The sequence below is a fragment of the Phocoena sinus genome, chromosome 20 (genome assembly GCF_008692025.1).
Source record: "Phocoena sinus isolate mPhoSin1 chromosome 20, mPhoSin1.pri, whole genome shotgun sequence".
Taxonomy (NCBI): Eukaryota; Metazoa; Chordata; class Mammalia; order Artiodactyla; family Phocoenidae; genus Phocoena; species Phocoena sinus.
In genome coordinates this window covers 1-59,023 of record NC_045782.1, presented here as the reverse complement: position 1 = coordinate 59,023, position 59,023 = coordinate 1, and the positions used below count along the sequence as shown (strand labels likewise).

Sequence of the window (59,023 nt, the reverse complement as noted above, 5' to 3'; positions counted from 1 at the left end):
CGTGGCCGTCACCACTGGCTCCTTCTGCACTTTTCTGCCTCCCTGAGGATGAGAGAATCCGCATGAAAACCGGTACATGGGGTGGGCGGGGAGTCAGGACCAGGGCCCGAGGAAGTCAGTTCAGGGTCAGCGAGGGACTTGCCCAAGGGCAATGGGAGGGCAGTTATCTGAGCTGGGTCAGAGCTAGGCCTCAAGCCCCCAGCCGCCGCTGTGGACTTCGCGTCCGCTCCTTTGACCCAGATGCCTCTGCCCTCCCGGGCCACAGGGATAGCCCGGCCAGAGGGTCTGCCCTGGTTTATCCTCCCTGGGTCCACCTCCTGTGACGTGGGAGGAAGTCGGAAGTGGGCTTCTCTTCAGTGTCAAGGGGCCAAGGTCAGAGCGGTGGGGCCTCAAAGGGCACCCCCATCCCCCCACGGCCCACCCTCCACCCAGGACCAGAGGGGTCTCAAAACCAGAATCAGGCCTTTTAACCCCGCTGCCTGAAACCCCCCATGTCTTCCTTGAACCCAGGAACTAAAGTCCCCGCTGTTTCTCCAGCCCTGGAATCCTGTCCATCCTGGCCCTTCCTCTGCTCCAGACACCCTGCCTCGCTCTAGCTCCTTGAGAGCACGTTTTTGCCCCTACCCCAGGACCTTTGCAAGGGCTGGTCCCTCTGCCTGGATCCCTCTTCCCCCAGACCTGCCTCCCACCCTTCCCGGCCCCCTTGCTGAGACTCCCCAAGGGCAGGGATGGCCGTGTCTCTCGTCCACTCCTGGGTGCCCAGTGCCAAGAGCAGGGCTAGGCTGTGCTCCCTGTGTATTCATCTGACGGATGGTGGGTGGATGGAGGGCAGGCCCTGTGGGCTTCACCACCCAGAGAAGTGTCTTCAGGCCTCACCAACCTGCAGCCCCCCTTTCACCTTCCCACTGACCCAGCTGGGCCAGAGCCCGGCCACCAGCCACGCTGAGGAGAGAGCAGCCCGGCCTGGGGCAGGAAGGGTGGAGAGCTTGGTGCTACAGGGGATTTGAGCCCACCGAGGGCTCCGGGCCCTACTTTCTTCCCTCTCAGTGCTGCCGGGACAGCACAGAAGCGGGCCATCCTTACCCAAGCCTGGACTGGGGTCTCAAAGGCCTTCTGCCTCCTAAATGCTTATGACTGGCCAGCTCTGGGCCTCAGTTTCCCTACGTGAGAAATGGGAGCTCCACCCATTCCTTCAACAAGTGTCTACGAATTGCCACTGTGTGCCAGGCAGGCATTGGTCCTCTGGGAGGAGGCAGGACAGGACCAGCCCCTGATGTCAGTCTAGGGGCTCAGGGGACAGGCGTTCAACAGTGTGAGTCCCCAGAAGTAGAGCCTGCAACAGGGATTCGTGTGCGCCTGGTTCACTGGGGGGTTGGGGGCAGGGAAGCAGCAGAAGCAGGGGAGGAGCTGAAGGGCCGAGGTGGGTCCAGCTGACAGCCAGCTGGCCTGACCCTGGGCTCGGGAATGTGAGCTGTCCCACCTGCCGGCGGGGGCTGGGCTGTTGTACCCTCAGCAGCCAGCCTGTGACTACGGCCACCCTGCCGAGTGGGGAGGTCCAGCCTCTCAGCCATTTCGGGCCAGAATGGTTCTCCAGGGAGGGGCAGCTGAGAGCCATTAGCAAATGACACAGCACCTGGGCGCCGGGCTCATCCCGGTAAAGGGGTCCAGGTGGTGCACAAGCCACGCCTGCTGCAGCAGTAGCGATGCAGCGCGGTCCCTGAGTGAGGGACACGAGAGGGTGCCATGGGTAAGGCAAGGGGAGGCCTTGTGGCAGGGACCAAGGCGGGGGGTCCTCCAAGGAAGTGACATTTCCTCTGAGATCTGAAGGGTGGGTAGAGGTTTGCCAGGTATGTGGCGAGGAGCTTCCCAGAGAGAGAGAGAGAGAGACCGGCACCAGCAAAGGCCCTGGGGTAGGAGAGCACAGGGAGAAGCAAAAGGAGCAGCTTGGCTGGGGCAGGGAAGACCACCCAGGGCCCGTGGACCCCATGCAGGGCCCGGCCTCCTTCCCCAGCACTCAGCTTCCCTCAGGCCTCCCTGGCAGCCTTGCTGCATCGCCCTCTTCCTCCTGCAGAGTCAGCCTCTCCGGAGCGGGAACTTCGGTTCCATCTTGTTCGCGACGGAGCCCCAGCACCCAGAACACCGGTGCCCGGCACCCTATAGGGGCTCAGCTTTGGCTACTCCCGCAAGATGTGAAAGAAGTGCGGGAGGTAAGATGTCAGTAGCTGTTCTTGGCCTGTCCTGCGAGGGGCCTGGGGCCTTGCCGCAGGGCTGGCCGGGGTGGGAGGGTGCAGGAGGTCTCGTCCGTGTCAGCCCAGGCTGTGAGGTGCCGGGGAGCCACTGCCTGCAGACTTTTAAATTTTCCTATGCTGTGGTCTTCTTCTCAGAATAACATTTTGAAATGCACAAAATGAAATACCTATGGTTGCAGAGGAAACCCATCCTCGTGCAAAGCAGTTACCAAAAGACAAACGAAAAAATTTGTGGGATATTAATAACCACATTTCCTCACTAACCGCTGATGCCAGCTTCCTGGTGGTGAGCACAGCCTCACTGTCGGGGGTCCCAGAAAGTCACTGACGACGAACACGCCCCCCCCCCCCCCCGCCCCGCCTCCTTCTGCAGGCAGCAGAATCGCCTCCATCCATAAACGAAGAGGATGGCTAATTTCCATTTGAGGTGAGCAGCACGGAGACGGGCATGTTTCTCGTCCCGGTACACATGCCCCCGGGTTTTCCCCTGAGCCCCGGTGGGCGTGCGGGCCCGGGTTCAGGCCCTGCAGGCCCAGTGGTTTGGAGACAGCCTTGCTGCTGTCAGGCAGGACAGGGGAACTTTGCCGGCAGAGGCCCGAGAATAAATACCATAGGCTTTGTGGCCGTGAGGTCTCTGGAAGCGGCGTGGCTCTGTGGTGGCATGAAAGCAAACCCGTTAGTTATTAGTTACTGTGTTCAAATAAAACCTCATTTATGGACGATGACATCCGAATTTCATATATTTTTCACATGGCGCAAACTATGACTCTTCCTTTGATTCTGCCCCCACCCCACAATCATTAAAAAAATGCAAAAACCATTCTTAGCTAAAGGGCCATACAGAAACAGGCTGTGGGCTACACCAGAACCTCCCCGAGGGCTTCTTTAAACTCTGGCCGGTGGCAGTCCCCAGATGTGCATTTCTAACAAGTTCCCTCACCTTGAGAACTGCTGTTAATTCTGCCTGGGGGATGGAGCCCCGGAGGTTTGTGTGTTGATTCCCTGCCCTGGCTCCCTCACACGGTTATAACCCATTCCGGGTGGTGAGTTTAGGTGGCCGGTGTTCCCTACAGAGGTATCGAGCTGAGGTAGCCCCTCTCTGATGGAGGAGAGGAAAAAGATTGTTTTCCCCTCTATCCTCCTGGGTCCTTCAGCTGGTACCCTGCAAAGTGGACTGACAAAAGACAGATGAACAAGGGAAGAACAAGCAGGAGTTTATCAACACATCCACAACACATACACGTGGGAGAACTCAGTGATGAGTGGCGGACAAGGATGGTTAGAACTTAGAATCTCAACAGTGCTTTGCAGATGAGGAAACTGAGGTTCAAGGAAAAGAAGGAGTGGGCCGGCCTCTCAGTGCTCAAGCCAGATCTCTGCACCTCGTTTCTGATGCACCCTTTCTCTCCCTCACCTCCCACTCTAGTGCAATACCCTGACCTTTTAAAGTTTTAAAATTTGTTTTCAGCCCCAATACGTTTCTCCATCCCGCTGCCGCCACCCAGTCCAGGCCACTGTTATCACTGACTTGGATGATTGCAGTTATCTCCTCTCTGGTCCCCTGGGCCCCCTCACCCTTCTCTACCTGCACAAAACTCTTAGAGTCCCCTGGGTTTGGGTTCTGGGTGACCTGGGCTCCCTGACCCTGATGGGTCCACTGGGGTACTGCACGAAGGCTCCTCCAGCAGGCAGAGAGCTTGGCTGGGCCAAAAGGAGCACACGAGTTGCCTGGATCCTGGCACCATCCTCTCTGAGCGACCTGCCAGCCCCAGCCCCTCCTTGAAAGCTCAGTTTCTGACACATGAGGAATGATGCTTTCTGAGGCCCTGAGTCAGGCTCGCATGCTGAAGGGCTCTTCCTTCCCCTTCCTGGATCCATGCTCCTTCAGTGCTGAGGCCTGGGACTGTCCTTATTCCCTAGTGGGGCCCAGTGCAGAAAGCGAGCTGGAGCTTGGAGACCGCAGCCCTGGGCCAGGGCAGGGCCCGAGGTTGTGCACTGTACAACCCCAGGGTGCCGCTCACCACCTACTCAGCCGTGCACAGCAATGGCAGCCGCTGCGGCCTCTTGCCTCTCCTTGCTGCCTGCGGGCTCCGGGGGGAGGGATCCACAGCATGTGTGAAAAGTGTGGTTCGGGATGCCCGGGGCCCAGATGGGAGCTGCTACTGCAGACACCGATGATGTTTTTTGGTGAACCTACTGGCTAGCTGGAAAGTGTTTGAAAGGGTGGTGCGGCCTCATTCGAACACACACGCATAACCCCATACAGACCCACACGTACACATGCACACACACCTAAAATGTACACAAACACGTACACGCACTAAACACACACAACAGTGTTACACAGTAGTGCAAAGGAGCAGCCCCTGATGCGTGCACCCACGTGAAGGGGCCTCACAGTCACAAATGGAGACTCGTTCGAGTTCTAGGATAGACATGAGTCTGTGGGGATAGAAGTCAGGCTAGGGTTGCCTGTGGAGCAGGTGGGCCAGTAACTGAGTGCTGGGGGTAGAACCTGGTGGATTTGGGCTCAGAGAACAGGCAGCACCTGGATCTGGAGGGACGGCCCGACAAGGAGAGGTTTTGGGTCCATGTGTCCTGCCCAGCAAAGAGCAGGTTTTTATCAGTATATGCATCGCACACACACACGGGACAACTCAGTGCGGAAAAAAGATAGATATATATGTATATAGATAGATAGACAGACAGAAAAAGCAGACACAGAGACAGATAGACATAGTGACAGAACAAAAAACATACAGCCTGATAGATGGACAAAGAGATAGAATCAGAAGGACGGACACATAAACAGAGATATTAACAAAAAGACAGAAAGACAGATGGACAGCACATAGAGAAAGACAGGCAGGACAGGTAGACATGTACACACACATCTGTACATAGAGTCATACACAGACGTAGATACAGAGAGAGACGCACAGCCAGCGGAACGGAGGGGCGGACGGCATTTTTTTTCTCTTTTTTTTTTTCTGCCTTTGAATAGAGTTCCTCTACTGGGGCCTCTGGGGACGAGGCGCTGTGTGGGGCACGGGGCCCGAGAAAGCCACGCCCACAAGAGGCGGCGCCGTTATGAGCTCACTGTTGACTGGGAGCCTTGGATTCTGGGTGAAACGTTTTGATGACTTCGAATGATGTGAAGGGCAAAACGATGTAGATCTGACATCTCGTGTGGGATCAGAACGCTTTCTGCTCTTTGAATATTTGACTAAGGATATACGTCAAGGATTGTCATATTTTTATTTGTGCTTGTTGTGTGTTTAAGAGGAAACATCCAGAAAAATTCTACCCTGCAGCCTTTTTCTTGGAATATATCTACTGGAACCAGCAGAGGGCAGGAAATCATTAGTCACTAGATGGTGTTGCTTGGCCTGTGGACAGTAAACTCAAGGTTTTCTTGTGTCTTTGCTTCTTGAGCATTTGGTTAATTAACTCCAGGACCTGCGCACACCCATCCACCCTTAATGAACGTGCCGAGTCGTCAGTATTTATAGCACTCAGTTTGTGCTCTTTCTTAGCAATGAGATATCAGAGGACACAGCTGTTCTTCAAAGCAGGGTGGAAAATCAACGAATATCCACTCAGTATTAACTTAATGGATGGTCCAATGGGGTTATATTGGATAGAATAAATAACAACCCAGAGTGAAAATCCTACTGAGATTGCCAACTTTAAGCTTATTCTTTTTCCTTTATATTGCATCACTTACTAATTTCTGCATTCACAGAAATAAGTTGGCTGTTCAGAAAGAACGACTTTTGGAAGATAAGGAATCAAAGTGTATCTGAGCTCGTTACAATCGACGACCCCCAGCAATGTGGTCTCTTCATCCAATTGCTGGCAACAATTAGACATGTACTCATCAGTATTTACAGGTGACCCCTCACACCTCCACCGCCCCCCCCACCCCCCCCCCCCCCCCCCCGTCATCTCTAATGTAATTTGCAATTATAAATGCATCCTTAAGTTTTTACGACTTTGGAATAAGTAGGGATAGGCTGATCTTATACGAATAAGATCAAGCATGTTTCTCTTTGAACACGGAAATTACGAAACAGAAGTATTCCCATTAAAATTAGCTTAGAGTCAATAAAGTCTGCTGGAATACTGATGAATGTGAAGAGTTAAACAAACAGGAGGACTCAGGCTAGAACACCGAGCAGACCATACGGTGCTTCAGGTAAAGGAAGGCCCTCTGTGCCGTCTTAATGAACCTCACCCTGTCCCAGAGCCAGACACACTTGTATTCTCTACTGGGCTTTGCCAGTTTCTGGACCTCCAAGCAATGCAAACACACATTAGGCACTTTTTTTTTTTTTTTTTTTTTTTGCGGTATGCGGGCCTCTCACTATTGTGGCCTCTCCCATTACGGAGCACAGGCTCCGGACGCGCAGGCTCAGCGGCCATGGCTCACGGGCCCAGCCGCTTCCTGGCATGTGGGATCCTCCCGGACCGGGGCACGAACCCGCGTCCCCTGCATCGGCAGGCGGACTCTCAACCACTGCGCCACCAGGGAAGCCCCCCAGGTACTTTTTTATATCTAGCTTTTCCACTCAAGGTTACGTCTGTGAAACTCATCCGTATTATTTCATGCAGCAATCATTCATTTCATCATTGCTATGCACTATTGTTTGAATATATCAAAATATATGTATCTGTTCGATTACTGGCGTAAAATTTTTAATTGTCTAATTTTTCTAGCTTTTGCGTACTTGAACGTCTTTTTGTGGACATAAGCCATAATCTCTGTTAGGCTGTGTCAGAACGGGTATGTATGTATGCTCAGCTGTATAGATACTGCCAAGCAGTTTTCCAAAGTTGTTGTACTAATTTACACTCCCATCAGCAATGCTTATCTTGCCAGTTTTAAAATATTTTATTTAGTCTGTTTAATTTTAGTCATTCTGATGTGTGTGCTGTATATGACATATTCATTTGAATTTCCTGAACAGTAATGCTGTAGAATTGGCTGTCCGAGGCGTCTTAGCCATTTGGATATCATCTTTTCTGAAGGGCTTGTTCAAACTTTTGATTATTTTTAATTGGTCTCTCTTTAAAAAGAAAATTGATTTGTAGCAGTTCTTTAGACGTCCTGGGTATGAATCCTCTATGGGATAAATGCATTGCAAATACATCGTTCCCGTTTGTGTCTATGGTTTTTACCTAAAGTTCTTAATCTTAACAAAGTCCAATTTAGCAATCTTTTACTTTATGGTTATTGCATTCTTTGGGTCCCATTTGAGAACGCTTTTCTGACACCAAATTCACAGATGCTGTAACAGAAAGAAGACGCACTCTGTGTTTTCTTCGAGAACCTCTGTAATCCCACCTTTCCCCTGGGCAGGACCTTCTCCAAGGTCTGCCTCCCGGCTCTGAGTAGCCCTCTGCCTGCCCAGCCACAGAGGTCTCAGCGCAGCCAGGTGACGGCCCTTCCCCAAGGGCGTGGGCTCTGGAGCCCCAGCCCTGTCCTTTGTTCCTGCGACCTCGCGGGTGGCGCCAGCTCCCCGAGTGCGGTGTTTCTTGTCTCGGGTCCCCCCTGCGAGCTTCTCCAGCTCCCTACGTGCACTGGACAATGAAGAAACCATTACTAACCTGGAAAATGTAAACGGAAGCTACTTGCAGTTCTTGTTACCTGTCTGACGGGTAACAACTGAGAAGATCAGCAACATCTAGGGGTGGTCAAACCATGGGTAAATATATATACTTCTACACTATTTTGAGTACATATGAGTGCTAGTTTTTGAGGAGCCATTCGGCGGTACATGGTCATATTACAATGTGTATGGATTTGACCAGTAAATTTTCCTTCATGCCACCCCTGCCTCTAGAGAAAGACACTCACCTGAGTAGGAAGACTCTTACTGGCATGATCACCTACACGTGGTTTGGATGTAAATCATCGTAACGGGACAGTTGTCAAACTGGCACCTCCGATGTACAACATGAGGTGAATCTGTACAGACCGAACAGGACGGATAGGGTATGAAAGTGTTGATCTGTACAGAGAAGCATCTGGTATAATTGTATAAAATGATGGCCCACACATTATCTTGTCCTGCTGAGAGTTCCAGGCACTAACCACCCAGTTCAGTAGACGAGGGGTGCCCTAGGTCATCTGATGTTTGTAGGGGACCGGGGGGATGCTGCTGGGCCAGGGGACCACCCAGCTGTGTGGCCCCTGCAGCACGGCCGCTGGCCGAGCCCATAAATTCAACTCTGCTCAAAATCTTTACTTGGTTGTTCTGGTCACCCTGATCATGCCGTGAGCAAGTATGTCCCCGGGTAGTCTGAGGGCTGGGACACAGGATATAAGGAGCCTGCTGAAGGCCCAGCAGGCAATGCACAGCGGCGTCCGTGGACAGCTGGCGACACGGAGAAGTTTGCCTCCCAGGGTGGCCGCCCCTGCTGCTGCTCCTATGATTATGTCATTTCACAGAGCAAAGGGATTTTGCGGATGTAACTCAAGTTCCTAATCAATGACCTTTGGAGGGGTAAGACCCTGGTGGGCCTCATCTAATCACACGAGCCCTTGCAAACTGACTGCTGTCTCTGGCTACAGGCACAAGGGCAAGTCTGGAGCGCCAGGAGCTCAGCTGAGAGGGAGCTGAGCTGTTAGGTATAAGCAATTAAAGCCACAAGCCACAAATGGAAGCGCTAAAGCTTTAATCACTTACTGTGATGAACGATGCAAGCATCTACAGCTGTTCCATTTTCCCCCAGGAAATGGTGCGCCTGTTGAGGGCTATGCAGAGCAGAGCCTCGTAGGGGTCGTCTTACTGCAGGGGGAGGCCCAGCAAAAGGCTCTGTCGGTTCTAAGGACCCAAGGATGAGGGTGGGTGTGAGGGGGTGGGCTTGGAGTGGAAACGTTCTGGGTGCCAAGTCAGAGTGGGGAAAGTGCCTTCAAGGTTTCCCCTCCTCCCCGAAGGAGGCCTCATAGAGGCGCCTGGAGAAGACCCCTGTCCAAGGCTTCAGATAAAGGGACCTGGGAATGGAAGTGCTGGGGCTAGAAATGTACATCTGTGAAGAGCAGTGCCAGCCAGGGGGCCTGAGTCCTTGACTGCATAGGGGAGCAAAGTCTGTCATCCCAAAATGTATCTCTCTGGCATGAGGATTCATTTAGGCTGATTATTTTAAGAAACAGAAGACTCAGGAAGTGTTTTTTTTTTTTTTTTTTTTTTTTACCTCCCTCTTAGCTGTCTGTAGAATTTAGATAAAGGGTCTGTTCCTGGAACAGAGCTGTCACCAGAGAAATCTGCAAAGAACGTGGGTTATGTGTGGTGGGGAAGCGCAGCAGAGCCTGGAGACCAGAGTCCAGTCTGCGTCCCACTGTCTCAGCAGGGCCCAGGAAACGGTGATTTACCAAACATCTGCTTTTCTGTCACCAGGTGAACTGTCTGCATTCCCTTTGAAGCCCCAAATCCCTACCCGACATCCTTTATGGTCTTTAGCTGAAGACGGTATTTAAGGTGAAGGTTTGGCCATTGGCGAGTTGCTCAGTTTCCCTGGGTCTCTCCCCTATATACATGTTATTAAACTTCGTTTGATTTTCTCTTGTTAATCGGCCTCATGTCAATTTAATTCTTATACCAACCAGAAGGATCTAGAAGCGTAAAGGAAAATCTTCCTCCTGGACAGCTATTTCATTATATTTATATATATATGTATATATACATGTCTCACATTTTCTTTATCCACTCATCCATCGATGGACACGGGTTGTTTCCATATCTTGGCTTTTGCGAGTAACGCGGCCGTGAACGTGGGGCACAGATATCTCTTTGAGATACTGATTTCATTTCCTTTGGATATATACCCGGAAGTGGGATTGCTGGGTCATATGGTAGGTCTGTTTCTAATTTTTTAAGGTACCTTCCTACTGTTTTCCACAGTGGCTTCACCAATTTACACTTCCACCAGCAGCGCACAGGAGTTCCCTATTCTCCCAAGTGAGCGTTTTCAATCTGGGGAGATCATCAGTGATGCCTCCACAGAACCTCCCTGCTGGTTCCTTCTGGGTCTGAGCACCAGACTTCCCAGCATCGCTGCCTTGGAAGAGGCCTGTGGGCCAGAGGGAGCTTGTTCTGCAGAGAGAAGCAAAGGCTGTGGGGATGAGATGCAGGACCCGTGTGGGGAGGGGCAGGGAGGCATCACCACCGCCTTCAGCTGCTGTTCCTCGAAGGACCCTGGAGGGTGCAGACACGGCCTGGTGCTGTCTTGAGGGCCACATCTGAAGAGTCTGCCTTGAGGGCTTTACTCCATGCGGGTGGCTGGGGTCTCAGTGAAGTCTTGGGGGCACTGGCGTCCTTCGCAGGCCGCTGGGAGAGCAGCCCCATGTCCCCCCTGCCCTGGGCCTGTCTCCTCCATGCTGGTGGACACCCACCCTGGTCCCAGATGCACACCTACCCTGAAAACACCTGCTTCACATGCTTTCAGACTGGAAAACATCTGATTTGGGCTTTCCTGGGTAAGTCAAAGTTCCTCTTTCATTTTTACCTACGTTAGCCATTATTTCAACGAAGCATGTCCCTTGTGGCTGGGGGACTGAGGTCTCTAAGAATAAAGGACCATAGCTGAAAGTTTTTTCCTCTTCTTTCCGTGCCCCCACCATGTGATCGTGAACTTCTAGAAATAAGTTGACAACTCATGTTGTGTCTTTTGCTGCATCCAGAGAGATGGTTGTATCCATGCTCTAGCACGTGAGTAGATACGCATGCGTAGAACATTGCTTCCGGCTGTCACCTGCTAATAATTGACATCTTGTAAATGCTAGCGTTTTATTAAGTGGCTACAATGCACGTAAGTCGATCTTTAGGATAATGAACGTGACAGGTGTTATATGTTCTTTATCAAGGCACTTTGCAATGCCTTTTAAAATAAATGTGTTAAATTCTATAATTAATTTACCTAGACCCCGTTAGCGGGCTGACATTTTCAGTCAGTAAAGAGCAGTAAGGTCTTCCCTGGTGGCACAGTGGTTGAGAGTCCGCCTGACGATGCAGGGGACACGGGTTCGTGCCCCGGTCCGGGAAGATCCCACGTGCCGCGGAGCGGCTGGGCCCGTGAGCCATGGCCGCTGAGCCTGCGCATCCGGAGCTTGTGTTCCGCAACGGGAGAGGCCGCAACAGTGAGAGGCCCGCGTACTGCAAAAAAAAAAAAAAAAAAAGCGGTGAGATGTGTCAGATCCCTTACTCGGACCCCACTTAGGAGCAGCTCCATTAATTCAACCGTTCTTTATTGAGCACCTACTGTGTGGCAGCTTCTGTGTTTGTCTGTGGCCCTGGTTAGCTCCTGTTTAATAGATGCTTAGATCTGCGGCTGGCGGACAAAGGCCAAGTGGTCTTGGGGCTGTTGAGCCCATGAATGAGTTCTTTCATCTCCTACACTACCTTCCTGTGTTCACTGCTTTCAGGAAGCACATCTAGGTTTGGGGGCAGATGGGCGTTCCTCATGGAAACCTGGCCCCTACCTTAGGTCACTGTTGCCTGACATCAGAACCCCTGGCCTTTCCCCAGGCTTGGTCCACAATTGTCACGTAACTTGTCTTGCACGTGCAGAACCAGGCACCTGTTCACATCTATTCTACAGTCTTTGTGTTCTTCTCATCTCAGTAGCACCGTTACATGAGCATCTTCTCTTGGTGTGCAAAGGTTCCAGAGCGTTCCTTTATTAGTGCCATGCTGCTGGATATTCCATTTTTAAAGCTATAATAAATAACATTAACCTTCTAAAAAATACATTCGAGTAGTATTCGGGATGAAGATATCATCTCAATAGGTATCCAGTTGCTTCACCTGATTTTGCTTATCTTTTCCAAATACAATCTTCTTGTAGAAGAGCACACGCCCAGTCCAGGCAGGGAGGCGGGATGCCCTGCCCTCCTCTCTCTTTTTTTTTTTTTTTGCGGTACGCGGGCCTCTCACTGCTGTGGCCTCTCCCGTTGCGGAGCACAGGCTCCGGACGCGCAGGCTCAGCGGTCATGGCTCACGGGCCCAGCCGCTCCGCGGCATGTGGAGTCTTCCCGGACCGGGGTACGAACCCGTGTCCCCTGTATCGGCAGGCGGACTCTCAACCACTGCGCCACCGGGGAAGCCCTGGGCTCCCTCTCTGACTCAGACACAAGGCCCCAGTGGCATCTGTCCCTCACGGTTGTGGACCTCAGGAGACGGTCACTTGGCGTACAGGTGTGCAGCGTCCCTGAGATCAGACGTTTTGTCTAATGAGACAAACAAGGGCAAGGAACAGCAGGCACTCGGGTACGTGCATGTGACCAGGTGACACCCATGTGCAGCTGACCCAGACATCCAGGAAGCCCTAAGGAGCCACACCACATCTCGACGGTCACAGTAAGGCCACCGCTTCGCTCACGGTGTGCTCGCAAGGCACTTGTTCTCTGTGCTCTGTTATAAAAAGTTCAGCTGCAGCACGGCTGGAGCACAGAGGGTGGAAGGCAGGAGGCATTTGCTGTTATAGGAGAGGCATGCTGGCAGCGGTGACCAGAGGAAGAGACCGGGAGACTGAGCAGGGGATCTGAGAAATCAAAAAGCCCAGCACACAGGGCAGGTGGTGTCAGGGCTGCTTCCTTGGGTCCAAGAGCCGTCCTTGCACTATTGTTCAGTGAGCTGTGGCCTGATCTTGCAGACGTGCGTGCCATGGCCCCCGGTGGGCAAGGGATTTCCCAGGCCCTGTGCCAGGTACCTGGCAGCCGTGACTCAGCTGGTGCCCTTGTCACTGTCCGAGGGACAAGAGTATCAGTTGTCTCTGCAAACTGCACCCCAGGCCTCCAGGCCTCCGGGGGCTGCAAGAGAGATGAGGCCCCCAGTGCAGCGCTTTCACGGGGTCCCCTCCTCGGCAACCTGTGTGCACTTTGGAAATGGGCCTGACGTTAGCTAATGCAACCTCATCAACGTTAATAAGATCAAATTGGGTTCTATCATATTACAGTAGTTGGCAGCAAATCAAAGTAGATATTTTTGAAAATCTGAGTTGACAGAGAAGGCTGCCCCCACAAGTAAGTTTTCCAGAAAATAAAGCCACGACTTATGGAGCAGCAACTCACAGCCCGGTGACTTGGCTTGTAGCTGAGAACCTCCTATAAACTCCCCTCCATGGCTCGAGTCACACTTCCTGCTGCTGCTGCTGCCGGGTGGCGATCAACTCCTAGGGCTGTCCTCCGTCCATGGCACATACATGGCCTGAGCACAACCAGATGGGTCGCTGGCATGGAAGCTGGAATGGAGAACTAACAATCTCTGAGCCCAGATGTAATTTCTAAGGGGATCCAGCCCGCAGAGCAGAGCTACCTGGGTGTGTGGCTCTGACACAAGGAGACATCCGTGGTGCTGAAATGACCCCCTTGGCCTCCCGCTACCCCACCTCCTCCTGTCATAAACGGATGACTAGGAATTCCAGTTCTAGGTGAGTGAGGGGGTATTAAGCCCGGGAGGTGGACGGCAGCAAACTGTCCCAGGTCCGACTTCTCCCCACTCTGGCCCATCCCTGGCAACATCAAGTCATCTTTGGCCCCAACCTTCTGCTTCAGGACCAGAGGGAAGGAAACCACTTGAAAAAGCCAACCTCACAGAATCAGCATTTCTTTCCAAGACTCCAAGTCATGTCTGAGAAAGGAAAGACCAGCTACAAGGCAAAGAGGAGGGAAAAACCTGCCAAACTGTCTTACAAATTAGCTGAACGTGCATTCCACCGGTAAGCAGGGAGAGTTCCTGTTGTTCCTCACCTTGCAGTAAATGGCATTGTCATTTTCTTGGGGTTCAGCAGTTCTAATAGATGTACGGTTATATCTAGGTTTTGTATTAATTCGTAATTCCCTAATGGTGTATGATACTGAGTATTTTTTAATACTGTCTGTATATCTTCTTTGTCCAGGCGTCTGTTCATATCTTTACCTGTTTTTAGTGGGGTTGTTTGTGTTAGAGGTCTTTGTATATTTGAGACAAATCCTTTATTAGATGTGTGTTTTCAAATATTTTTCTCCCAGCTTCTGGCTTATCTTTTGATTTTCTGAATAAGGTCTTTCACAGAGTAGAAATCTTTAAGTTTATAAAATCCATGCTATTACTTGCTCTTTTTTCGTGGATTTCCTTTTTGTGTTGTGTGTTAAAACTCAAAGCTCACGATCTACCTAACCAAACACAAGTTCATGTAGATTTTCTCCTATGTTTTCTTCTATAATTTTGAAGTTGTGCCTTTTAAATGTGTCTAAGAATAATTTTGAATGAGTTGGCGTAAGTTGTAAAGTTCGTGTCTACCTCCATTTCATGTCATACGGTTTCCAGTTAACGGTTCCTTAACTATTTTTGGAGAAGTTATGGGACACGGTCTCCGTGTCAGTGAACGCCCAAAGTTGGATGGGTTCCGCAGTTCTGCCTGCAGGGAGCGCTGTGTCCTGTGAACTATGAGGGATGCGCGGCCTGCAGTTCCTACACTGACCACACGGTGGTGCTGAGATGGCCTCTCCGACCCAGGGCGCATGCGTGTTCCCCCTCCCTGCCTGCAGCTGAGAGTTGTTGTGTCTCCTCAGGCACCGCCGAGGCTTCGGCTGGGACGCCCGGCTCAGCGTCTCTGCTGACAGCAATTCAGTCCCCTTAGGACTCGCTGGGGTTTCGGTTTCAGGACGACGCAGGCCTGTGTCCACGCTGACGGAAGCTGGGTTTCCTGAGGACCCAGGCGACGCCGGGAGGAAAAGGTGAGAAGAAGTGGGGAGAAGCTTCCTGTGGGCGACTGACGGCCGACGGGGGTGCGTGTTCATGCGACCCAGGAAGGGCTTGGTGTGCGAAGCTGGGTTTTTAGTCACTTCGGCGTGCTGTGTAGCCAGCATGTGGATGGGGTGTCCAGTTTTCCCAGCACCATTTATTGCGGGGCCTGCCCTTCCCCTCGGTGTGTCCTTGGCCCCTTTGTCATAAATGAACGGCCCCACGCGTGCGGGGTGGGTTCTGGGCTCTGCGTCCCGTCCCTCGGGACCGTGCGCCTGGCTTTGTGCCAGTTCCGCACTGTTTGGGGACTGTAGCTTCTCCGCGGAGTGTGGAGTCAGGGAGCGAGATGCCGCCAGCCCGTTCTCCTTGCTCAGGGTCGCTTCGGGGTCCTTTGCGGCGCCACCCAGATGTTAGGAGGATTTGCTCCGTTTCTGTGGAAACTACCACTGGAATTTCGGCAGGAGTTACGCTCACTGTGTACATTGCTTTGGGAAGAATGGACGTTTTAACACGATGAATTCTTGCGTTCCATGAGCACGGGGTATCTTTCCATTGACTGTGTCTTCAGTTTCTTCAAGTTTTCAGTGTGCGGGTCTTTCATGTCCTTCGTTAAATTTATTCTAGGTATTTTGTGCTTTTTGATGGAATTGTAAATAGCTTTCGTTTTTTCCCTCTTTCTGATGGTTTGTGATTAGTGTTTAGAAATGCAGTTGATTTTCTGTGTATTGATTTTGTAACTTCACTGAGTTCATTTATTATTTCTAATAGTTTTTTGGTAGAGCGATGTAGAAAACTGGAACTCGAAAATTCCACTGTTTCTGTCATATTTAGGTCATCCACAACACCAAAGACACAGTGTCTCCTACTAGAATCTTCCCGCAGTGCCTGTCAATTCCATGTGGACTCCTATAAGGGCAGTTAGGTTCTTGACTTTGTGGATCTGGGTTAAGGCTTGGCCTCCATAAGGAAGTGTAATATTTTCTCTGCCTTTCTGGTGTGGTCTTGACATGGTGTTTCGGAAAGTTATTGACTTTGCAGTAACTCCAAACCTACAGAAACTTGTAATAGCAGAACAAGGTACTGTGTGTCTGCACACTCAGATTACCCAGACTTCCTTGCTTTGCTGCTTTAGCCACTGAACACAAAATACTCCAGTGCATTTTACCCAAAACGGGGCCCCCCTTCCAGGGAACCACCACGTAACCTCCAAATGAGGAAATTATGATGGTTTCCACGTTACAGTCCAATCCACAGGCCCACTTCAGCTTTCACCAGCTGCTCCAGCTCTAGGCGAATGTCTTTTCCCATTCTGATCCAGGTTTCTTTTTCTGGAACAATTACTGATACTTTCCCTCATCTTCACAACCCTGATGGATTTAAAGCACACAAGACGAGTATGATCTGGGTGGCTTTTCTGTATTGTCACAGGTATCAGTACTTCATTTATTTTGTGTGTGCGTGATTAAATGTATCGATCATTTACCATTGAAACTATTTTAAGTACACCATTCTATGGCATTAACCACACTCACATTGTTGTACAAACATCCTCACCATCCACATTCAGATCTTTTCAGTTTTCACCGGTGAAACTCTGTAGCCGTTAAACACGAATTCCCCTCAGCCCCTGAGGGGAACCACATTCTACTTTCTCTCTCTGAATTTGACTTTTCTGGGTACCTCATATAAGTGGAATCATATCATTTTTGTCCTTTTGTGACGGAGTTATTTCACTTATCTTTTTTTTTTTTTTTTTTTTGCTGTACGCGGGCCTCTCACTGTGTGGCCTCTCCCGTTGCGGAGCACAGGCTCCGGACGCGCAGGCTCAGCGGCCATGGCTCACGGGCCCAGCCGCTTCCCGGCATGTGGGATCCTCCCGGACCGGGGCACGAACCCGTGTCCCCTGCATCGGCAGGCGGACTCTCAACCACTGCGCCACCAGGGAAGCCCTATTTCACTTATCTTAATGACTTCAAGCCTCATATATGTTGTAGCACGTGTCAGAAGTTCCTTAATTTTTAAGGCCGAATGACATTCTTCTGTGTGTATACCACATTTAGTTTATCCACTCGTCCATCAATGGACACTTGGATCGCTTCCACCTTTTGCTATTGTGATTAATGCTGCTGTGAGTATGGGTGTACCCTTATCTCTTCCAGTCCCTGCTTTTAGTCTTTTGGGTATATACCCTGATGTGGAATTGATGGATCATGTGTTAATTCTGTGTTTACCTTTCTGAGGAGCTGCCATCCTGTCTTCCACAGGGGCTGCACCATTTCACTTTATTCCTTTCATGCCAGAATAACATGGCGGTTTATGGACCAACCCCATTATGTTTATCCATTTACCCACTGATGGACGTTTGCATTGTTTCTTCCTTTTGGCTCTTGTGCGGCTATCAATATATATGTACACCTGTTTTCAGTTCTTTGGGGTCTCTATCTAGGAGTGGAGGTGTTGAACCATATGGTAATTGTACATTCATATTGCAAACATAGGTTGCACCCTTTTCCATTTCCACAAGTCATGTTTAAAGGTTCCAGTTTCTCTGCATTGTTGCCAACATTTGTTATTTTTAATTCTCTTGATGATGACCATTTTAGAGTGTGTGAAGGAGTTATTGCATGTGGTTTTAATTTGCATTTCCCTCCTGTCTTGTCATCTGCTTGTTGACCATTTTCATGTCTTGTGCAAACAAGGGTCCATTTAAGTCCTCTGTCCATATTTAAAATTGGGTTGTTTGTTTTTGTTGATGAGTTATGAAAGTTCTTGATATACACTGGATAAAGAAAGACTCGTCAGATATATAATGTGGAAATATTTTCTTCCATTATGTGGGCTGTCTTTTCACTTTCTGGATTGTATCTGGTCATTGTCAAGCCACAGAGAGAGGCTTGACAGACAGGGCTGTGAGGGACAATTATGTTTGACTTGGCCAACATGTCAAATCGACTTGGCCGACACATCTCATTTCCTTCAAGCCTCCAGATCTGTGAGATAATAAATTTCTATCGCGTACAGCTGCTCAGTGTGTGGTATTTCATATGGCAGCCCTAGAAAATAATAAAGATTTTGGTATCAGGAAGAGGAAGGCTGCTTAACACTTACCTACACATGTGGAAATATTTTTAGATTTGCGTAATGAAAAGAGGCTGGTGTTGGTGTGCTTAATAGGAAAAGCTCAGATAGATTGGAAGACCTGTTGGTAGAAAATGTACATTGATGGAGATTATGGTGAGGGATCAGAAATGAAAGAGGAAAGCTGAGAGAAAGCTTCTGTATTCTTAGAAGTACATATATAAGCATAAACACATGAATGTTGGTGATATCTCAGATGGCAATGGAGAACATGCCATTGAAAACATGTGGAAAGGTGAATCTTGTAATAAAGTGGCAGAAAACTTTTCTGAATAGTGTTAGGTTGCGTGTACAAATTAGAACTTGAGTGTGATGATTTTGGATGTTTAGCTGAAGAGATTTCTAAGCAAACTATTGAAGAAAGTATGGCCTGATTTCTTCTTGATGCTTGCAGTTATGAGAAGAGAAAGTAAACTGAAGAGACAATTATTAAGAAAAGCAGAAAGAAATCCTGAAGTTTTGGAAACATCTCAGTCTATCCAGATAACCTACTTTTGAAATAGAGCCAAGGGTGTGCCTGGAAAAGCTTTTGCTAAAGGGTTGGTGCATGTGATTCATACAGTCAGCCATCTCAGCAGAACCAGGAATAGCTATGTGGTCATACAGGAAAGGCCTGTGGAGGATCCTCTTGTCTGATGACCTGAATCTCATGAATTACACAGAAGGCCAAGAAGGGTTTTGAGAGTCTGACAGTAGCAGACACAATGTTCCTCTGGACTGAAATAACCAAATGGGATGAAGTAGAGAAAGACTGAGTTGAGGACAGGGACAGACGGAGTGGCTCGCTTGGTTGCTACTGCCACCCAGTGTTCAGAGGGCACAGGCTGAGGTGCCAGGGTCACAGACAGGTGGGCCCAGAGGACAGAGCATGCAGATGAAAGGGAGCAAAATTTGCCACCCCAGTGTGTCTCATTGTCTTGAGGATTAAATTAAGGTTATTCTTTTTAAGAACAGAAGAGTCAGGAAGAAATTTTGACCTCCCCCTTAGCAACCTATAGAGGACCTGTTACCAAAATAGAGCTGTCAGCAGAAATATGTGCAAAAAACATGGGCTAGGTGTGGTGGTGTGGGGGCCAGGAGACTCAGCAGGGCCTAGAGATCAGAGTCCACTCTGTGTCCCATTGTCTCCACTGGCCCAGCAAACATTTATTTATCAAACATCTACTTTTCCATTTTCATGTGAATTGCCTTCTTCCCCTTTGAAGTCCCAAACCGCTAACCCCAACCTGCTCTTTAGTCTTTACCTTAAGATGACCTTATTTAAGGTGAGTTACTCAGGTTTCCTGGGTCTCTCCCATGTATACATATTATTGAGTGTTTATTTGAATTTTTCCTTTTAATCTGTTTCATGTCAATTTAATTTTTAGACCAGCCAGAAGGACCTAGAAACGTAGAGGAAAATGTCTTCCTCCTTGATAGAGCCAATACATTTTTTTTTCTTATCTTAAAATCCAATAGAATTTGCTCTGTTTCTTTCTGACTTGCTTGACACCTTGTTTACATCATTTTCCTTTTTTGCTTGGGGAATGGGAAACTCTATCCTATGCCTGCCCCACCAGTGTAATTTGAAAGCAAAGAACTTGGGTTAAAGAACAACAAATTATAAAACTTATAAAAATAGCAAGTGAGACTTTATTCAATACTACTGCAACACGAGGAAGACTGGACTAAACTCCAAATACAACAGGGACAAGTGGGGATTTATACCAACTGGCAGAGCGATCAGATGTAAACTCACTTATAGGAGGTAACAAAGGTCAGAGGATCTTCTTAAACTGGCTTAAGAGGTTCTTGCCAAATGCAGTCAAGGTCTTCTATCTCAAAGGTGGAAGATCAGGAATTTGATCACATATCAAGGGTGGAGAAATTCTCAGTAAATTGACTTAGCAGGAGTCTTACTAAAGGCAGGCCAAGGTTGAGGTGTCCTCAAGAAGGGAGTTCAGAGGAGCGTCACTAAAGTTTGATCAAGGAGGGAGTCTTTGTCAATCCCCCTTTCTGGCTCAAGGTAAGAAGAGGCATTCTTCTTTCCTCTGTACAATAGATGTCCATTTCTTGTTCAGTGGGTTTTTGATTGTTAAGGGCCTCCTGTACTGTGTGTTGAGAGCTTATAGTAGAGGATATTGTTTGTATGGTGGTGTGAGCCTTTAAGCCTGCAATAAGGGGGATTATCAAGAGAGTAAAATAAAAGCAAAGATTAATGGTTGAGCTTTGTTTTTATTTCCATTTCTCTAGGAGGTGGGTCAAAAAGGATCTTGCTGTGATTTATGTCATAGAGGGTTCTGCCTGTGTTCTCCTCTAAGAGTTTGATAGTGTCTGGCCTTACATTTAGGTCTTTAATCCATTTTGAGTTTGTTTTCATGTGTGGTGTTAGGGAGTGTTCTAATTTCATTCTTTTACATGTACCTGTCCAGTTTTCCCAGCACCACTTATTGAAGAGGCTGTCTTTTCTCCACTGTATATTCTTGCCTCTGTTATCAAAGATAAGGCGACCATATGTGTGTGGGTTTATCTCTGGGCTTTCTATCCTGTTCCATTGATCTATATTTCTGTTTTTGTGCCAGTACCATACTGTCTTGATTACCGTAGCTTTGTAGTATAGTCTGAAGTCAGGGAGCCTGATTACTCCAGCTCCGTTTTTCGTTCTCAAGATTGCTTTGGCTATTCGGGGTCTTCTGTGTTTCCATACAAATTGTGAAAGTTTCTTGTTCTAGTTCTGTGAAAAATGCCAGTGGTAGTTTGATAGGGATTGCATTGAATCTGTAGATTGCTTTGGGTAGTAGATTCATTTTCACAACGTTGATTCTTCCAATCCAAGAACATGGTATATCTCTCCATCTATTTGTATCATCTTTAATTTCTTTCATCAGTGTCTTATAATTTTCTGCATACAGGTCTTTTGTCTCCTTAGGTAGGTTCATTCCTAGATATTTTATTCTTCTTGTTGCAATGGTAAATGGGAGTGTTTTCTTAATTTCACTTTCAGATTTTTCGTCATTAGTGTATAGGAATGCCAAAGATTTCTGTGCATTAATTTTGTATCCTGCTACTTTACCAAATTCATTGATTAGCTCTAGTAATTTTCTGGTAGCATCTTTAGGATTCTCTATGTATAGTATCATGTCATCTGCAAACAGTGACAGCTTTACTTCTTCTTTTCCAGTTTGGATTCCTTTTATTTCTTTTTCCTCTCTGATTGCTGTGGCTAAAACTTCCAAAACTATGTTGAATAATAGTGGTGAGAGTGGGCAACCTTGTCTTGTTCCTGATCTTAGTGGAAATGGTTTCAGTTTTTCACCATTAAAAGCTTTTGCACAGCAAAGGAAACCCTAAACAACACCAAAAGACAACCCTCAGGGGCTTCCCTGGTGGCACAGTGGTTGAGAGTCCGCCTGCCGATGCAGGGGACACAGGTTCGTGCCCCGGTCCTGGAAGATCCCACATGCTGCGGAGCGGCTGGGCCTGTGAGCCACGGCTGCTGAGCCTGTGCGTCCGGAGCCTGTGCGCCGCAACAGTGAGAGGCCCGTGTGCTGCAAAAAAAAAAAAAAAAAAAAAAAAGAGTAATGTACCAAAGTGTTCATTGCAGCTCTGTTTACAATAGCCAGGACATGGAAGCAACCTAAGTGTCCATCAACAGATGAATGGATAAAGAAGATGTGGCACATGTATACAATGGAATACTACTCAGCCATAAAAAGAAACGAAACTGAGTTATTTGTAGTGAGGTGGATGGACCTAGAGTCTGTCATACAGAGTGAAGCAAGTCAGAAAGAGAAAAACAAATACCGTATGCTAACACATATATATGGAATCTAAGGGGAAAAAAAGGTCTTGAAGAACTTAGGGGCAAGACGGGAATAAAGACACAGACCTACTAGAGAATGGACTTGAGGATATGGGGAGGGGGAAGGGTAAGCTGGGACAAAGTGAGAGAGTGGCATGGACATATATACACTACCAAACGTAAAATTGATAGCTAGTGGGAAGCAGCCGCATAGCACAGGGAGATCAGCTGGGTGCTTTGTGACCACCTAGAGGGGTGGGATAGGGAAGGTGGGAGGGAGGGAGACGCAGGAGGGAAGAGATGTGGGAACATATGTATATGTATAACTGATTCACTTTGTTATAAAGCAGAAACTAACAACACACCATCATAAAGCAATTATACTCCAATAAAGATGTTAAAAAAAAGATTAATGGTTGAGGCAGACTGGAAATGACAATTTCTTAGTCCAGAGTGCAGCTAATCAAGAAAATTTCTAGACATTTGGCACAGAATATCTTTAGATGGTGGAGTGCCAACATCAGTGCCAGTCTGATGGATTTCTTGGATGGATTTACTGAATGTTCCAGGTGGTGGCGTAGACATCAGAGGGATTTTGATAAGATTGTCCACAGTCATGGTATTTCCTGGAGCAGAGACTAAAAGGTGCAGAAATTAGGTGAACCACACAGGAGCCTACACAGCAGCAGCTCCAGGCACCAAGGTTATTCGCATGCCATCTTCTGAAGTTTCTTTGTGTCCTGCATCAGCTCACACGGCTTCATTAGGTACTGGGGGGAAGATCAGCTACAGACAACTTAGAGTCACAGTGAGGATCTGGGTAGTCACGTTTTGGTTCTTCATGATGTGAATTCTGGAGGGTGGGATAAAATTCGGAACATTACTTTGGAGAGACGTAGCCAGATAGTGAAGGCTGCTACAAGAGGTGAGAATTTGTTAAGGGCCAACTAAATATGAGAAATGGCAGGATCAAGACAAATTTACAGGTAGATAAATACCTTCTCAGAAAATTAACTGGGCTGGATTCTGATAACCCAATAGGACTGGCTGTGGTTTTCTGCTGAAACATAAAATCTCTCCATATAGTCACCCTACTTGTGATCAAACCTTAACAAAGTAAGGTTATCCTCTTTTACAAAATTCATCTGTTCTAATTAGATTTGGCCTGACTATTCACACATGTTCAGCAAGAATGATCACTGACCACATGAACATTTTAGTATGTTTTGGTTGAATTTTTCTTAAGGAATCTCAGGTTGTAGTCTTAAAAGCCTCTTGAGGTTAGGAAGACATGCCAAGAACTTACCACCAGACCTCATATGCAGTAGCTATAGATTTGGGTGAATTCCTCTCTTCTGTCATCATTATCTCTTCTATAAAATATTCTAAGGTTCCTGGTCCTATCAAGAAGTGCCTTTCCTTACTTTCCTGTAAGGCTGGGTACCACATGAGCCAGGATGCAGGCCAGTTATCCTGAGATGTCTTTGTAACCATTGGCAATAAAAATCAACTTTAGTGTCTTGAACTCTCAGGACACATCTGATTTTATACACATCACTCTAGAATATGACAGTCCAGTCAAAGCCTTGGTTACATGGCCAATATTTCCAAGTATGTTCTGTTATAAGGAGGGTAGATTCTGAATAAACCCATGCAAAAAATCAAATTCTGGCAGGAAGTGGAGCATTACGAACTTGGAAGACATTTTAACAGTTTCTTATGGAGTTAAACATACACTTACCATGTGACTGAGGAGTGGGCTACAAAGTACTTACCCAACTGATTTAAAATTTTATGTTTGGACTTTTCTGGTGGCACGGTGGTTAAGAATCTGTCTGCCAATGCAGGGGACACGGGTTTGAGCCCTGGGCCGGGAGGATCCCACGTGCTGCGGAGCAACTAAGCCCGTGCGCCACAGCTACTGAGCCTGCGCTCTAGAGCCCGCGAGCCACAACTGCTGAGCCCGCGTGCCACAACTAGTGAAGCCCGCACGCCTAGAGCCCGTGCTCCACAGCAAGAGAAGCCACTGCAATGAGCTCATGCACCACAACGAAGAGTAGCCCTCACTTGCCTCAACTAGAGAAAGCCCACGCACGGCAACGAAGACCCATCATAGCCAATAAAAAAAAAAAATTTATGTTCACACAAATGCCTTCATGGGAGTGCTTATATCAGCTTTATTTATTTGAACCATTTTCCAGTCTCTGAATTTTGCTCATATGGTGATTGGTTTATGGAAAATTTCCAAAATAATTAGTGAATACTCATACCTATTGGGTAATTTCAATGACTTAAACCCATTTTCTGAGGCACCTTCAACCTAAACATCTCTGTCACCTCCTCAGCCCCAGCACAGCCAACCTCTCCCTCGGGGTTTCTGACATACTCAGGAGGTTTCAGCCCAGGGACTGGGCAGTTCCTTCCACGTAGCCACTGGTGCCAGAAGAGGACCCTGCCAGTCCAGCCTGTGGTGAGGGCTGAGAGACTTCTGTGGAGGATGCTACGTGGTTGTTGGATGATGCTCTCAGGGCAAGACATACCCATATTTCACCTAGGGTATCTCAACTTATTTGCCCATTGATGAGGCAGAATATTTCATATCCAGCGCCTGTCTAGCCAAGGAAAGATGGATATCCCATGGGCCATACTCAGTGGGATGCCAAGGCCCAAGTCCTAATCCTCGTCTGAGAATATGCGTCCCCCATCACATCCTTGACCTCTGTGCAGAGTTCTTCAAACTGAGAAAGAAGCCCCACAGGACATGCCTTTCTCTCTCTCTCTCTTTTTTTTTTTTCCCGGTACGCGGGCCTCTCACTGTTGTGGCCTCTCCCGTTGTGGAGCACAGGCTCTGGATGCGCAGGCTCAGCGGCCATGGCTCACGGGCCCAGCCGCTCCGTGGCATGTGGGATCTTCCCGGACCGGGGCACGAACCCGTGTCCCTTGCATCGGCAGGTGAACTCTCAACCACTGCGCCACCAGGGAACCCCCATGCTTCTCTTTATGAACCCACCTTTGAATGACAGGGAAACAACCTGAACATGTTCTGAGCTTTGATAACTAAATGTTACTCCTAGGGTCAGACTGTCTCCCCAAACTGTGCAACCATTGGATTAAAAAAATCCTGTTTTCCACTTCTAAGAATTAGGATATCTAGAAGGCCTACAAATTTACCTGTTAAACACAGTTCTCATTGCCTTATTGAGTTGGGTATGTGTTCCCAATAGAATCCAATATTAATCACACAGGAGTAAGCAGTCCTTAACAACTCTTAATTTAGATTTGTTTTAGCCGAAAAGAGAAGACTCAGTCCCTGAGAGGAAACCACTCCTCAGTTCCTTCTGCATCTTCTCCTGGGACTGCAATCCTGTGCTGGGTGGGTCCTGAGCACCCCCAGTACCACCCTGCAGGGAAGGACCCTGCCTGGTCTCACATTGTATTTACCTCAGTATCTCTAGTCCAGTATTCAATGGCTGTGCCTTGCCTTCAGAATCCTTTTACAGTGACACCATATTCTTTCTACATCATCTCTTGAAATAGTGAATCGGCCTTACTAAACCCACATACTTTACAGGGAGACCCCAAGCAAGGATTTTATGAAACCACAAGGGTGGTTTCAATCTGCCACCTGGAGGTGGCAGATGCATTGATACAGTTGACAGTCGTGTGAGTCAATCAGGGGCTTTGGGTGTTCCTCTCATTTCCTTTGGGCTCCTCTGGTTTAATATTATGTCAGAGAACACCTGCACATAGAAGCCATGGATCTCAATGCACACATAACATCTAATATTCCAATAATACAGACACACACACACACACAAACACACAGTGGTTAATTATCATAGTAATGCACTTGAAATTTCTTCTTTTCTATAACTAGCACATGGGCAGTGCCCTCCGTGCCCTGACACACACTGACCCTAGGCTTGAGTGTGTGACTTCCTTTGACAAACAAAAGCAAACACAGTAAAGTGGAGACTGGAGTGTGCGTGCATGTTGGGTTTGCCTGTTCTTGAAGAATCTGGACACTGCAGTTGCCCCATGGGAAGGGTACAGGCTTGCCCCACACTGTCAGAAGTGGGGAACAGTCACAACATTTCTCACTCATAGTGCTGCACCTGAGGGACCCCAGAGACCCCTCCTGCAGGAAGGAAGACCCTGAGAAGTCTGAGGAGGAAGAAGCAGCGTTGTTGTCAGCTGACTCAGGTGATGCTGTTCTACCGGGTCACCAGGTGGGTGGGACAGTAGCAGGAAGATGAGCTAGGTCAGCTCCGTGAGGGATGCCCTGGCTTTTGCAGGACACCTCATCACCAGAAGTTTCCCCATCCTCGGGCTCAATCCTGCTGGCCATCTTTCCTCTTGACCGCCTGTCCTGTGGACCTAAGACCCCAGCATCTGACAGGTACATAGACCCACTGCTTAATCACCCACAACTGCGCCAACTGTGGGAAACCTGCGTCGTCTTCTACGTCTCCGGTGGAACCCGGATTGTGATTACACCTGGGTCCACCAAAAACTCCTGGAGGAGGAGGGAAACTTTGTCACAGAACACTAAGGAAAGAGAGAAGAACAGACTGAGGCTGATGAGCGAGGGTCCTGAGTTTGGTCTGTAAGCTGCAGGTGTCAGAGGCTTCAACCTGATCTCCTGTTCTGGACTTTGTCTCACTGTGGTCTCTGGGCATCCCTAAGTTCTCGTCCTTGGAGGGTCTGTGTCTTGTAGCACTTACAGCTTTCATCCACTAGTGTTATCCTGGAGCGTCAGCACTGCGCTAGTCATCTGGGGGAGAGGGGTCTTATATATTCTTATGATTAAATCTCAGTGAGGCAGTTATCCCGTGTCTCTAACCTGTGATTCTCACAGGGTTTCTGCGGTGGTGTCAGGGTGGGACTTGTTCCCTTCTGATTACCCACCTGATTCACAAAAAATTATGACCGGGGAGCTTGACCTTATTAGTTGCACAAAAATGTTTCCTAATTTTAGGGAGAAAGAAAATAGAGATATGTGACTCATGAATACTTAAAAAACTTAAACGAAGGAAAGGCATTTAATAAATAAAAACGGTATCAGAAATTCTCTTTCAAAAAGAAAATGAAACATTATTCATCTGTTATTTTTTTTAACTTGTCAAAGTATGTTTTCTGCTAAAATATACATAAAAACCTGTGTGTGTATGTATGTGTGTGTTAAAATGTAGCCAGATTTGTTTTCATCAGGTATGGTGAGACACATGGACGTGGAAGTGATTGTCAGTTTACACTCACAGATCCCTAGAAACAGGGGGCACACACCATACAGGGGCCACTCAGGGAGGCACTGGGGTTGGTCAGGAGACAGAAGAGGGGGCTGGACATGCACCAGAGACCTGATTGGGGTTTTGGAATGGATGAGGCAGGGTAGGTAAGCTGAGTAAAATTAGCACTGGATAGCTTGAATAATTTTGTCAGGCTCTTGGGCATGTGCGGTCCCCGGTTGTCTGAGACCTGGCCCTGGGGTGATCCAGCTCAGGAGGAATGTGGAAAGGTGTGTGAGAGCTTGTAAGAGAGACAGAAAATAGAGATGTGCTCTGGATTGGTGGCTTGTATATCAGAGGTACACCTGCAGGAAGGTGTCTGATACCTGCGGGAATTTGCAGCCCAGGAAGGGCAGTCTGTGCAAGATCAAGGCCCCCCAAATCAGAACATTGAGAATACAGAAATAGGAAAATATAGTTGCTACAGTTGTCCCTGCAGTGCTCTGGCTTCAAATTAAGGGAACTTTGGGCGAGTGACTTTCGGAGAATATGGCAGAAGTCACTCTAAATGGAATAAAACATTTTACTATGAGAGTAGGAAGAACAAACACAAGTAAAAATATAAAGATTCCTTGTAAACTGGCTCATCACCAAGTCCCCATTTGTATGGCATTAGCCAGGAAAATAGATTTGAAGTCTTGGGGCTCTCTAACAGTACCTGGGCGGAGTTGTGAAGAGTATTAGAATATGCTCAGGTCAAGGAGACGGGTCCAGAAGTTATGCCCTTTGAGAGTATGAACTGTAAGTAGGTTTATGCAAAGGTAGCAGTGTTTGTGTACAGCCAAGGCTGTAGTAGGAGCGGGTGGTCCTCCTCCACAGGGGTCAAGGTGTAGACTGAAAGGAGGCCGGTGCTTCCTGGAGACAACATTTATGTCCATTATTTTCTTTCTTTTTTAAACTTCTGCCCCCTGCAAACATTCATTCATTCATTCATTTATTTATATTTTTGGCTGCGCTGGGTCTTCGTTGCTGCGCGCGGGCTTTCTCTAGTTGTGGTGAGCGGGGGCTACTCTTTGCTGTGGTGTGCAGGCTTCTCATTGCAGTGGCTTCTCTTGTTGCAGAGCATGGGCTCTAGGTGTGCGGGTTTCGGTAGTTGTGGCCCGTGGGCTCTAGAGGGCAGCCTCATCCATTATTTTCTTTAAATAAAGACTTTATTTTTTTGAGAGCAGTTTTAGGTTTACAGCATAATGGGGGGCAGTACAGAGCTATCCCATATACATACTGACCCCCCACATGCACAACCTCCACCATCATCACTACCCTCAGATGGCACATTTATTATAGCTGATAAACTGTCACGACACATGGCAATTACCCGAAGTCCATAGCTTACCTTAGGGTTCACTCTTGTACGTATCACGTGACTTTAGAAATGTATGACGTGTGTCCAGTATTAAGGAATGATAAGGAGTATTTCCCTGCCTTAAAAGTCCTCTGACTTCACCTGTTCATCCATCTTCCTCTTCCCGAACTCTACACAATCACTGATCTTTTTACTGTCTCCATAGTTTTGTGTGTTTTCCAGAATATCACAAAGTTAAAAGCTTACAGTATGAAGCCTTTTCGGATTGACTTCTTTTACTTAGTAATATGCATGCCTCTTCCATGTCTTTTCATTCTTTTATTGCCAAATAATATTCTATTGTTTGGATGCACCACAGTTTATTTATCTGTTCACTTACTGTAGGACATCTTGGTTGCCTCCAAGTTTTGTCAACCATGAATAAAGCTGATATAAACATTTGTGTGCAGGTTGTCACGTGGACCGATGTTTTCTATGTCTTTGGGTAAATACCAAGGTGTACGATTGCTGGGTCATATGGTAAGAGCATGTTTCCTTTCATAGAAACTGCTAAAATGTCTCCCAAAGTGGATGCACCGTCTTGCGTTACAACAAGCGGTGAATGAGTTCCTTTCCTTCTACAGCCTTGCCGGCATGTGGCAGGTAATTGTGATGTGTCATGACAGTTTATCAGCCTTGCCGGCATGTAGTGTGGTCCATGTTCCAGATTTTGGCTGTTTGAATAATTGTGTATAGTCATCACATCATGGTTTTACTTTGCATTTCCCTGATCACATGTGAAGCAGAGCTTCTTCTCATATGCTCATTTGCTATCTGTTTATCTCTGTTGGTGAAGTTTCTATTCAGGTCTTTGACCCATTTTTTTTTTTTTTTTTTTTTTTGCTGTACGCGGGCCTCTCACTGCTGTGGCCTCTCCCGTTGCGGAGCACAGGCTCCGGACGCGCAGGCTCAGCGGCCGTGGCTCACGGGCCCAGCCGCTCCGCGGCACGTGGGACCTTCCCAAACCGGGGCACGATCCCGTGTCCCCTGCATCGGCAAGCGGACTCTCAACCACTGCGCCGCCAGGGAAGCCACCCATTTTTTTTTAAATAAATTTTTTTTAATCTTTTTTAAATTTTTGGCTGTGTTGGGTCTTTGTTGCTGTGTGCGAGCTTTCTCTGGTTGCGGTGAGTGGGGCTACTCTTCGATGCGGTGCGCAGGCTTCTCATTGCAGTGGCTTCTCTTGTTGCAGAGCACAGGTTCTAGGTGTATGGGCTTCAGTAGTTGTGGCACATGGGCTCAGTAGTTGTGGCACGAGAGCTCTAGAGCGCAGGCTTAGTAGTTGTGGCGCACGGGCTTAGTTGCTCCGTGGCACCAGGGCTCGAACCCGTGTCCCCTGCATTGGCAGGCGGGTTCTTAACCACTGCGCCACCAGGGAAGTCCCTTTGGTCCACTTTTTAATCAGGTTTTCTGTTTTCATATTGTTGAGTTTCAAGTGTTCTTTGTATAATTGGGTAACAGTACTTTACCAGATGAATCTGTTACAAATAATTTATCCTAGGCTGTGGCTTGTATTCTCATTGTCGTGACATTGTCTTCCACAGAGCAGAAGTTTTAAAATTTATTAGAATCTAGCTTATCAAAGATTTATTTTATGGATCCTAAAAAGTCATCATTCATTCTACCCCAAATCATCTAGGTTTTCTCCTGTGTTATCTCATGGAGGTTTTAGAGTTTTGAATTTTACATTCAGTTCTGTGAACCATTTTCAGTAAAGTTCTGTGAAGACTATAAGGTCTTTGCCAAGATTCACTTTTTTGCATGTGGATATCCAGTTGTTCCATTTGCTAAAAAGCCCCATTAATTTTCAGAATGGCACAGATAGGAGTAATGTCTTCCAGACTTTGCTTTAATCTTGGGAAAACAGGGGTGTACATTTTGGCAGAGAGCAAGGATTACACCAGGGTTGTGGTCTAAGCAGAGGGTGAGCCCAGACACATAATAGAAATCCCAATATCAAAAGAAGAAAAGCAGTAAAGGTTCTGTGTTCATCATTTGTGTTTTAAGAGGGAACGTCCACAGGCTTTACTGGGGCTCAGGATTTAGCATCCGGGATGAAGTCATCACCAATGGGAAGGTCTTGAGTTGGATGGGTATCATCTGGGATGTGGACTGGAGAACCTCCAAGTGAGTTCCTGTTGCAGTGGATGTGGGTCTCAGCATTTGCCATGGTTGTTTGAAGCAGTGTCTCTGTGGCAGAGTGGGCTTCCAATTGTAATTTACTGAAAACAACTAGACCGTTACTAATTAGATCAGCAATCATCAGGATGAAGTGAGCTGTGCTTGACCGGTCTCTGTTACTGTTGTTGTTTGTGGGCATATAGGGTCCTGTATCAAATGAGCCACCTGCCCTGTAGGACAGGTTATGGTTAGTGCTTCCAGGAGAGTATGTGCCCTAGATCTGGTGTCCAACCCTTTTGGTATGGGGGAAAGATAGTAAAATATATTAAAAAATAAATCAAGCCATGGGGAAAGGGAGAGAAACATTCAGCGGATTATGTGCCAGACTGGAATTTGGAAAGGAATTATTTGAGAAGAGTGTTATGTTTCTAATATCAAACATCCGTCTAGGACCTATCAGGGCCATGATGGTTCTATTGAATGACGTTCCAAGACCCTACACTGTGTGTACTGAAAAGAAAATGCGTAGTTTAGTTACTATTAGTAAAGTCTATAACTCCAAAGGAAATAAATACTGCCCTAGTAAGGCATTGTAGGTCTTAGCATACATGGAAATATGTGTCATTTTGATTTATGTTTTACGTATCTTTGAGGCAAGAGATTCCCAGATACTTTTACACCAAAGGGGACAATTTCTGGACAATGGCCCAGTAGTTTATTATAAATGAGAAGATGGGGTTATTTGTTGTCCAGGGTATCTATTGCCAGGACCACTGCACCTGCCCTGTCCCTGAGACTAGACCTCGTGCTCCTGAATCCAGAGAACTCCTTGGTGTCCTGCAGCTGGTCCCTCCTTGGACTGAAGGACACTTGGTGTCCCATCCAATCTCACTTCTCTCTCTGTCACTCAGGGTCAGAGCTGCATCAGGGCTGACATCACTCTCAGCGTCACAACCGTACTTTCCTGAAAGCAAATTCCACACAGATGGGATCCATTCCCGATGACTGCTTTCAGGTGACCTGAAATAACTGAAAGAATACCTTAGCATAGTTGTTGATAATATGAACCTGCTTCTTTAGGCAAATATAAAATACAAAATAACAACGGCGATGGTCAGTTTTATGTGTCAGCTAGCCTGGGCTCCCTCTCCAGTTATTCAGTCAATCCCTAATCCAGGTGTTATCCCGAAGGTATTTTGTAGATGTTGTTAAATTCTACCATCATTTTACTCTAACCTAGAAATATTATCCTAAATAACCTGCTTGGGCTTGGTTCAATCACAGCAGACCTGAAGAAGATGCAGTTCCACAGTGGACAGCAGCTTCATCTACTACTCCAGATTTCCAGCCTGGCTGTCCTGACGTCTGGTCCCAAGAAGGTTGTATGTCTCCAACCGGCCGCACAGCCTCCATCCTCCAGACCTCCCAGCACAGCGGAGTGTCCATCAGGCTCTGCTGGAAGCCACAGGTCAGGGTGGTGACCCCACAAGAGTTTGATCAGGACAAGTTCAAACTCCACATCCCGTTGTGTCTAAACAAGCATCACTGCCTTGAGTACTCGTGTCCACTTAGCTTCCCCAGCGGGTGCGCGTGCAAAGGGCAGCAGCACGTCCTGGTCCACAGCAAGTCTAAAGTCCCATCACACCTTCCCAGGTGCCTGCAGGAGCCACAGCCTGGGCCACACCTAAGCTCCAGGTAAAGGGTCTGCCCCTGGGGTTTAGACCACAGAAAGGTCATGACCCCTTTTCAGAGAGTGGAAGGAGAAAGGGTTTGGGGACAAAAAGATGAAGGAGAAAGAAAACTGATTCACAGAAGAAGAGACAGCCTGATCAGTGTTCACTGTTCAGCGTCGAGTCTGGTGAGAGGAAGGTTAGATTGAAAATCCATCAGCTTCTCTCAGGGACTCGCCCAGCCTTAGGCTCCGTCTGGCTGGGACCAGGACAGCAAAGACTGTCCTTGTCTAGGATTTCTATTGAGGTCTGTTCTCCCAGTCTGATAGGAAAGCAGCAACCAGCTTCCTCAGGCCTCCTCACATCCCTGCTTCTGGTGGCCATGAGCAGTCATTACTGGCTCCGTAGGTGGGACTCTGCATTGGCGCACGTGAGACTGTGTGCTCGTGTTAGAGCAGAAGCTTCTAATCAGAGATCTATGGTGGGCAAACAATTACAAACGTAGAGAGGGTCTACGAGACATGGTGAGACGCAGAGGGAACCACAGGCTCTGGCAGGAAACCTCCGCCTTCATCCGCACCTGCTCGTGTGGCTGGTCTCTGTGCTCAGTGGGTCCTGAGCACCCCTGGGGGCCTCAGCCCTGCCTCATGGTCCTCAGTGAAACCTGCAGCCCAGACCCTCCTGTCTCCCTGCAGGGAAGTTTCTGTCTGGGCTCACCCTGACCTCTCCTTCCTGTGTCCCTCGAACAGTCTGCAGCCATGCCCTCGGTGGTTACAGAGCTCAGCTGCAGGGAGAACTGGTTCCTGGGTGTGTCTCTGGAGATGGGGAGTTAACTCCTAGGGGCTGGGGCTGGGGCTGTGTCATCTTTCTAGCATATTCCTGATGACCAGTGCAGCCCCTACCCCAAGGGCTGATGGATCCCAGCTCCAGCAATAACCACTGGTTGGGATGAGGAATCCAGAGACAGCACAGGTGAGGGAGAGGGTGTGCAAGGTGCAGTCCTGGGCCCAACTCCTGTACCTGCATCTGGGACAGGACACCTGGCAACAAGGAGAATCAGTCGCTGTCAGTCACCTGTGGCCACAGCCATCCCCACAGCCCCGTGTCTGACACCTGCGACCCTTGTCAGGTGACACCTGACACCTGGGGAGGTGTCACCAGGCAGAGGAGAAGAACCCACAGCCTCCTCTTCTTCCGGACCACAGCTCTGCCTTCCCCAGGGACCTCAGCCCTGTCTGCGGTGGGAGCTGTGAGCTCCTGGAGCCCAGGGGTGGACTTTACCGTTGAGCCTGAAGAGGAATTTTCTTATTGGAAGCCTTGTCCTTAGAAGTGGGGAGAGACTGAAGAACTCCTTTTCTGCCATTTCTTATTATTGCTAACCAACATATAATCATTCTCCCCACTTTCTAAGGACTCAGATTGTTTTCTATCCATAACGGCCCTTTTCTCCTTTCTTTTCAGTTAGTTTTTGCAGGTGCTAAGTGGAAGAAATAATCCTACTCTATCTTCTGATGTTTGAGAGCTGACACCTTAAAGTTCACTCCTCTCTTCTTCCTCTGCCCACTGCTGGGAAATTTGGTAAGAAGCACAGCTTCTCCCTCCTTCGATGCAGGTGGGAGATCAAAACCACGTGAGCCCCGCCTGTGAGCACAACACTTAACCCTCCCACACCCAGGAACCACATTGAAAACCCTAATCCGTCTCCATTGCTGGTGCTCTCAAAGCATTTCTGATGTTCTTGAGAGGTCTGCCCTGCTCTCAACAGACGCCTCAATAATGGAGGTGATCAGTTTTTCAAATTGCTTTCCTGTGTGCTTGTGGCATCATCAGACCGAACTTCTATGTGGAGCTTTGGTGGGGGATGGGTGTCACCAGGCATTGCCTTGATGTCCACTGTTAATACTGTTGGTGCTGTGAGCGTGGTGTCAAGCCGATAACCGCCCCCGCCAGGGCCTGCCTCCTCTTGCTTTGGGTGTGCGATGCCGGTGCCGCCCGATACCCATCATGCACTTGGAGGTGCTGCTCGCCGGCTGGTTGTGCTCTGAGCTGTGCCGCCTTGTTGACTGCAGCAGAGCCTCTTGTACGGATTTAGCCAACTTACTTCAGAAGGTTTGAGAATTAACCGGTATTTATGGACAGGAGTAAACGGTCGTAAGGGACTCCGCCTTCTGTGCACGGGAGTGTTTTCCTCCTATGGCAGTGCATCTTCCTAATTCAGAGGTTTTAGAGTTAAGCATAGAATCACGAGGCAGAGGTGGGCTGGGGGAGACTGCTCTAAGGAGAGGAAGCCCCAGACCCCGGCAGGGAGCAGCCCTGAACCTCCATCTGCGCCTGCTCCTGCGATCAGCCTTGTGTCGGCAGCGCTGACCTCCCTCTGAGGCCCTGAGATCTCCTGGGAGACCCTGACTGTTACCCGCAGCCCCCACACCTGCCCCCGCGAGGAGGCTTGTGTCTGGCTCACCACGCACTCGCACTGCAGTGTCTCAGGCACAGCTGTACCTGCCTGCACTCCTGGCCTTGGAGCTGCACAGCTGTGAGAACACTTGCTTCTTGATTGTGTCCATGGAGATGCTGACTCAGGACTGGAGGTCATGCTGCCCTGAGTGTGCCCCTGAGCCCAGGCCACAGCAGCCGCTCCAGCCCCTTCCCTGGGTGAATGTGGATCCTCCGCAGGGGATATTCTGAAATTGGGAACATGTGGACGACACAGGTGAGGCCGAGCCTCTCCATGGAGACCACCTCTCCCTCATGCCTTTGTACAATGTGGTTCTTAGCCTGGGTACCTGGGAAGAGAGAAAAATCCTGAGTCACACAGGCACATGGCCTCATCCCATCATCCCATTTCTGAAGGAAAAGTCTGATTCTCTTCAAGTGGTTTAAGATATGCAGTTAAGTCAGACTTCTCATCGTGATGTGTAGGCAGACAGAAGGGCTTGTGGCCTCCGGATTCTGAGGGGGGAATTAGTGCAAGTCTGTAGTACTGTACCTATGCAGCTGGGCCTTAAGAAAGCATTCCATGCTGAAGAAAGTACTTTCATGGAAGACATGGTATGAAAAAACAAGTTAGAGTCCATTGTCAGCTAACAGGCACCAAAGGAGATCGTGAGATATAATTTTACAGTAAAATGAAAACAGGCCCAGATAGAAGATGGGAGAAGAAAAAAGAAATGAGAAGCAGAAAGGTAAAAGCCATATGTGTAAGCGTAATTAAATGGTGAATAGAGGGAAAAGAGTACATCATCTTGTACAGGGTATAAATTAAAGAGTAGAATTAACATTCAGAAGGTCCGTGGGAATTCGTTTGAGAGAGCAGAACTGGGAGCACGTAGGGTGAAGCCCTGGGACTGCACAGGGGGTGAGGGAAACTTCATTAGATTTCTATGCGTCAGTTATCCTCATCCTGTGCTCTGCGAAAACCCTAATGTGGAAGTGAACGAGCGTCTAACTCTCGCCCTCTCAGAGGGGAAAATTAGCCGGTGTGTTAGGTCCATCAGGGATGAGCAGGCCCAGTTGGGGTGGGGAGGAATACAGAACAGCAGGCAGAAGGCAAGGAGTAAGTGTCCTACCTTGGAAGTCCATCCCCGATCACATCAGGTGTAAACGGCAGGACTATGTTTGTAAATTAAAAGGGAAATATTCGTAGTCTGGAGGACAATGAAATTTTTCTTCCGATCATGACCTGATAGCTAGATTTTTTTCCTCCCCTCAAAACAAGTACAAAATTTCACAGGAGTGAAATATTTGTTCTCTCACATTGGGAACCAACAGAGAGAAGGGATCAGCACATGTGCAGGAGGAACCTACCGCCGTCCAGGAAAGAACCACAGAGAAGGACTAGAGGGCGCACCCCTGGGGCTCTCGTGGTCAGGAGCAGGGTCTCTCCTCACCCCCTGGGGCAAGGAAAATAAAATCTGATAAATAAGGGAGCACCAGATGGTGGCCTCTGAAGGGTTTTACAGAGCATTGAGGAACGATGCTGACCCCGTATGCCCTCAGTTCCACGGTAGCACTCATGGACGTGGTCCTCCGCTCTCCCACCTCAGCCCTGGCTGAGTTCATATCCAGACCTATCCACTGCCACGCCCTGGGACTGTTACCTAATCCCATTAGGAGACCCACCCAGTGACCTCTTTTGCTCTGTCACTGTCTCCTTTTTAGGAAGTGGCCACAGCAGATGGTGTAGACCTGGCTCCTCTGGGATCCTGCTTTTAACTCATTGGCAGATGTCCCTGAGCAGAGCCCCAAGGCTGGCAGAGGGCCAGGTCACTCTGGGGGGCAGCCGTCTTGCTGCTTGGACTCTGGGCAGTACTGGCTCCAGTCCAGTGCTCTCAAGGCCGTCCCTCATGGCGCTACATCTCTTCGGAGTTGGTGATACCCAGGAAGGAGTTGCACCGAGGCAAGGGTGTTAGACGCCAGGCTGGCTCTCCTACAGCCTGCGTTTGGGGGGCCACAAGAAGTTATTTTGGCCCGGACACCTGCTGCTGATGACTCAGGATGACCAAGGCGCCTTGCAGATGGACTACCCCTTCATCCCTTCAGATTGATACTACCTCGGCTACCTGGAGGAGATTCCTTTTTCCATGGTCACCGTGGACACGTGCTGTGCGGGTCTTGAAGGTATTATGAAGTTGGATGACCTTGCGTATGAAATCAAACCCCTGAAGGATTCGGAGAGGCTTGAACATGTGGTTTCTCAGGTAGTGGCAGATGCCAGTGCAACAGGACCTGCACATGGACCGGGACACAAGGAGGACAGACACCCACTGTTCCCTGAAGCAGATGTCAGTGTAGCCCCCAGGAGTGGTGCTAGGGTGTTTGCAGCACATAAGGGAATTATGAAAGGATTTGTTCAGTATTCTAATTCAATGTATCGTGTGTACAACAATGTGTCTAAGTGTGTGGAAATCCTGGTACACATGTGTAGTATAGTGGACTCCTTTCAACAAGGTCTTGCTGGAAGGTTCTATCTAGTCGCAGTGGCACTGCTTAATGAAAGAGGTCCTACTGTCATGAATGACTGTAGAGTACCAGGTGGTGCACACGCTCGTTGAGACGCAAAGAATTTCAGACTAGTCATAGAAAGCACTTCATCCTTGATGGTGATCCGTGATGGACCACGGCCAAGCCAGTTTGAGCCAGAGACTTATACCGTGTGTAACACCGATCGTAGCCTGCTCTTCGTTGGTTATCCAGGCAGACATTATTTAATATTAGCTATCGTGTCAACCCAACTCACTGGGAGAAGTTTTGGTCTGTGGTATGACGGTGATAACTGCTATTGCATGCGAAGGACCACCTGCCTTATGGCAAAATACCCAGGCTTGACAGATGCCTTCAGTGACTGTTCCATCGGGCACTGGTGGAACATAGTAGTGATACGGGGCAGTTGTATAGTTAACACGACGGTGAGCTATTTTAATGAAAGCCTGATAAAGACGCGTTGTGGAAACTATATAGTAGAGGATTGGGAGCAGTGTGACCGTGGCTCCTTCAAGCAGTGTTTTAGCAACAAATGCTGCGAGTATGACTGTATGTTGGTGGAAGGGGCTACTTGTAATGAAGGACTATGCCGTACAGACTGTATCTACTCTGAACCTGGGACACTCTGCAGACCAATCCAAAATACACGTGATCTTCCAGAGTACTGTTTTGGAACAACCAGTCAATGCCCGGAAGACTTTTATATGCAGGATGGAGCGCCCTGTACTGAAGAAGGCTACTGCTATCATGGAAACTGCACTGACCGCACCATGCACTGCAGAGAAATCTTTGGAAGACGCGCTACTAACGCTCATGAGGTCTGCTATACAATAAATCGAAAAGCCAATCGATTTGGACACCGTACAAGAAATGACAGGGTGTTGAACCACGCTGCTTGTGGAGAAGCAGACATAAAATGTGGAAGGCTGCAGTGTAGCAATGTCACTCATGTTCCCCGGTTGCAGGAACATGTTTCATTCCATCAGTCAGAGATCTCAGGGGTCTGGAGTTGGGGAGTAGGCCGTCACTATTCCCCAGAAACAACTGATGTTGGTCATGTGAGAAGTGGCACCCCCTCCGCTCCTGTCTCAATAGCACCTGCAGTGCTCGTATAGGTGCAATAACTTATGACTGTCCCCCTAAGAAACGCAGTCATAGAGGAGTTTGCAACAATAGGAGGAATTACCATTGCCGTGTAGGCTGGGAGCCTCCCTCCCCTGTGCTTAAAGAGAGGTCCTGGAGGGAGCATGGACAGCGGACCCAGTTCAAGGAGAATTCGCTCGGTAGAAACAAGCCAAGCCTCGATCCTACGTTTGAAGCTGGTCTTTGGTCGCATTTATGCCTTCATAGCTGCACTCCTCTTTGGTGTGGCCACCAGTGTTAAAAATGTCAAGACCTCCAGAGTTAAGGAAGTGTCATAGGTGATAAGTAAATTATAAACCGGCCTCCCGACCCCTGTACAACCGTTGGTAATGTAGAAGTAATGTCAATATATAGGATGAAATCAGTAATAAGATGGCAAAGATGAGTATCACGTTCTTGAAGTCTGCGGGAGATGACGGCGGGTTTCCGTACATCAGGGGCGGTCAAGAGGCACCGATGTTCTCACACCAGGTCTCTTTGATAGGTCGCTGATCGGCGCTCCGAAATAAATCTTGAAAAACCACTTGTTGGTGCCCTCTAATATTTTGTAAACTCTAAGAGAGCAGATTGAGCCCGAGACTTTGGCCCTGAGAGAGACCTGAGTCAGCAGCTGGGCCTTGACCTGAGTTCACTGGTCCCAATAATAACAAAAATTTTCATGGGCTGCTTTCGGGGCAGCTTCATGACATTTCTCCAAATCAGTGCTCTTGAACACTGGGGTTTTCCGCTTCCTCTATTTAATCTCTTCTTCTCTAAACCCAAAGTGGGCTCAGGGTAATAGAGGGCCCCTCCCAACCAGCACTGTCTGTCTCCTTCTGGGGCGGCTGTGGTCTGTGGGATGAGAGTGGTGTGGGCTCCATTCCCACCTGGCATAAACTAGGACACTCTGGAGCGCATATTTCCCAAGGTGGGACATGGAGATGAGGCTGAATGTAGCATTCACTGAAATTCCATCAGAAAGTTAGGTAGAAATGCCTGTCAGTTACTCTGGCATTCAGAGGGAGTCCTGTGAATGTTAATCCTTCCCTTCCTTCTTGCATCTGCATTTCAGTGCACTTTCAGTGACTGTGAGCTGAGGAATTCCTGATGAATAACAGACACTTAGTCTTTTTAATTTTATTTCATTTTTTTTTCCTTCTTTTTTTTCTTTTTTTTTTTCATTTTTTATTTAACATCTTTGTTGGGGTATCATTGCTTCACAGTGTTGTGTTAGTTTCTGCTGTATAACAAAGTGAATCAGCTGTACGTATACATACATCCCCATATCCCCCTCCTCTTGCGTCTCCCTCCCACTCTCCCTATCCCACCCCTCTAGGCGGTCACAAAGCACCGAGCTGATCTCCCTGTGCTGTGCGGCTGCTTCCCACTAGCTATCTATTTTACATTTGGTAGTATGTATATATATATAAGTCCATGCCACTCTCCCACCTCATCCCAGCTTACCCTTTCCCCTCCCCATGTCCTCAAGTCCATTTTCTACGTCTGCATCTTTATTCCTGTCCTGCCCCTAGGTTCTTCAGAACCGTTTTTTTTTTTCTTTTTTTAGATTCCATATATATGTGTTAGCATATGGTGTTTGTTTTTCTCTTTCAGACTTACTTCACTCTGTATGACAGACTTTAGGTCCATCCACCTCACTACAAATAACTCTGTGGCCTTGCTGTCCTCTCTTAGGGACTGTGGCATCGTCTCTGTAGAAGGAGGTGGGTCAGCTTGAAGCCCGGTTCCCTCTTCTGCACGTTTCTTCTTTCTCTCCCAGCGATGGTGCCGGCCGAGCTGTGCCAGAGCACCCAAGGCAAAAGGGTCGTGCACAGAATGACTGAGAACTTACACCAAGTGCCGTGGGCTCCGCAGAGGCAGCGACCCAGGACTGAGGCCCCAGAGCCTCCTGAGTGTCGTGGCCCTGGTGCCCCTCTCACGGGAGTTGCTGTCAGGCTTGATGGTTGAAGCAGAGGTATGGTATGGATACCATACCTCACTGGTAGAAGCTATTCCTTTTCTTCCCTGGGAGAAGCAGGTGTCCTACTTTGTTGGGGAGACCACCTTTTTAATAAAGAATAATGATAAACTGTAAGTACATATTAAGGATTAGGTTATATACATGTAAAAAGTAATCGTAAAGATCAAGAATCAGAACCTGATGAGTGGACACCCAGGAGTCCCCTTCCCTCGTCCCAGCCTCCTCCCCGCCGTGAGGTGGCGGCTCTCCTGATGTTGTGTCAGTGACTTGTCCTCATAGCTTATGCCCAAGCACGCATCCCTAAACAACGCAGCCCAGCTTTGCCTAGTTCCAATGTCCATAAGTGGGTGTACCGTGCTTGCTGCTTTATTGCTCTTGATGGCTCAGCGTTGTGGCCATGAGATTCTTTCATCTTGTGAATATGGTTTTTTAAAAAATAACTTCTATAGTTTTACTCCCTTTGAACACAATGTACTCCATTGCTGTGGAATATTCCTTCCTAGGAGCGTGCATGGTTCATTTCTGCATCCACCTGTGATGGCCTTCGGTTTCTTTCAGGTTTGGCTCCTGTGGCTGCGGAGTCCATGTCCGTGTGTCCTGGTGCAGGGCTGGGGGGTTTGTGTTCAGCTGGGAGGAACACCGTGGGTCTGTGTGCACGGAGTGCGCTCTCTGAGGCCCGATTGTTTCAGAAGTGGTTGCACCCCCACTGCGCACCGGGCTTTCCATTGCTCCACGTCCTGCTGATGTTTGATCCTGTGTCTTCATGTCTGCCATTCCGGTAGGTGTGTGCACAGTCGTTTTCTCATGGTTTTAACCCCTCGGTTGTTAGTGAAGTTGTGCATCTTGTGGCATTCATGGACTACTTCCTGTTGGTTTTTAAAAAGTTTAAAAAATTGTGGTCAAATACACATAACATAAAATTTACTGTCTTAACCATTTTTAAGTGCACATTTCAGGGTCAAGAAGTAATTCGCACTGTTGTGCAAACCTGATCGCCATCGTCCTCCAGAACTTTTTCCTCTTGCAAAATTGAAACAGTCCCCATTAAACACTCACTCCCCATTCTCCCTCCCTCAGCCCCTGGCACTCAACATCCTACTTTCTGTCTCTGTTTCCGACTGCTCTAGGGGCCTTGTATGAGTGGGTCAAGCACTGTTTGTTTTTTTGTGTCTAGCTTACATCACTGAGCATGACGCCCTCAAGGGTCATCCCTGCTGCAGCCTGTGTCAGAATTGCCTTCCTTTTTAGGCTGAATAACATTCCCTTTTATGGATGGACCATGTTTTGCTTCTCCATTCGTCCGTTAATGGACACATGTAATATCTACGTTCATTTCTCATGTCTTATAATATTTGCGGAGTAACGTCGGAAAGTCCTGTTAATCAGAAGTCATTGGCCGTTAACTTTTTTCTTAAACTTTTTATTGTGAAGAACATCAAAGCTAAGAAAAAGGGAAGAATACATGTCAGCCTCACTCGTGTTCAGGAGTTAATGCTTTACGGATTCACTTTATTCCCTGTGTGTGCGCTCTGCACGTGCATGTGCCTGTTTGCATACATGTGCTGTGCGTGTGCGTAGGTATGTACACTTGCACACGTTAGTGTGGGCATATGCGTGCGTGTGTGTTCACATGCTAGTGAGTGAATGTATTTGTGCTGTGCACATGCATGTGTTTGTGTGTGTGCTGTGTCTGCCTGTGCGCACACCTGTGTGTTTGCTGGAACCACTTGCAGGTTGGTTGCAGACTGAATCGTGCCCAGATACGTCCACACGCAGCTGCTCTAACAATCCTGCATAGCCACGTAAAGGTCACGGATCTCAGGGATTTCAATGGATGGAGCAGGACGTCCTGACACAGAGTCTCTCTTCCAGTGACTGTCACTGTCTCAGTAACATCCTTCACACCTTCTTTAAGCCCCATTCAGGGTGCAGTTTAGACCCCCATCACATTCAGTCACCTGCACCAGGTCCCCTAAATCTACAATGTCACAATGGGAGAGCCTGGCCAGAGCCTGGGGTGCCCCTCCTGTTGGCCTGGCCTCCAGGCCCTGTACTTGGCTCCTGTGTTCCCATCTCTCAGCCAGGCCCTGACTTGGATGGGGCCGCCACCTCTTTCCTCACAGGGTCCCATGGCCCAGTCAAGGGGGTTCATTCTCCCAAACTCAGCATCAGGAGGGGGGGTGACCGCCCCCACTGGGTCTCCTTCATGTGAGACCTTGTGCTGTTGAAAGAGCAGGCGCCCTGCCCTCGGGGGTGGGGGCTGGGGAATGACATGCGGCCCACGATGGGCAGGCGGGTCCCCGGGTGGGGCGAGCCAGTGTGCAAGGAGTTCCGCGGTGGGTTCTCCTCTCCAATGTTCTGTGCCCCTACCTCTCCCCGTGCCTCCCCTCGAAGACAGGGCGGTGCCTGGGACGGGAGCCATGGGAGCCATCAGCCACCGCCCCCTCTACACACACACACACACACACACACACACACACACACGTACACGCACACGCTGCAGGGAAGCAGGACCTGAGTGCAGGGCTCTCAGTGGCCCTGAGCGCCCCGCCCGGAATCGGCCAGCGGAATGGACAGACCGGATCTCCCGGCCCAGACCATGCAGGACTGTCCTGCCCGGGCTTCCAGTGCGGCTGCCTCCTTCTGGAAGCCTGGGAGGCTGGAATAAGGCCCCTTCTTGTCTGTCCTGGCAGCAGACTGAGCTGCGCTCTAAGAAGTTCGTGGCTCACCCGTGGACCCTGACCATCAGGTGGCCAGAGATATTGGTAACATTTCTGTTTTGCCTGTTGAAATGTTTAATGACAAAGATTTTGTTCAGTTTCCTGATGTGGGTGTCCAAAGATGAGAGACCCATGTGTGTGATCTGTACCTCCTATGAGATCAGCCCTAAGCTAGTTTAAACATGATCAAGCTCTGTCTACACGGTAGATTTAGACCTCTGCCTGTCCTGTCTACTGATTATGTTTAGAGCTGACCATGTGTTGTCTATAATAATAAGATTTAGACCTGACCATGTTCTGTGTACGCTAGGACTATGGGAACCTGGGTAGAGACCCGGCCTGGCCTCAGCACTGGGAAGCTCCGTGCCTGCATCTGAAGGTCAGTGCTTAGATGTCCGGGGTCTGGAGCTGAGGTGGGCTTGTGTACGTAACAGCCTCTTTTGTGAGTGTGGTTACCTGGTCCTCCCAAGGGTCAGTGCTGTGGTCGGGGCCTTAGTCTTAATCCCTGCAAGGTTCACCTTCCCTGGGGCTTGTGGAGAATCCACAGGGGGGCTACCTGGCAATCATTCCAATTCACCAGCACTTGCATGGTGCGTAGGGAGGCAGGTTTAGCTGGTGAATTGATTGCAGGGCAGATCGGGTAAAAGGCCGAGGGGTAACAGCTGAGGCTGCTGCCGAGCTCTCCTTCCAGTCTACCGTCCCTACTCAGAAGCGTCCAGAGCTGCCCCTCGGCTTTCAGCCCTGCTGTCCTGTGAGTTAACAAGTATGTGAGACAAGAAAGGACTGAGCCTGCGAGAACCAAGAAAGTGTGTTCAACTCTAGCATGAAAGCTTTAAACACAGGTAAAATCAGTAGAACCAAAGGGAGAAGAGGAGGACTTCTCTGGGACAAGCGTGGGCAGAGGAGACCCACCTGACACTTTTTCCCATTCCAGGAGGTCCCAGGAACCCAGCTTGTTTCCACATTAGGGGAGCAAGCAGCAGAGCCATGGTGTCCTGACCAAGGGGAGGTGTGACCCCTAGGTGCAGGGTCTGGGGAGGTGGAGTCACCTGGTGAATGTGGACCTGTGACCCCAGGTGGGGGAGTCTGGGGAGAGTGATTCACTCTGGGACTGTGGACATGTGACTCAGGTGGAGGGGTCTGGGGAGGTGGGTCACCCTGGTGAGTGTGGATGTGCGACCCCAGGTATAGGGTGCGGGGACTGTGTGGGTCTCACCACATCTGCATGGGTCAGGATCACATGTATGGGGAGACCCCATATGTGCTCTTTGCCTGCAGTGTGTCTTTTCCCCTTTGAGATTTCCAACCTCTGCATTAAGGATGTTGCCCTGATTAACCTGTGGTACCTTTTCTTCTCTTAATCTTGTCACATTCATATGAGGTCAGGCATGTTTGAGTGGGTTGCTGCTCTGTGTTCTGGTGAGTGACAGCAGTTGGTGGTATGTTAATGTCATATCATATGTGTAATCTATGGGGGTCACCACTGGCTGGGTCCCCCTGGACAGAGGTCAGGTGAGCACAGACTAGCTTCCCACTAAGAATGGTCCCCCACGTGCCATGTGAGGGTACCGTGATGGCCCCTAAGTTGGGGGACTGTGTTTGGGCCTCCAACAATTGTGATGAAGGGGAGTCAAAATGGAATCTCAATTAACGACATTATTTTAAGAATTTATTTGAAGTGAAGTAAAACACACGTCACATACCTTTACCATCATCACCATTTTAAGTGCACGTTTCTGAGGCATCAGATATTCTCACCTTCTTGTGGAGCCATCGCCACCATCCCTAGAACTTTTCATCTTGCAAAACCAAAATTCCACAACCATTGAAGTCTCACTCCCCGTTCCCTCCCACTGCCCCTGGCACCGGTATCCACTTCAGTCCCTGAGTTGTTGACCCCAGGGCACTCACTGGAGTGGAATCCTGCAGTGTTTGCTGACGGGTCACTTTGGAAGAGCTGACTTTCAGTCTGAAGCTCTGCCTGTTTGCATCTGAAGAACCTGCGTTTAAGGAGAGAATGTATGAGGAAGGGGGTGTATGAAGGACAAAGGAGTCTGGGGTGCAGATGAGCCAGGACCTGACCAGCTGCCTTTCGGGTCCTCTGGTTCCACCTCTTGGCCTGTGTCTGTCTCATCTGCATCATCACGGGCCCCGCTGGCACCCCTGGGGTGTTGTTGTCTGAGTGAGATTCCCCTGGTGCCCCTGCTCTCCTCCCCTCCTCCTGCTGGTTGGGGAGGGAGCTGCTTGCTGTGCGGTCTCTACTCCTGAGGCACCAAGGACCCTGCAGCATGGACCTGCAGAGTGTGGGTGTGGTCCCAAGAACATGGGGCCCACGTAGGACGCAACATCGGGGCGTGACAAGTGCTAGGGCTGCCTCATCACTGACAGGGAATGTTGCCAAGATCCTGCTCGGGAGGGCGCGGTGGGTGGCCTGGGACCCCAGGGGCCCCATTCCTATCCTGGAGCTTGGACAGTGCATCCCCATGGGCTCCAGATTCACCCCATATCTCAGCCATACCCCTCTGTCCTGTCTTTGAACTCAGGAAAATGAGCTCTCTTGTCCACAACATCGGCCTGGTCCTGTTGGTATTAGTGTTCTTTAATTTAGGCGTCCTGGGATAGCAGCTCTTTGTAGCCCCGAGAAGAAACAGCTCAGGAGTGTACAGCAATTTCAGATGAAACTAATATTCAGTGACTATCTCTATACTGCTGGGTTGTTGACTTCTATTAGTCATTATTCTCCTGGTTTTAGCTCTGATGTGGGGATTACAGAGGAGTCAACGTTTAAATCTTCATAATCTGTGTATTTGTAGCGTCAGTATCATTACTGACCCATAGTTTGTATGGTTTGGGAAGAGTTATTGATTTCATGTATCATGTAAAGGATTCACAGTGATGATAGGGCAATTAAGATTACAATAATGGCTGGTAAATTGTTCACATTTTCTCTACCTGTGCATCTATTGTATGTATATGAGGTAGTTTAGTTGTCAATATTAGTGAAATAATATAGAGAACTAGAGAACTTATTTTAAAAATAACTATTAATGTGTGATTATGAACATGTAAAAGTTCTTCCATAATCGGTGATGTTGCATCTTGAGAGCCTAGAAGAAATTGATGTACCTTTTGATATACAGTAATTTAGCCCATGATTTAACTTTGACAAGGTTACATCACTTTTAACTTTTATCTCATTTATTGAGAAAGACATAATTGTTATGGTGTTGGTTTGAAACTGGTTGAAAAGGACTTGAGTCCTTCCTTATTTTACATTTACATAGGTAGGATCTTCAAACATAGGATATGGTGGAGGGCATCCGTGCAACCATTCTAGGTTAGGAGTAGCAGTTTCCGCTGCTGAGACTTCTCGTTTGGATGCAAATGCTTTTCAAAGTATGAAGATAATTAGCATTACCGCTGCTACTGAGACGAATGAGACTAAAGACAAAATACTTCATGTTGTGTGTGCCTCAGGGTCCTCAGACTAACGCAGTGACATCCCTGAGAGGCCAGGAAAGCGCTGCAGGAAGTCGTATTTATTACGGCAGATACACCTGTGACGTGACTGTTCGCTCGTGCTGAGTTAAGTGTATAACCTGAGAATAGTGGGAATCAGTGTAGGAAGCCTCCTATAATAGTGAAGGCTTCTCCCGTGGACACTACCTCATGGAAGTGTGCTACTACACAGTATGTATCCTGGAGGACAATGTCTGGGGATGAGTTGGCTAAGATGATTCCTGTCAAACCACCTACTGTAAAAAGGAAAATAAAGCCTAAAACTCATAATAGAGTGGGAGCTCATATAATATTACCTCCGTGAAGAGTTGCTGATCAGGGACTTCCCTGGTGACGAAGTGGTTAAGAATAGGCCTGCCAATGCATGGGACACGGGTTCGATCCCCGGTCCGGGAAGATCCCACATGCTGCAGAGCGAAAAGCTCGTGCGCCGCAACTACTGAGCCTGCGCTCTAGAGCCCGTGAGTCACAACTACTGAAGCCCACGTGCCTAGAGCCTGTGCTCTGCAGCAAGAGAAGCCACCGCCATGAGAAGCCCGCACACAGCGACGGAGAGTAGCTCCCGCTCACCGCAACCAGAGAAAGCTGGCGCGCATTAACGAAGACCCAACGCAGCCAAACAAAAAAAAAATAAAAAATTAGGGCTTCCCCGGTGGCGCAGTGGTTGAGAGTCCGCCTGCCGATGCGGGGGGCGTGGGTTCGTGCCCCGGTCCGGGGGGGGGGATCCCACATGCCGCGGAGCAGCTGGGCTCGTGGGCCGTGGCTGCTGGGCCTGCGCTTCCGGAGCCTGTGCTCTGCAACGGAAGAGGCCGCAGCAGTGAGAGGCCCGCGTACCGCAAAAAAAAAAAAATTAAAAGAAGAGTTGCTAATCGGCTAGATACTTTTACTCCTGTAGGGATAGAAGTAATTACGGTAGCTGATGCACAGCATGCTACTGAGTCGACAGCTATCCTTACGGTAAATATAAGACGGGCCCACAAGGGAAATCCTAAAAAGCCAGTGGACATGACTCATAACATTCCCAAATAGCTGAAAGGCAGTTTTTGTCCTAAATAGTATGTAATGATATGTGAAATTATAACAAGCCCTGGTAGGCCACGAATACACACTTCAGGGTGACCAAAGAATCAGGATAGGTGTTGGTATAGGATTCGGTCTCCTCCTGCAGGGTCAGAGAAGGGCGTGTTGAGATTTCTGTCTCTTAACAGTATGGCGATTCTGGCTGCTCGGACTGACACTGGTAATTACGGTAATATGGCTATAGCTGGGGAAGATTAAACTAATAATGGTGTTTGGTATTGGGATATGACTGCTGGTTTTGTATGAAAGACTATAGTAATAAAAGTAATAATACCAAGAATTGGAGAGACACCTGCTAAATGTAAGGTGAAAATGGTTAGGTCGACAGAGGCTCCTGCGTGGGCCAGATTGCAGGCTAGAGCTGAATACACGGTTCCACCTGTGCCAGAACCAGCTTCTATTGGTGATATGAGTAGGAGTAAGAATGATGGGGGAAGTAGTCAAAAGTTTATATGCTTTATTTGGGGAAATGTTACCTCAGGTGCCCCAGTTATTAGTGGCCCAAGTCAGTTTTCAAACCCTGCAATCATAATGGGTACAACTGTAGAGAATATTATTACAAGTGCAGGGACTGTTATGACTACCTTACAGATTTGGGCATCTCCAGGTAGCGCTCCAGGTTAGCATAGCTCAGCCTGGATTAATATACTCAAGGTGCTGCCTGCTACCCCAACCCAAGCACCAAATAGTCAATATAAAACGCTGATATCTTTGTGATTTGTTGAAAATAATCAGCAGTGTGTGAACAGAGGTACAATGACTTGAGCTAGCTTTAGACTGTAAACCTAGAGACAGAGACTGAGCCCTCTGCTCTTGTCCCGTTTAGCTGTGGATCTAGATGGGGTCAATGCAGGTTTCATCACAGCCCCTGAACGAATTTTGTAACAGTTTCTCCCTGTGGTTTTTTTTTTTTTGTAATTTATTTTTATAATGAGGTGTAGCTGATTTTCCATGCTGTCTTTCTTGCTGCTGCACATCCACTTGATTCACTTACAGAGAGACATCCATAAATTCTTTTCCACATTCTTACCAGTCGTACATATTCTTTTCTGGTGACTAGAGTGTGCCCAGTCCAGTTCCTTGAGCTATAGAGGAGGTCTTGTCGATTACCTGTTTGGTCTTTGGAACGGTATCTGTGCTAATTTCAACCCTCTGGTTTATGCCTCACCCCACCCCACCTTTCCCCTTTAGCAGCCATAAGTTTGTTTTCTAAATGTGTGACTCTGTTTGTTTTGTAATTTAGTTCATGTGTAGCCATTTTTAGATTCCACTTATAAGTGATATCTTATGCTAAGTGTCTTTTTGTGTCTGACTTATGTCACTTAGAATGATCGTACCTAGGTCCACCTGAGTTGCTGCAACTGGCCTTATTTCATTGATTTCATGGCTGAGTAATATTCCATTGTACAGAAGTACCACATCTTCTTTATCCATTTTTTCCTTCCAAGGACATTTACATTGTTTCCAAGTCGAGGCTCCTGCAAAGGGGCTGCACTAACAGTTGAAGTGCCTGTGTCCTATGGATTTATGGTTATCCCGAGATATACACCCAGGCGTGGAAGTGCCGTATGCTCTGTAGCTCTATTTTTTAAATTAATTAATTGTTTTTGCCTGGGTTGGGTCTCTGTTATTGCACGTGGGCTTTCTCTAGTTGCACCAAGTTGGGGATACTCTTCGTTGAAGTGCGTGGGCTTCTCATTGCACTGGCTTCTCTTCTTGCGGAGCACAGGCTCTAGGCGTTGGGCTTCAGTACTTGTGGCACATGGGCTCAGTAGTTGTGGCTCATGGGCTCTACAGCACAGGCTCAGTAGTCGTGGTGCACGGGCTTAGTTGCTCCGCGGCATGTGTTACCTTTCCGCACCAGGGCTCGAACCCGTGTCCTCTGCATTGGCAGTTGGATTCTTAACCACTGCGCACCAGGGAAGTCCCTATAGCTCTGTGTTTTAGAATTTTCAGGAAACATCATACCCTTCTCCAGCGTGGCTGTTAGCAGTTGACATTCCCACCATCAGCGCAGCAGCGTTCCCTTTTCTCCACGTCCTCTCCTCCATTTCTGGTTTTTACACTTTGTGAGGACGGCCATTCTGACTGGGGCAAAGTGACACATCTTTGCAGTGTTGATTTGTTTTTCCCGCATGTTTGGTTGGCACAAGGGCGTGTGGATTTACACAGTACGCCCTTTTTGGCCACCTGAATCGTAGGCAATGTTGAGCAGCTTTCATGTGCTTTAACGGCGAGTCCAGTCTACGTCTTGCAATCCGGTTCCTGCAATTCTGCCTTGTTTTCAAGTCCTTTTCAATTACTTACCCCAAGACATTTTCCCACCATAGTTGTCATTTACAACCCTGCAGGCGTTGTGGATTGCAGTGCCCCTGAGTTTCTCAACAACAAGTCTTTCTCTCAACAAGTCTTCAACTTGTTTCTGGAACCGGCCACAAAGTGGCAGGATCGCTTTAAGCCCCATTCTGGTTACAGGAGCAGCTGAGCCTTTGGGAAATTCCTCTTCCTGATTGGAAATTAGAGTGGTATGTGCTGTCCAAACACGTAGAGCTTGTTTCTCATTCTTTCCCCCGCTTCCCCTTCATCCTCCGGACAAATTCCAAGCCGTGCACGACCGGCTGTTGAGTGTGTTGACTTCCCCAGGTGGGGAGACTCTAAGGAACGAGGCGGGAGCAGGGACCCCTCCCCCAGGACATGTGGAGATAAGGTGACTTTTCCAAACTCTTCCCACCCATCCGGGCCCCCATCCTCTGGGGTTCTGTCTGGACACTGCGTGGTTTCCAGCGGTGCGGGGCTCTGGCGCTGCCCTGCAGGGAGCAGCCCTGCTACCCGCGCCTGCAGCGCCACCTGCTGGTCTCTTCGTCCTCCCGCCGGGCACAGTCTTCACCTTCCCCGCTGCCTCGGATGCTCTGTCTCCGCACTGTCCTGTGATCAGCCCCTCGTCCCCACCGCCGTCACCCCCAGCTCTACACCCCTCCTCCAGCCTCAGGGATGACCCAGGACCCTTCCTGGGCTCCCCGCCTGCCCACCCTTGGTCTGTGTCCTCAGTCCACCTGTGCAGACAGGTAAGAATCCCCTCCAGAAGCTCCCAAACGCTTCACCCGTACATCCTCCCCGGGGTTGGCCCGTGTCCTGTCGGGATGTTCCACCCTCAGCAAGCCCCCAAGTACATGGCAAGGGCAGGCATCAGGGCTGCCGTGTGCACTGCTGTGCGTCCGTTTCTATACACAGGCATGACACTGCCCAGGGTGCAGGAAAGGCAGCCTTACCTCGGGACGTGGGGAGAGGGGCTGCCCACAGGGTGGATGGACGTCAGCTCTCGGCTCACCAGGCAAGGGCAGCCGGGTTCTCGTTCCTTGGACCCTTTCTCACCCAGCCGGACCATGACCCGGCTTTGTTCCCACCCCTGTTGTCCCTCCATTGGCCTCGCTCTTGTGACCAGAGCAGGACAGTGTGGTCTGTGGTCACAGGCTGAGACACACAGACACTGGCTGACCTGCGTGCACCCAGCTGACCCCACGGAACGGGCACTGCACCAGGGCCTGTGCGGTGTGGGTTCACCTGCCCACAGAGAGGCCGGGCCTCTGTCCTGGCTCCAGAGGTCACCTTGAGTCTGACGGGAGTGTCCGTGCTCCGTGGGCCTCGCTCCAGGCTGGTCTGTGCTGACGGCGTGATGCACGGTGGGACTTCCTGAGTCCCCCTCGGGGGCTGGAGGCTAAGGTCAGACACATGGTGGTCCCACATTGACGTGACAGACCCCAATAAACCCTGCACTTCAGGACTCAGGTGGGCTTCCCTGGGCTGCCACAGCCGAGGAGGCTGGACCCTGCTCATCCCCCTGTCCTCGCTGATTTTAACTTGCATCCTTCACCATAATAAACCCTGGGTATAACAGCTTCAGGGAATTCTGGGAGCCTCCAAGAAAAAAGAAGCCGGGGAGGGGGTCTCTGGGTCCCCAACTCTGCAGTTGGGGTCAGAAGTTGGTGGGGAGGATCTTGGGGCCCTGGAATCTGAAGGGCCCCCCTACCAGGAGAGGGGTAGGAGACCCTGGGTGGTAGTTAAGCTGAGTCCAAGGCCCTCCTGTGTAGGAGGCTCCATAGCCCCGGGGATCCTGAAGCGGCCGGCTCCCTCCTCCCCTCCACCTCCAGGCTTGGTCCCTGCTCTTGAGAGATTCCCTAGGGTGGGGTCCTGGTGCTGGAGGTGCCCCGATGCTGTGGCCTCCTGAGTCTCCAGTGAGGATAACAGGAGTCGGGGAAGACTTGTTCACAGAAAGGGAGCTTCTGCCAGAGCAAAGCCTGGGTCTGCTGCCCCCGACCCCAGGTGCACTGGGGCAGGAATGTGAGAGCGAGGCTCCCTCCCCTCCCAAGACACACAGGACACATGGGTGCTGGTCACTGGACTCCCACACAATATTAAAATCTCCCACGCAGGCCTGATGGGTGAGAGACACTATTTAAACACTATTAATGGGGCCAGGGGGGCCCAGAGGGGGAAGCTGGGGGTGGGGAGAGTTGGAAAATCACCCAAGGACACGCTTTCCCTGCAGCGACCCCCCAGGTGAGCCCAGGTGGGGGTGGACCCATCAAGTCAGAGCCCACATTCGGGGTCTTTGGGGGACAAATAGCCAAGCACCCCCAGTACTTGCCTCCACCTGTTGCAGTTAGGGCCTGCCCTATCTTCATGGCTAAGTTCTCACCCCTCCCAGAAGGCCTCTTGGGGGTCAATGGGATGGGGGTGTCCATGGCAGGACTGGAGGGTCTGTGGTGGGCTGGAGGCCACGTGGCAGGCAGGAGGGCTCCCACCGATCCTGCCGGTCCACACCTCCTGGTCATAGGCCCGCACAGAGTCCACCAGGCTGTGGATGTGGTAGAAGGTGCCAGGGACCGGTCCAGCCCATGCAGGTGTCTGACCACCGAGCGGTCTGTGTGGAGTATTCCCAGGGAGCCCTGGCCGTGCTTGCACCCTCCCGGGAAGGACACGTCAGCGTGGTCCCTGGAATGACCGGGAGGTCAGCCAGAAGTGCCCCCCACCCAACCTCACTGTTACCACAAGAAACAAGAGACAACTCCATGCAGAAAGACAGAACATCACCAGCCTGATGCTGTCCTGAGGAAGGTCGGCTGGCATCTGGGAAGTGGGTGCTATGGTGGGTTGAATGGGGAGGTCCCCCCAAAAGTTATGTCCGCGTCATGGCTCCCAGAATCTGAGAAAAGAACCTTATTTGGAAGTAGGGTCTCTGCAGGTATAATTAGTTATGGATCTGGAGATGAGGTCATCATGGATCCGGGTGGCCCTGAATCAGTGACAGTGTCCTTCTAAGAGACTAGAGGAGAGACACAGACACACAGGAGACACCATGTGAAGACGGAGGCAGAGACGGGAGGGATGAGGCCACAAGCCCAGGGATGCCTGGAGCCCCCAGAAGCTGGAAGAGGTGGGAAGGACACTCCCCTGGAGCCTCCGGAGGGAGCGCGGGCCTGGGACACCTTGACCTCAGACGTCTGGTCTCCGGGACTGAGAGAGGACAGGTTTCTGTTGCTCTGAGCCTCCGTTTGTGGTCGTTTGTCAACAGCTGCCCTGGGAAGCTAATGCAGCTGGTGAGCAGTTCCCTGGCCAGATCTAAACCCTCCCGCCTCCCGTTAGGGGCAGCCCCCTGCGCCTGTGCTGTGTGCACAAACCATGTGGCTCATGCTGAACCCCGGCTCCCCTTCTGGGCACTGGCATTTTGGAGGGTGAGGGCAGACAATACCACACGACCAGCCCCCAGCTGGGTACCAAGTCTCTAATGAGCTTCCCTGGGGGGAAGGGGATGCGGGTCACTGTCGTGGTTCTGCCCTTCGTCGCTGGGGGAAGAGACACCCTAGAGACCCTCGAGGGAAGAAGGGGGCATGAAGGGTCATGAGGTGGCCGGAGCCGGGGCCCTCCCTCCCGTGCATCCCTACTGCGTGCTGTGACCCATCTCAGCTGTGAGGACACAAGTCACAAGTATGTGCTGGGTCCTGTGAGCCTCCCAGCCGATACCTGAAGGTGAGGGTGGCCCTGCAGAACCCAGCCCTCTCCTCCACGTCTAGTAGGTGGAAGACCCACTTCTCCTTGCCATTCCAGAAGCGGTTCTGGAGCTGTCCTGGGAGGGCTTCTGGGGTTATGCAGGCTGAGCCCCTGTTGCTAAGTCCCCACTTCCCCACAAGAGCCTCTAGAGCAAGCTGTTTGCCCTGTTGCCTGAATGACCGCCCACCAGTTTTCTCAGGAAAGAATCAAGGGTTTCTGTAGCAGCGTCTGCAGGCAGCTGTGCATCTGGGCCCAAGTTCACGTCTTCTGTGTAAACACAGAGAACCTTCCCTGACACGTGTCCCTGGCTGACCCCCTCTGCATGCCGACCACAGGCCCCAGTGCGGGCGTCAGACTGACTGCCCGTCTCAGCCTCCTGTTGTTGTCAGAGCTGCTCCAGGCCCTGCTCAAGCCCCGTGCACCCCCCTTTCACAGGGCTGTCCTGCACCCCCACCTTCAGCAGGAGTTCCCCTAAGTATTTAAGTGAAGGGATCCAGAGGTAAAAAAGGACGCTACAAACAAACAAACATGGAACCAGCTGGGACCAGGATGGCAACGAGTGTGACCTCCAACCGACCCCGAGTCTCATCACGTGTTGAATTTACTATATCAGCATATTAAGTGACGCACCCCCTGGCGGCCATGACTGGACATGAAGGACCAGAAACGGGTAAAAGGAGGTGGTACCCCAGCCCCTTGGAAGAAGCCTCGCCCCTTCCCCGGAAGGCCTCTTCATCCCACCACTAGCCTCCCTCCTCCTCCCTTTGTCTTTACTCTTCGAAATTAAACCACTCTCTCCAGGAGGGCGAGAAGGTGATCTGTGAGCTCAGTTCCCGCTTCTCCACTCTTTGGCCACTGAGTAGAGCCTGTGCTGTGTTGGTCTCGGCTTTGGTTCTGTTATTTGCCTACTTGAACCCACATGGAAAAAGGAAACCTTCCCCGCTGGGGCAGAGCGCCTCGCAGGCTGGGGCCCGAGCAGGGTCCACATGACTTCACTTGGTAACAGTCTGTAAGGGGACGGTGGTCTCTGCCCGTGGGGTGGGGAGGGAACACCTACAGCCACAGCACTGGCTCCGTGGACGGCACGGCCGCTTGTGGGCCTGGACCGTGTGCTCTCGTCCCCCCACGCCTGACACCCCTGACAGTCGTGACGCGGTGACACTGGCTGCTGGGCGTCCAGTCAGGAGGGACCAGAGGCAGCACCTGGTGCCAGGTGAGACGTGCCTTTTCACGGGCAGGGGACATAGGAGATATTAGGACTTTGTGTCTAGAAAACAAACCAAGCGGCCAGAAGGTGATCTGAGCTGTGGACTTGAAACCCACATGCGAGGTGAGGGCTTCCACTGGACACTGGCTCGGGAGCTTCCGCACAGGCGAGACCACACCCATGCTTCCCGCCCGACCCCTCCAGGCCTCCCTGTTGGCACAGCTGGGCCTGCGCCCCTCAGGCTCCCCGACCCAGAACCTGGAGGGCTGATGCTGCCAGGGCCTGGGGACGCGAGGGGTCCCTCCACCAAAGCTGCTCGGCCCCTCCTCCCCAGTGACCAGGGTAGGGAAGCCCTGTGGAGTCTGAGGCCCGGCACAGGCGAAGCTCATACCCCCTCCCAAGACCCCCGGCCCCGCCCTGCTTCCTCAGGCCCACCGCCTGCCCCTCCCGGTGCCCGCGTCCCACCAACCCACATTCCCGGTGTGGATGTCCACGTGCACAAGCTGCTCCGTGTCCTGTTCCCACATGGGACACCCCCATCCCTGCTTCTCCCTAATGACTGCCCGGACTCCGAATGTTCTGGGCAGGAAGAGGGCCGAGGGGGATGGCAGCCTGTCCCACCTGCCTCCCGGGGGCCCAGACACAGGGCTCGTGGCTGCTGGGCCTTGAGGTCTGGATGCTCCCAGGTGTGGGGTGAACCTGCCACTGCCTGCTGGAGCTGCCCCTTCCGAGACTCAGGAAACGGGGACCCACCAAACGGAGCCCGTCCCCAGGCTCTGCTGCTAGTCTGCTCGGCTTTGCTCTCCCGATCCTGAAGACAGACCTGTGGGAAACAGGGCCTGCGATTCCCACACTGACGGTGTTCCGTGAAATTTCCACTAGACCCCTTCCTACCCTGTTCTGAGCAAATTACTAGTCAGTCCATGCTACCATCACCCCACGAGCAGACCAGGAAGCTGAGGCTCCGAGAAGCCAAGTAATCCAGCCGGAAGCACAGCTGTGGGACACGGAGTGGGGTCTGCACCCGCCGCCCACCCAGGGGGACTGCCCACTCTCCGCAGCTTCCACGCCTGTTCCCTTCACCCCCTCCCGGGACCAGCTCGCAGAGCCTCCTCTTGGGGGGATTCTCTTACCTTCTTCTAACAGGATCCGTCTCACTATCCTGTTCTGGGATCACCTGGAAGCTTGTCACTCTGAAGCACGTTCAGCCTCACGTCACCAGGGCAGCTTTCCTGGATCACACTCACCACCTCCCCGTCCACTCCCAGCTCAGACCCAGAAAGGCCCCCTCGGCCCCGAGCCCCATGGCTCTGCCTGGGCTCCCACCTCCTCCTGCCTGCTTCGTCCCTCTCACGTCCCCTGCAGCGTCACCAGGAGCTCCCACCTGCCCCAGGCAGGCTGTCTGCTCTGTGCTGGGGAGGCCTCCGTGGTGTCAGGTGGAAGACACAAGAGGTACCCGTGGGGCCTCCCTCACGCAGCCCAGTGGTCAGCACCCACCTACTCACCTCATCACTCTGGATGGACGGGTTCAGGGGCCATGTGGCATCTCCTGGTTCTCATTTCATCCCAGCACCGCCCACAGGGAAGTTGCTAAGCAACTCTGTGCCGGCTGCACAGAGATGACGCTCATACACACGCTTCCCCACCCCCCCCCCCCCCCCCCCCACCCCAGCACACAGGGCTCTCGTGGCCAGGCCCCTCCCAGGGTACGGAGCTCACCTGTGCCGGCACCCAGCAGCCCCCGGGGCCCTCGTGGCCAGGCCCCTCCCAGGATATGGAGCTCACCTGAGCAGGTCCCCAGCAGCCCCCGGGGCCCTCGTGGTCAGGCCCCTCCCAGGATACGGAGCTCCCCTGGGCAGGTACCCTGGCAGGGCTGGACACACAGGAACTGTGAACGTAGCCCTCATTGCAGAGCACCCCCAGCCCACCTGTTGGTCCGAGCTGACACAGAGCACCTCAGAGCAGGACGTGAACTAACAAACAGCAGCTCCGGGACACGTCTGTGACCCTGGGCTTCACTCTGTGTGGCCTCCCTCCACCTGGTCTTCCAGAGACTTCCACTGCACCCGGGGCACCAGGCCTCTGTCTCCAACCACCACCCACCCCTCCTCTCCCTGACTCCTGGGTTCCTCTCATTAGGAGAGGGTTTTCTTGAAGTTGTCTCCCACTCATGGGCCAGATAATATAATTAGAAAACAAGCCAGAGCTGCAGCCCCTTGTCTATCCTGACTCTCAGGAGCCCACACCTGTTCCTTGGAGCTGGCCGATTCAGCAAGTTCCATTTTCTGCAACTGTGAGCCCCTGAGGGGTGATTATTGGCTGGCCTGGGAAGCCTGACCGTGCCGGCCAGCCCTCCCCAGGTGTGCCTGGGTTGAGATCAATATAAACACCGCTCCAGGCAGCAAGAGCCCCTGCAGCTGTGCCTGACGCCATTTTCTCTGCCCTGTCAGCAGTCTCGGGGCTGGGCTGGTGGGAGGGAGTGAGAGGCCACGGCTTTGTGGGTGTCCCAGTGTGAGTGGGGCTCTGCTGGACTTTCTGCAGCAGTTGCCAAGATGCTACCTGCTAAAGAAGAGGATGTGTCACCCACACCTGCCGCTGGAATTTCTCCCTGGGCACAGGTGAGGAAGGAAGAAAGCAGTGGGGGCCGGGACAGCAGGGGTATCTCAGGCAGGGAAATGGAGAGCTTCCAGAAGAGCACCCAGGGCCAGGACCATCCTGGCTGGCCTGCAGGCACCAAGTCGGCTGGCATGCTGTCCCTCATGTGGCTCCATGGCCCTTCCTCTAGGTTTTCAAGTCCTTGTACATATTCAGGTGTTTAGCCTTGGAAGGGTGGGAACATTTCAGCAGCAGCTGGCCTGGGGCTCGGCCCACGTTTACTCACAGACACCTCGGCACGGTCCCCCAGCTTTGCAGTGAGGACGCTTGTTGCGAGGAGCATGCTGGCTGAATGGGAGATGATTCCCCACCACTGACCAACTTCAGAATTGTTTGCAATTGGAGCAAGTGCCCTGAAACGGTTTTCCTCTGTGTAACTGGTGGGTTCTGTTCTTTTTTATCTTTTTTTCGTTTTTGGTTCAAGGTAGATTTTATTCCTCTTTTGTGTATTTACAGATATAAGCATGGAAATAATTTATTCATATAAATACATGTATGTGAAGGGAAGAATATTTTTTCTGTTTTACTTTTTTTAATTTTATTTTTTTATTTTGAATTTAATTTTATATTTTTATACAGCAGGTTGTTTTTGGTTATCTACTTTATACATATAAATGTATACATACCAATCCCAATGTCTCAACTCCTCCCACCACCATCCCCAACAGCTTTCCCCCCTTGTTGTCCATACGTTTGTTGTATACATGTGTTGCTCTATTTCTGCCTTGCAAAACGGTTCATCTGTACAATTTTTCTAGGTTCCACATATATGCATTAATATACAAGATTTGTTTTTCTCTTTCTGACTTACTTCACTCTGTATGACAGTCTCTAGATCCGTCAACGTCTCTACAAATGTCCCAATTTCATTCCTTTTTATGGCTTAGTAATATTCCATTTTATATATGTACCACATCTTTATGCATTCGTCTGTCTGTGGGCATTTAGGTTGCTTCCATTACCTGGATAGTGTAAATAGTGATGCAATGAACATTGTGGTGAATGTCTCTTTTTGATTTATGGTTTTGTCTGGGTATATGCCCAGTAGAGGGATTGCTGTATCATATGGTAATTCTATTCTTAGTTTTATAAGAAACTCCATAATGTTCTGCACAGTGACTGTATCAATTTACGTTCCCAACAATAGTGGAAGAGGGTTCCTTATGTCCACACCCTCTCCAGCATTTGTTGTTTGTAGATTTTCTGATGATGCCCATTCTAATAGGTGTGAGGTGATACACCATGGATGAGTCTATTTCGTTGAGCAAAGAGTAGGTCTTGTTTATTACGTATTTGGCTTATGGAATGGTATGTGTGCTAATTTCAATCTGTTTTTATACAGCAGCCCAACTCAACTTTCCCCTTAAGCAAGCATAAGGTTTTTATCTAAATGT

The 59,023-nt window shown here is 49.8% G+C and overlaps 1 protein-coding gene across 13 annotated transcripts; it reads left to right on the top strand.

The window, feature by feature from the left end:
• The first annotated feature begins 14,786 nt into the window (after nucleotides 1–14,786).
• LOC116745842 (disintegrin and metalloproteinase domain-containing protein 21-like) lies at nucleotides 14,787–47,470 on the top strand. 13 transcript variants are annotated; one of them, XR_004347563.1, is made up of 4 exons: nucleotides 14,787–14,970; nucleotides 31,932–33,895; nucleotides 40,959–41,178; nucleotides 42,134–47,470. XR_004347563.1 is itself a non-coding variant. In XM_032616924.1 (4 exons), the coding sequence occupies exon 4, from the start codon at nucleotides 37,414–37,416 to the stop codon at nucleotides 38,410–38,412; it is 999 nt and encodes a 332-aa protein (XP_032472815.1). In that variant the 5' UTR covers nucleotides 14,787–14,970; nucleotides 31,932–32,115; nucleotides 32,301–32,342; nucleotides 33,779–37,413; the 3' UTR covers nucleotides 38,413–39,557. The 13 variants fall into 13 exon arrangements, 10 of the variants coding, with proteins under 10 accessions (XP_032472815.1, XP_032472812.1, XP_032472809.1 ...); XR_004347564.1 differs by lacking the exons at nucleotides 40,959–41,178; nucleotides 42,134–47,470 and adding an exon at nucleotides 36,476–39,556 and having other exon boundaries at nucleotides 31,932–32,342; nucleotides 33,779–33,895; XM_032616924.1 differs by lacking the exons at nucleotides 40,959–41,178; nucleotides 42,134–47,470 and having other exon boundaries at nucleotides 31,932–32,115; nucleotides 32,301–32,342; nucleotides 33,779–39,557.
• The last annotated feature ends 11,553 nt before the right edge of the window (nucleotides 47,471–59,023 follow it).

What these genes read in the sequence shown, in the direction of transcription:
- LOC116745842 (XM_032616922.1), top strand. Translation starts at nt 37,414, where the DNA reads ATGGTGATCCGTGATGGACCACGGCCAAGCCAGTTTGAGCCAGAGACT.